The 72,089-nt window shown below is 32.7% G+C and overlaps 3 protein-coding genes, 1 long non-coding RNA gene and 2 pseudogenes across 4 annotated transcripts; 3 read left to right on the forward strand and 3 right to left on the reverse strand.

The window, feature by feature from the left end:
- Positions 1-2,661: 2,661 nt before the first annotated feature.
- On the forward strand, positions 2,662-4,395 carry LOC142615892 (uncharacterized). The gene is made up of 3 exons (XM_075788813.1): positions 2,662-3,090; positions 3,370-3,502; positions 3,869-4,395. The coding sequence occupies exons 1-3, from the start codon at positions 2,662-2,664 to the stop codon at positions 4,393-4,395; spliced, it is 1,089 nt and encodes a 362-aa protein (XP_075644928.1).
- Positions 4,396-20,428: 16,033 nt separating this feature from the next.
- LOC142614668 (uncharacterized) lies at positions 20,429-21,322 on the forward strand. The gene is made up of 3 exons (XR_012840496.1): positions 20,429-20,491; positions 20,659-20,713; positions 21,303-21,322. It is a non-coding gene; the product is annotated as an uncharacterized LOC142614668 (long non-coding RNA).
- A 57-nt stretch (positions 21,323-21,379) lies between these two features.
- Positions 21,380-22,866, forward strand: LOC142617483 (hydroxycinnamoyl-CoA:piscidic acid hydroxycinnamoyltransferase-like; annotated as a pseudogene).
- Positions 22,867-30,032: 7,166 nt separating this feature from the next.
- Positions 30,033-30,696, reverse strand: LOC142615171 (large ribosomal subunit protein eL27-like). Its single transcript, XM_075787872.1, has one exon. The coding sequence runs from the start codon at positions 30,625-30,627 to the stop codon at positions 30,220-30,222; it is 408 nt and encodes a 135-aa protein (XP_075643987.1). The 5' UTR covers positions 30,628-30,696; the 3' UTR covers positions 30,033-30,219.
- A 6,147-nt stretch (positions 30,697-36,843) lies between these two features.
- Positions 36,844-37,443, reverse strand: LOC142615172 (large ribosomal subunit protein eL27-like). The gene has a single exon (XM_075787873.1). It carries the CDS (start codon positions 37,376-37,378, stop codon positions 36,971-36,973), a length of 408 nt encoding a protein of 135 aa, XP_075643988.1. The 5' UTR covers positions 37,379-37,443; the 3' UTR covers positions 36,844-36,970.
- Positions 37,444-38,952: 1,509 nt separating this feature from the next.
- LOC142617360 (large ribosomal subunit protein eL27x-like) lies at positions 38,953-48,196 on the reverse strand (annotated as a pseudogene).
- Between the last annotated feature and the right edge of the window lie 23,893 nt (positions 48,197-72,089).

The raw sequence follows: 72,089 nt of genomic DNA on the forward strand, positions 1-72,089 counted from the left end.
TGGATGATGGCCCAATAAGCCCAAAACAATATATTTGTTAGAGAATGGGTTTTACAGGAAAACGTCTCAGCAAATTAAATATGGACTATAGATAGTCGGATTCATGCCAATGAGATTGGAAACACAAATTGAGAGAAATAGCGCTCCTTGGTCAAGTCCGAGGATGAAGTATTCTTATATTATCTCAAGCTTATATTAATACAATATCTTTCTTCTTTCTTTTCTTCCTTCTCATATTTCGTCCCCCCCTTTTTTACGGTGGCCACTGTCTTATATGGTCCTTCCAACCTCCATCCTAGCCCTCCACTTGTTGATTTCGTAGGTAATCTCTTGGATGCTTGTCCCATCAAAACCTCCTGGAAGCTTTGTGAATAGCTATAAACTGAGATAACACTTTTCAAGTGTCATTTCCCCATAAATGCGGCCAGTTGGTTTGGTGCAAAGCATTTAATGTGGTTGTGATAGCTTTCTTCCCATATATTTCTTCTTTTATTGTAGGCTTAACTTTGTTACCTTACTTGATGCTTATCCTCAAAATAATGATTGCCTTTCGTAAAGCATTCTCGAGATGGCTGGGTTCCAACCTTCCACAATACTTTCCTGAAGAGGCTCGGCTCATTGGGAACTATTGCCAATCCGTTATTATCTTCTCCTAGTCTTGGCCCATTGTCTCCAAAACTTAACAAACCTTTTGACCATCATCGGGCATGGCCCACGGCCCAATGCACTTACTTGGCCTATTTATCCTTACATAAATAATTAGTCAAATTATTTAAAAAAAAACGTAAACGTAATTAGTAACATATTAAAATTTTTACCTAAATTTCATACTACTTATGATAATTTTTTTTCTTCTAATTTTTAATAAGATAGAAAGTGTGGTGATTTGAAGGGAGAGGACCGGATGGGTCAAAAGAGAGGATTAATCTCTGGTAGTTATGTTCCCAACTCAGACTTTATTAAAGGGGCACTCAGTGCTGGTTTTCATAGATCAATCAATGATATGGTGAATACAAATGAGCTAGAGATTCTTATTGTGACAGAGACCAAAGTTGGAGGTCTAGGGCTAAAGACATTTCTGACCGTCTTCCTTTTGATGGTGCTTTACACACGGATACAGTTGGGTATGCTGGAGGTTTATGGATTTTATGGAACTTAGATTGCATGGAGGTGGATCATATAGCTTCAACTGAACAGGAGGTGCATGCCATGATTAAGGTTAGGAATTTGGAGTTATCTTGGCTTTTATTTGCAATTTATGCTAGTCCTAGGATCAGTGAACGTTCCATCCTATGGAATAATCTTACTAATGTTGCTGAAGCTCAGTCCTTGTTGTGGATTATGATGGGGGATTTTAATGAGGTACTCATGAGTGATGATAAATTTGGTGGTAGGCCTATTAACTTTAGGTGTGCTATGAAATTTCAGAATTTCTAAGACACTTGTGGTATGATGGATATGGGATTTAGTGGAAATAGGTTTACTTGGAATAATTCAAGAGGTGTGGCTAATCTTATCCAATAAAGAATAGACAAAAGCTTCTGTAACGCGAAATTGTGGCTCATGTATCTAGAAGCAAGTGTTAAACATCTGACTAGGTTGCATTCTGACCACTGTCCCCTACTTATTGATCTAGACAGTAGATCTAGTCTTCACTTGAGTCATCCATTCTGGTTCCAGCCTGGTTGGCTGTCTCATCCGGAGTTCCATAAACTTGTTCAGAAGGCTTGGAGAGATTCTATTCCTCTGGAGAGTGCAATTAAGTCTTTTGTTGATGCAACAAAAATATGGAATAAAGAGATCTTTGGTAATATCTTTGCGAGGAAACAAAGACTTGAAGCTTGACTTAATGGCATCTAGCGATACATTGCATCCAATCCAAATCAATTCTTGTTAAATTTGGACTGGAAGTTGAGAAAGGAATATGCAGAAGTGCTTGCTTTGGAAGAAGAGTACTGGGTAATGAAGTCTAGAATAGGCTTCTTGGTGAATGGTGATCGCAACGCCTCCTTTTATCACACTTTGGTTTTAGCTAGGAGAAGGAGTAATAAGATAGTGAGACTTAAAAATAATAATGGAGAGTGGATTTGTGAGGAAGCTAAGGTAGAAAATCACATCAGACAGGGATTCATATCCTCATATACTTCTAGCATGGAGTGTGGATACCGTAGGCCTTGAAATATTCCAAACTGGCAAGTACGTATTTCCCAGGAGGATGCTGACTGAATATCAAGTCTAATGGTTGATCTGGAAGTTAGAGTAGCTCTATGGTCTATGAAGCCTTTCAAAGCCCCCGGCCCGGATGGTTTGCATGCGGGAACTTTCCAAAGATTTTGACTTTTAGTGGGTGGTTCGGTCAGAGAGATAGTAAAGGAGGCATTCCATTGTGGCGAGGTTCCGAAATTCTTAAATAAAACTTTGGTTACTTTGATACCCAAACATCTTGGTGCAGCTAACCTTAGCAGTTTTCAGCCTATTAGCTTATGTAACACGGTTTACAAGTTGATCACAAAAATTGTTGCTCGGATCAGACCACTCCTCTCTGATCTCATCTCTCCTATGCAATCAGCTTTTGTCTCGAGGAGAAACGGGTTGGATAATATTATTATAGTATAGGATATTCTACACACCATGAGCCTAAAAAGAGGAGGAACTGATTATATGGCGATTAAAATTGATCTTGAAAAAGCTTATGATAAATTGGAGTGGAGCTTCATTCGAGACACCCTTACTCTGTTTAATATTCCTCCTTACTTGATCAATGTAATAATGAGTTGTGTCTCCTCCTCTTCAGTTGTTGTTCTCTTCAATAGGGGTGCTCTTAAGGATTTCAAACCTTCCCAGGGGATAAGACAAGGTGATCCTCTCTCGCCATATATCTTCATTATGTGTATGGAAGTCTTTGGCTTCTTGATAAAAGATGAGTGTGATTCAAATCTTTGGGATCCTATTAAAGCCTCTAGAGGTGGTCTGGCCTTTTCCCATCTCTTTTTTGTAGATGATCTTGTGCTATTTGGTAAGGCAAATGAGAAGAATTGCCAAAGTATTAAAGATATATTGGAGGTCTTTTGTGAACTTTCTAGACAAAAGGTGAATAATGACAAGTCTAGAATCTATTTATCTCACAATGTGGAGGATTATAGATGAGACATGATTTGCTCCTGCCTAAACCTCCACTCTATATCAAATCTAGGCACCTATCTTGGTTTTCCTTTGAAGAATCCTAGTTCAACAACTCATGATTTCAACATTGTAGTGGAAAGGGTTCAAAGGCGTCTAGTTGGCTGGAAAACAAATCTTTTATCCTTTGCTCGTCTAATTGTTTTGGCTCAATTTGTTCTAGCAGCTATTCCTGCGTATGTCATGTAGGGTACATTGCTACCTAGTCGAGTTCTTGCAGCTGTTGATAAGATTGGAAGGGATTTTATTTGGGGTTCCACTGATGAGAAACGGAAAATCCATTTGGTTAGGTGGGAGATTATTACCAAACCAAAAAAGGAAGGTGAACTAGGTCTTTCAACAGTTAAACCGTAGAACATACTTGCTAAATTGAATTGGAGACTTTGAATGGAGGAGGATCAAGCTTGGGCCAAAGTGCTTCGAAGTAAATATGCAAATACTCGAAGAGCGTGTTCCTGAACCTGGTCAGGTATTAAGAAAGGGGAGGAGGTGTTTATCCAAGGCACTAAATGGCTTATCGGTGAAAACAGTACGGTTAATATCTAGCATGATAAATGGCTAAATGAGGGGAGCCTTAGGAGCTTCATGAAAGGTCCTCTAAACATAGATGAAGATCTATTACTGATCAGAGATATGATTTATGAGGGTTCTTGGAATCTTAACCTCTGTTCTTTTGATTTTCCTGCAGTCCTTAGAATGAAGATCAAGGCCATTCCCATTCCTTTCTTAGACACCAAAGTGGATGGTCTATACTGGTCAAACTCTCCTTTGGGTGAATTCAATGGGAGAAGTGCTTGCAAATTGGCCTGTGGTGTATCTCAACTACAATGCAGCTTTAAAGGTCCATGGATTTGGAAATTTGACACGCTGCCAAAGATTCAATGTTTTGTGTGGAAGTGTTATATGAAGTGCCTACCAGTTAAATCCTTGCTAGTTCATCAAGGGATAGCAAAGGTAGACCAGTGTAAGGGTTGTGGAAGTGAACCGGAGACAATTTTACACATGCTGAGGGATTGTGCCGTAGCAAAAGACTTTTGGCAAAAAGCAAATATTGACATTTGCAATGACAATTTCTTCAATGTTGACCTGTGCTCTTGGTTAAAGAATAATCAGGAAAATAGTTTTAACTATGATAAGGAACCAATTTCCATGGATGTATTTCTTTGCCTTCGGTATTTGGAAAATTTGGTTATTCAAGAATTGAAGGATATTTAATCGAAACTCTACGGTACAACTCTCTCTAGAGGAGGTGTGGAACACAACAATGGAATTCTACTTCTGTGCTGGGCAACATCGACCTTATAAAGGCAAGCACCCAATACAGGTTAGGTGGCTTAAACCTGAAAAAAATTGGATCGAACTAAATTCTGATGGCTCAGCTATGGGTAACCCAGGATTAGCGGGTGGTGGTGGAATTTTCAGAGACAAGAATGGTGCTTTGTTGGCAGGATTTGCTAGAGCCATTGGTACCACAACTAGCGTGGAAGCTGAACTGTGGGCAGTACGGGATGGCTTACAATTATGCAAAGCAATGGGAATTCAAGCCCTTAAGGTAGAACTGGATGCCAGAATTGTAGTTGACTGGTTAGTAAATCCTTTGAGGACTAACTTACACCATTCTTTGCTTATTTCGGACTGTAGAGATTTGGTGACTACTTTCCCGGAGGTAAGAATCAAAAACTACTTTCGTGAGGCGAACCATTATGCAGGTAGATTGGCTAAGGTTGATGCAAGACTTCAGTCAAATTTTGTTGTTTTTGAAAACCCCTCTTCAGAGGTAGTTTTGCCTTTGTTGTATAATTTTGTTGGAGTTTTCTTTGAAAGGCTTTGGCCTAACTCTAATGTTTGTTCTTAGTTTTTAATTCATATCCTTTTCTACCAAAAAAAAAAAGTGTGGAGATCTTTGTTGTGTGGTGATTTTTATTGAGTATATGTAATTGGTTTTTAAATTTTTTTTTTTATAGTTCATTAATATTAGATTATTAGTATTTTACATTCATTAACTTACTTGGCACAAAGATTAAAAAACTTAAGTGGACACATGACACAAACTTAAGTGGATAATTATGGTGTGGTTACCACATAAATTTAGACACATGGCATAAAATTGGTTTCTAATTTCAAATTCTAATTTAACTTTCTCTAAACTTTACCTATTAATATAGATTTTGGATTTTGTGCGAAAGTTAATGATGCATTAGCACCTAACACAGAGGCCAAGAAGCCACAATGATAACACTCATTCACCTAGGCAATAACATTTCTCCTACACACTTCTATATATATATATATATAGAGAGAGAGAGAGAGAGAGAGAGAGAGAGAGAGAGAGAGAGAGAGAGAGAGAGAGAGAGAGATTTCTAGTTAGTTTCTCTCAAACATCCACGATTTTTCATTCTTTAACTGATGTCGCGGAAGCCTAAAGAAAGCACACACGATGCTCTCTTGATGGAACAAAAACTAAACTATTAGCTTCTGGTAGTAAACCTCGAATCCACGAGGGGTTTCCCTGAATCCACAAGGAGAAGAAAACTGGAATCCACCAAAGAAATAATTTGACAAAAAATATGTGTTTATTGATAGTAGTCTGATAATTGACTTGCCTTTAGAGGCTACAATGCGTTTAAATAGTAAAAACAAAACCTAGGGCAACTAAAAATCCTAAGGCGGCTACAAAAGTATATAAAACCCTAATTTGACTAAAAAACATTAAAAATACCTAAAAAGAAGGAAATAAATTACTTAAACCTAAAATAACATAAAATGCTAAAATTAAATCATTACAAAATTAAATATTAAACCATGTCCTACATCAGACCCCTCCAATTGAAACAAACTCGTCCTTGAGTTGATGGTCGAAATTTGAAATCTTCCGCTCCAAATAAACAAATACTTTGAATGCTTTAATAATTTGATCCAAACCCTAATTTGACTAAAAAACGTTAAAAGCATCTACAAAGAAGGAAATAAATTACCTAAACCTAAAATAACAAAAATTACATAAAAATACTAAAATTAAATAATTACAATAATTAAATATTAAACTATGTCCTACATTAGACCCCTCCACTTGAAACAAACTCATCCTCGAGTGGATGGTCGAAATTTGAAATCTTCCACTTCAAATAAACAAAAACATTGAATCTTTAATTAATTGATCCAATTTTGAAACATGAATTCTTCATAAAGTGTAGCGGAAAATTTCTTCTCATCTACTTGTAAATTATTTGCAACATCAATCAACAAAGGGTTGAAAATAAAATTAAAATATTATACTCTAAGAAAATCAACATATTGTGTAGTCATCTTCAACAAATCAACCGAAACTTAGGGGTTGTGCATGATGGACTCATCATCATATTTAACCTCAATTGGATCTTCCACAATATTCTCATTAATTACCATCTCTTGATTTCTGTCATTTTTCACAATCAACTCAACCTTCTTTTCTTTGACATCTTCATCAAACTTTTGACAAGTGGTATCTTCAATCTTCAATTTAATAACTTGTTGCAAGTTTTGATCTTTTTTAACCACTTCAAAATTTTCTTTAGAAGTAGGCTGCTTCTTCTTAACCCTTAAACCCTTTTCTTTATGTGACACATGGACTTGGTTGTGATAATTTTGGTTTTGTGGTTGACCTTTCCTGTTTTAAAGATATTGGTTTTCATATGAATATACAGATTTATAATCAACACTTGTATAATCTAGTATATTATAATAGTCATTAGGAAACCATAAATCAATTAATACCCTTTTCATTCTTTGCCAAGAGCAGATTGGATGCTTACCTTGTCGCTTTCTATCGATATGAATGTCTTCCTACCATTCCTCTACTTCATCATCCAATTTATTAGATGCAAGCCGCACTTTTTCTTCATCACAAATCTTCCAAAAATTAAATTACTCTTCCAAATCAAGTAGCCAGTCAATAAAACCCAACTTACACATATCTCCATCAAAGAATGGAATTTTCTTGTAGTTAGGAGTGCGTCGTTGAATATATTGATCATTGTTGTTGTGAGATGATTTTCTAACAAGAAGAGTAGCAATCATTTGCTTGATTTTGCCTACAATTTGCTGACTCTTTTCACGAAATTGTTGATTTTCATGATGAAAATCAAGGAACTCATCCCTAGTGAGGACTATGTTGTTGACATCGTTGCCGTTATCATTGTTGTGGTGGTCACCGTCTCGCTGGTTAGCCATTAGACCAGGGTATGTCAAGGCTCTGATACCAACTGATGCAAGATGTAGAAGCGTCAAGAAGTAGAATACATCTATTTCTATAAAATAAGAAACAAAACACATTTGCTTCTATTTATTTATTTTTTTTTATCACGAGGGTTCCTCAAATCCACAAAGGTCCTTGAATCCACAAGGAGGAAAGGTCTGGAATCCACCAGAGAATAAAAAGACAAAAGTTTGAATTTTAATAATTGAATAATTGTTCCAAAAACTTGTACAGACTTAGGGGCCTATTTAAGAGCTCCGTAAAACTTGATAGACAAAAAAATATATTCTAAAATAACTCCTAATTGATACCTAACCATAACAGGAACTAATTTGACTTAAAAAGCATTAAAAACACCTAAAAACAATGAAATAATAACCCTAAACCTAAAATACCAAAAATTACAAATTAAATACCAAAATTAATAAATTACAATAATTAAATTGTAGATTCCGTCCTATATCATTAACTCAAAATCTTCCTATGAACTTCAACGATCACAATTTACAAAGAACCGCTCTTCTTCTCTTTTTTTTTTTTTCCTTAAAAAAAAAAAGAAAAAAAAAACACCTAGCGATGTTTTAGAGTATCTTTTAACATGTGAGAGTGGATTGGGGAACCACGACCCTTTACTTTGTCAGTGTCAAATGTCCATGCAATTCTTTTTGAGCCATTCAAGTTCCCCTCTTTTTTTAAATTTATAAAAAGAAAATTATAAAGTAACCTATGAAGTTGTTCAAAATTTTTTTTTTTTTTTTCCTTAGTTTTTCTCAACAACCAAATGGAGACTAACCCCTTTCTATATATTTGTTAATTTTGGCAACAAATTTTGTTTGAGCGTTGTTCTGGTATTGACTAGAATTATAAATGGACCAAATTTCTAGACTTAGACAGGCTTATACGATTAAACTTAACCTAGTGTTGTCAAATTGAATTCTTTTTTCTGAATGTAAGTGGAGGATTTCGCCCAGTATCTATATAGCAATTTGGAAATACAGTATAATCATGTTGTTGAACAATTTTAGACTGACTATTAAATTCTACTAGCCATGGTCTCGCGTGATGCGCGAATAATGATTTAAGCTATTATGTGAAAAATTTATATAGAATATCCAAAATATTTTAAAGTAATAACATGAAGTAATGTTGCAATAACATGAAGAGATTTTTGTTAAATTAATGATGAAATTCAAAATTATAAGGATGGAGAATTTAAACTATAGAGAAAAATTTACATAAATTAGAAATGAGATATTATGTGGTGTAATATCTTATCAAAAAAAAAATGTGGTGTAAAAAGTTGATTGTTTGCTTAATCATTTATTTTTTTGCTGAAATTTTTAATCATAATTTTTGTTTATACATTGGCTTGGAGTTAGCATAAAAAATTTGTAATTTCATGTGGATTTTTTTTTTGAGAAAAATGTAAATGTTTGTTGGCTTATGGAAATATCATCTAAAATTTATGATGTCACGTTTATGTTAGTGAAGTATGATAGTGGTAAGTTAAACACTCAGTAAAAATAGTGATATCCTATTAATAGAATTTTATTATAATCTAAATATGTAAAGAAGTTGAGGTGTAAAGCTAAATGGAAAAATTACTCTTACAAAGTATCACATGACAAAATCGCATAGTCTCTCACGCGATGTTTTTTCTTTCTTTTATATATATATATATAATTAAAAAAAAAACCATATAGAATTCTTATATATATATATATATATATATATATATATATATATATATATATATATAGTTAGTTAGTTAGTTAGTTAGTTAGTGCATACTTATAGATAATTAATGTGTATTCATTTCATTGACACATTCAGTGAATTAAAAGTTTTACATAAATGTAAATTTTGATGAGGTGGAAGCCTAAATAAGAGAAAATCAACAAATGTGTCACTTAGTAGAACCTCATGCTTTCCTACATGAGGTCTCTGCTTTTATATATATCCAAAATATTTTAAAGTAACTAGCCTCATCACACGCGCTTCGCGCATGCGATGAGACTTTTTTTTTAGCAAAAAAAAAAAAACTGTGTTTTTATTCTATATATATAATTTTTAGTGGTCCTATTTTGTTGAAAAAAAAATGTATTTAATTATTTTATATATATAGTTTTTATTTTAAAAATCTAATTTATAAATGAATAAATCAATTTAAAAATTAATAGGAGAGTATTCCTATTTTTTAAGCAATATTTTAGTGGGAGTTAGAGTTGCATTTTTATCGGAATGTCCTTTAGTTTTGTCTCTACTTAAACATAGGACTATAGGGGCATTTTTTAACTAAAAAATGAGAAATCCAAATAAGGGAAACCCCTTAAATAGTGGTATAGATAACATAAAGTAATGTTGCAATAGCATGAAGAGATTTTTGTTAAATTAATGATGTAATTCAAAATTAAGGGGACGGAGAATTTAAACTATAGAGAAAAAGTTACATAAATTAGAAATTGGTTATTATGTGGTGTAATATCTTCTAAAAAAAAAAGTGGTGTAATAAGTTGATTGTTTGTTTAATCATTTATTTTTTTGTTGAAATTTGTAATCATAATTTTTGTTTCTACATTGGCTTGGAGTTAGCATAAAAAATTTGTAATTTCATGTAAATGTTTAGCTTTTTTTTTTTTTTTTTTATGGAGAAAAATGTAAGTGTTTAGTTGGCTTATGGAAATATCATCTAAAATTTATGATGTCAAGTTTATGTTATTGAAATATGATAGTGGTAAGTTAAACACTAAGTGAAAATAGTGATATCCTATTAATAGAATTTTATTATAATTCAAGTATGTAAAGAAGTTGAGGTGTAAAGATAAATGAAAAATTACTCTTATAAAGCGCCACATGACAGAATCGCGTAGTCTCTCTTATTAAGGCTTACACCTCATCAAAGTTTTCATTTATGTAAAATTTTTAATTCATTGAATGTGTCAATAAAGTGAATACACATTAATTATCTATAAGTATGCACTAATTATATACATATATATATATATATATATAAGAATTTTATATGGTTTTTAAAATATATATATATATATAAGAAAGAAAAAAACATCACGTGAGAGATCATGCGATTTTGTCATGTGGCACTTTGTAAGAGTAATTTTTCATTTAGCTTTACACCTAAACTTTTTACATATTTGGATTATAACAAAATTCATTAATAGGATGTCACTATTTTCACTGAGTGTTTAACTTACTACTATCATATTTCAATAACATAAACGTGACATCATAAATTTTAGATGATATTTCAATAAGCCAACTAAACATTTACATTTTTCTCAAAAAAAAAAAAAACCTAAACATTTACATGAAATTACAAACTTTTTATGCTAACTCCAAGCCAATGCAGAAACAAAAATTATTATTAAAAATTTCAGCAAAAAAATAATAATAAACAAACAATCAACTTATTACACTACTTTTTTTCTTGAGAAGATATTACACCACATAATAACTAATTTATAATTTATGTAACTTTTTCTCTATAGTTTAAGTTCTTCAGCCCCTTAATTTTGTATTACATTATCAATTTAACAAAAAAAAATTCATGTTATTGCAATATTACTTCATGTTATTACTTTAAAATATTTTGGATATTCTATATAAGATTTTCACATAATAGCTTAAAGTATTATTTGCGCATCACACTGAACTATGACTAGTTTTATTAGTTGAACGACTAACTACAATCAACAATAACTCTCTTTTATTTTGTCTATTACTCTATTATTTTGGAAAACTATAGACCAAAACCAAAAAGAAAATGATATAGGCTTATACTTGCCACCTAAATTAACTCATTGACTTGGCGTAATTATACACATATCTTAAGAAACAAAAGATATTTAAGCCTACATGGGGAGGAAATCGAAATGCCCTCTTCAGTCTTCACAATAAACATTATGAGACAAATTAATCTCTAAGAGCATCCACAGCAGTGGAGTTAAAAAATTAACTTTTTAGCTTCACCAAAAATTACTTTATCTATTTTACCTATACATATCTACATACATGCTGCAGCAGTGGATCTATATTAACTTTTAACACAATAAAATAATATAAACATTACAATAAAATAATATATCTTCAACAATAAAATAATATATCCCACCACTCAAAAAACATTCACAGCACCAACCACAACCACTTTTACCATCAGCCACCGTCACAACCACCACCACCACCAGTCCACAGCAGCAAAAAAAAAAAAAAAAAAAACCAATCGAAATCTCCAATCTTTTTCCTCAACCCAGACCAAACAAAATCACCAATTATAAACAAAATAAAAAATCACCAATCATAGAGCTGGGCTTCGGTGAGGAGGACAGTGTCGGCGTGGGTCTGATCAGTGGATCTGCGTTGGGTGACCATTGAGATGGTGGACTGGACATCGGCGTGGGTCTGATCGGCGGTGAATCGGCATTGGGTGAGCATTGAGATGGTGGACTGGACATCGGCATGGATCTGATCAGCGGTGAGCTTGAGAGAGTTGAGAGTTGAGAGGGTTGATCGGCGCGGGCTGAGGGTTGATCGGCGTGGGCTGAGGGTTGATTGGCAGTGAGCTTGAGAGAGTTGAGAGTTGAGAGCTTTGAGAGGGTTGATCGGCGTGGGTCTCAGCTGACGTTGAAGACGGCGTCGGCGGCGGTGAGCTTCAGAGAGTGACTGTGAAGAGAAAGAGAGAGGAGAGAGTGAAATGGAGAGACTTGAGTTCCGGAGTGACTGAAGAGAAAAAAGAGGGGAGCGTGAAATGGAAAAGACCTGATCTATTATTTTTTAATCCATGCCTGAATAAAAATTTTTTTTTTTTTATAACTCTCAGCTATAGTGCTCATGTATTGATACATGAGCACTGTAGCGCAAAGCTAAAATTTTTTAGTTTTGCCTCCACTGCTGCAGGTGGGTTTTTGGGGTTTGAGTGGAGCTAAAATAGTAATATAGCTATTTAGCTCCACTGCTGTGGATGTTCTAAGCCACCAATGACGTACCCTACAGCTATAGGGGACTCTCTCTATTGCTATAAAATTTTTCTCGTTTTAGTTCACTATGATTATGGGCTTTACATAATATATAGGCCTGATACAGCTCCAAATATGTAAGCCCATCAGTCTTTTAGTGAATAGAAAAGATTAGACACCTCACTGGAGTTGGGTTTATGATTCATTTAGTGGGTTTTTAAAATTGGGTTTCTTAACTTTACAATGAATCTATGTTCTATGTTTGTATCTGTTAGAGAAGTCAAGGCCCCAGTCATGTTTGGTGAGTAAGCCAAGACATAATTGGGCTTAGGCCTTGATTATTGGCCTAACATATATCTCTAACAGAATCATTGCCATTCATTTCTACAAATTTTTGACTTCCCTATGACTATAATACCAAGGTAATTTACTGTAGCAAGCTTTATTAGGCCATCTGCCATGGCAAAGTTCCATACCAAATGATTTGATTATTTTCTCTTCTTTTTAAAAAAAATTTGTTATATGGAATATTTTAAGAACCTTGTTTTAATTTTCAAAAAAGAAAAAGAAAAGAACTTTGTAACACTAAAAATGTGATATGACTGTTCTATGAGGCATCGGAAGAATTCAAGTCAAAGAATAGAGTTTTTGAAACAAAAAATTTGCTGGGGCAAATTATATTTTAACCAATTTGCTATTACTATGAGGACTCCGTATTTCATGTTGATCATGTAGACTTGGAAGTACATAACGGTAAGATAAAGAAGTGTTATCTCTCTCTACTTAAATCTACTAGTAAAAAGTGTCGACTGTAATAGTATAGTATGTTCGATATTATTTTAGCTGGATGTAAACCTTTAAATTTATATGGGTTCCTTGAAAATATAAGAAAAATTCTTGAAATCCACAAGATGAAAGAAAATAAATGTAATTTTATTGATAATGAACTTCTTTTCATTTATAAGTTAGGTATTAATCTAAAGATTTTAGAAAACTTGTTTTTTCAAGAAAAATATTGTTAAACAAACATAATTAATACCTTATCATTGTAAAACTTTTTTTTATTTATTTATTAAAATACTCTTAAAAACTCTCTAGAACAAAGAAATAAAACTCTATTTCAAAAAATTCCTAAAATTACATAAAAATATTTATAAAAAAATAATAGATAAAAAAATATTTTGTCCTATATATCAGCTGTAAAGCAGGATGCCAGTGATAAACAAACAATTTTTCGAACTTGTTGATTAATGTGTGTGTCCTAAGTCCTAACCTTTCATGACTTAATTTACAGTTTAGGGAGAAATAGAATCTGGGCATGTGGTGCCATTTGTAAATGGGAGGACTTTAACATTCTATTTAACATTACATCAACAAAAGAATCTATTTAACAAGCTAAAATTATACTATATATTTATATTTACACTTATTGTTATGGCATACTTCAGGAGTTATGTAACTACTTAAAACTAAGTGTCTTTTATGAGTTTCAATTATTTCAATTAGTAAAATTTATTATTGTTAAATGAGAGATCTGTAGTTTAATCTGTCTAAATCAAAAATTAATTGGTGTTTTAACGTAGGAGTTATCTTGCTTCCTGTGCTCTTATTTCTAATATATGCATACTTGTTCCAGTCTCCATTCTGCTCCTTCAGTCAATTTCTGCAATGATATTTTCTTATTCAGCCAAAAAGGAGAAATATTATATAGCATGTTGCATATAATTTCATCTTATAATATTTATTTAATACAATTTAAGTGATTAAGACAAAACAAGGAGATGGTGGGTTTTGGTTGGTAGATGGAATAAGTTGTTGGTTCATGCAATGCTTGAGGAAAAAAAGGGAAAATATGACTGCAATTTATATTAATAATGATTTTATTTTCTTTTTCTCCTCAATTACAAGATGGATAAGGTTTTTATTTTATTTTTTTATTTTATGAGAGACACCTCTAGTTTTGGGTGTAATGAGATTGAAATTTGCTAATGCTTGCATTTGTGTTGAAGTTTTTTAATTTTGGTATGTGTCAATGCACTTATGCTAATTCAAAAGGACAATAAATTGATCAGTCATGAGAATAAGTGAATAACCATTATAAATTTAATAGTGAATATTGATATAATAAAATTGCTAAGACAATATTTCTCTTAAATTGTTTTTAACAAGAGTTGGAAATGAAAAAGAAAAAAAAGAAAGAAAAAAAGAAGAAGGATATTTGATTATCTATAATTTTTGGTTGTTATTTTTCAAAATGTTTAGTTGGGGGAATCTAAAACATCCCTCGGCATCCAAATTTTCATGAATATAATGTTCATGAACTTGGATGTCTATTAACCATAACCACATTTAGCTTGATTGGGAATATGATGAGATTCTTGAGAATGTGAGATCCTTATTTGCATTTAGACTATTTCGAGAAATCTTGTTGGAATTATTTATTCCGTTAAAATATTCTTATATTTATAAATAATTAAATATAATGTCAAGCATAAGATTCATCCCTTTTATGTGGATTTTGGCTAATAAGTAGTAAGAAAAATAATTTGAGCAGTGAATTAAGTAAAATCTCATAAAATGATAGTCTATTATTTTCGAATAACATAGACAAGAAAAAAATTATATCAATTTTTTTAATGTGTTATCAAGACATCATGTCTTATTTATGAAAGTTCTTTATTTTCTTGAAAGATTAAAGGGGTTTCAAGTATGAGATAACAATATCCAATCAAATATGAGACGAATTTCACTTAATTATCCCTTCAGTTGAAAACTTCTTTTATTTTATCTTTCTTAAAGATGATTCACACTTTCTAATAAGTTATGTGATGATGAATTTGTTCAAATAACACATAAGAATAACTTATAAATTATCACATAATAAGTTGGCGGAGATAGTTTCAAATTAGTTTGAAGCAAAATTAGTTGTCCCCAATATAAATGACGGCATTCATAGATTCGAATCCAAATACAAAGGTTGTATGAAAGACCTATGATGGTATTGGTCAAGATAGTCTTCTTCTTCTTTTTTCATGTGTGGATTTTTTTTTTTTGATGGGGTTTCATGTGTGGATTTTAGTCTTTTGGTTATGTAGATATCAAATATTGATGTAACAAATAATACATTTGTATGAGATCTATCAGGACAAGTGGATAGTAATTGCAATGACAGTTGATGCCTATAATAAAATTTATCCACTTGTTAGTTTTTTTTTTTTTTTTTTGAGGATGGGTATCCGCTTGTTATTTAATGATAGTTTTTGTCCTATACATATTAGGACTTGCACTACAGACAGGGTTTTTTATTTAAAAAAAAAAAAAGACTTTTAGCTTTATTAGCTTAAAGAACCCAAATCGGCTTGCAAAACAGATTCAAGTATTCAACATTGGAGGAACTTCCTTGACATGTATAGGTAATTGAGAGAAACAAGTTGATACAAGTTTTTTTTTTTTTTGATAGAGTTTCAAACAAGTTGATACAAGACAATCATTATTTTCACCCCTTATCTATTATGGCCATTAATACAAAAATGGCAATATAATACAAAAAAAAATAACCACTTTTGATTTGATGTATTAGAGCATCCTCAGTGGCCCAAGGTAAATGGTATATGTGGAGGAATTTACAATTCAAAGCAAAAACAAGCCAACATCAAGTGTTGTATATGTCTTGTATCCTAAAAAAAAGTAGAATTGTGCTACAGTACCATCACAAATTTGTGATGGTACTATAGCACAATTGTAAAAAGAAGTAATATTTTCACCCCTTATTTTTTTCAATTCAACTTCCTCTTTTCTCATTTTGGCACAACCATGTCTCTCTCCCACTCCACTGATTCAGATTCCATCTCTCTCTCTCTCTCTCTCTCTCTCTCTCTCTCTCTCTCTCAATTTGGAGGGGTTGCTTGATTTTGGGGCTATGCAAAACAGTCTTAATAGGTTTCTTGTATTATGTTGAACCTTTGTGCAACCTTTGCTCTAAGTTTCTTTCAATATTTATTTTTGGAATTGGGTTTTTGTTTGTATGTTGAATCATAGATATAAGCAAAAGAAGTGTTACCTCTTTATCTATGAGGGCCTAGCTTTGATACAATCTTAATTTTAGGCCTAAGGGGATAACTTTGAGAGAAGTATCACATTTTTTTATCTTTCTTGTTCATTTGTGAGATTTTCACTTGATATTGGTTTTGTTAAGTTTTATTTATTGCTAGCAAAAATTTATCAATAAAACAATTCAATAGCCTTAACCTTCACAAAGAGAGACGGATTCACTTTAAAATCAAAATTTGAAATTTATAATTTTTTTTTTGCATTAATCTATATATATAATAATAGGTAAAACTGAGAGAAAATTCAATTAGATTTCAAATTAGAATTCAATTAGAGTGTAATTTTTCTCCACATGTCCCATTTAATCTAAGTTTTTAAATTTTTGTACCAAGTGAATTAATTCAATGTAAAAATTAGATATCAATTAGAGTTTAATTTTGTAACATGTGTCTCATCTAATCTAAGTTTTTTAATTTTTGTACGAATAAATTAATTTAGTGTAAAAAATGAGGAGTTTAATATAAGTTAAACCATAAAAAACATAATTTTTTTAATGATTTTATGTTTATGAGCATTTTTTTGTAGAACTAAAAATAATTCAAGTTTATAAGTCATATATATATATAGGTAAAATTGAGAAAAAATCAAATTAGATTTCAAATTGAAATTAAATTAGAGTCTAATTTTGCACCACGTGTCCTATTTAAGCAAAAATTTTAAAATTTTTGCGCCAAATAAGTTAATTTAGAGTAGAAAACAAGGATTCCAACATAAATAAATCATAAAAAAACATAATCATATATCTAACACTATGGTGCAGTTTGGATTCAGTGTTTTCAGCATTTCCTACGTTGCATTTTTTTTTTAAGCCGTGATTGTTGACTTTTCTGTGTGAACAGTGCACCCGTGCACTATTTATAGGACCTACAAACATCACTTTTCAGCAACTTTTTTTTATTAAAAATGGGACTTACGGTATTATTCACACATTTAAAAATTATTTTATTACAGTGTTTTCAGTTTTTAGTTGTATCCAAACGAAAATTAAGAAGTGGTCAATGTTCATAGAACAATACTAAGACAACAACTATTTATGAGCCATGAAAAGACAAACACAAATAGCATTGTTTTGATGCATTTTTGAATTAACTTGGGAAATGAAATATTTCATACCAGTTAATACTGGTGTACCGTTTCGAAATTATCACTATTATATATATATATATATATATATATATATAGACACACACATACATATTGGTCAAAATTAATATAAAAGTCCTTCAAAGTTATAAGCACACATAATAGTCCTTTCTATTGCTCAGGTATCATGCATTAATACTAATAAAGCTAAGAATCTGATCTATTTGACAATAATAATAATAATAATACACAAAATATATTTGTGTTTAGCAAAAAAAAAAAAACTTTTTATTAACAGATGGCAAGCATAAGATTTTAAAACTAAAGTGGTGTAATTGAAATTTGAAATTCAAAAGTTATTACTTTTACCGCACAGTAACTTCATGTGAGTTGTCAGGGACACACAAAACAATAGCCATAAAAACTTAAAAAGCCCAAAATAAAAAGAAACGAAAGGAAAGGCAAATGGTTAAATCTCAAAGTTGAAGATGACGAAGAAGAAGGAGATGAACAAAACAAGCGGGGTAGATGATCGGCGACGTGGGAGTGATGACCGGAAATTTAGTGACAACGGCAGAGATCGTGAGTTATTTGCCATTAACTTTTTTTTTCTTTTTTTTTTTTCCAATTTTTTGTACCCGCCGATTTTAATTTTCTAGCTAATATGTCCGATATTCCCCGGTATATCCGGTATAGTTCGGTATTTTGAGCGGTACGAAACAAAGGTGTTTTAGTACCAGTTGACCGGCCGGTATAGTACGATATTGACTCATCTGCCTATAGTAAGAATGTGCTTGACTAACCCAACTGGTTGGCCAAGTAGTTTGGGTACTTGGTCTCAAAGTGTTTGTCCCAGGTTTGACTGTGTGTGCATCCCAATTCGAGTCCGAATACCTGCACTTTGAAAAAATCTTTTGAACCAGCAATTTACTCTACTAGAGCCCACCCATTATAAATAGTAATTAATCTCTAGTTAAAAAAGTTTTGAAAATACATGGCTAAAAAAAAAAAAACAACAACAACGTGCTTGACTTTAATTCTTTCAAAAAAAAAAAAAATTCGTTTCATATTTCAAGAATGGTAATTAAATATAAATAAAAAAGAGAAAGAAGTCATTTTTTTTCTTTTTTCTTTTTTTTTGCTAGGAGAAAGAAGTCATTTTCAAGCCAATAAAACATAGTTGCTAAATCTTTACCAAAAAAAAAAAAAGTAAGTTGCTAAATGACAAGTATTTGTCACACCTGCCGAAAACTAAAATATTTTTCATCCTTTCACTTTCCACTCTTACAACCGAGCAGGCCCTAAGTCCAAATCACCTTTGGAGTCCTGTCAAAAAAAAAAAAAAAAAAAAAAAATCACCTTTGGAGTCCAAGTATTTGTCACATCTGCCCACTAATTTCAATTACTTAAATAAAAACCCCATCCCATCCCCACCAGGCCACCACTACAACCACCGGCGTCGGCCCCATCAACATCACCGGTCATGGCTAATTACCGTTGCCTGGTCTGAACCACCGTCTCTCTATTTTCAAATCCAAACCACTGTCACGCTACCACCCAAAAATAAATCCAAGAACACAGCAAAAGTGCAGGTGTGATAAAAAAACTATCCAAATCAAAGAAAACCAAACCCACAAAACAGAAACAAGAAGAAGAAGTGAAGACTCAAATTAGCGCATCACCCATAAATCCCTTTTTCTCTTCAATAAAGCTACGGATGTACACTAGCTTTCCTTTTAAATACTTTTTCACCTTGAGCTTAGTTTTGCCCTTTTCCTAGTTACACAATAAAGTTATGGCCTTTGTTCAAGTTTTGTTTCTGGTCGAAGAAATTGATACGTGGGTTATATCCAACCACCATCACTCCACCACCAGATAAACCTAACAGATCTGAAATCCATGAACAATCCAACACATTCAGTAGCAACATTTCCTTATTGGTTTTTTCTGTGACCGAAAAAGTCGAGCGCAAAGGTGTTTGGGTTTTGTTTTATCTTATTTTATTTAGTAGTTAAAATAAAAATAATAAGTTACAGTGGTAGTAGTCAATTAATTAGGTGAATTTGGCACGTTTTTATTGGTTGAATACACAGTAAATTAAAAAAAAAAAAAAAAAAAAAAGTAAGAAGTTTTGCAATCATCACCCATTACTCACGTTTAGGAAGAACCACACCATATGCACCTGTTTGGTTGTTTTTAGAAATATTGGTGATGGTGGCCAAGTTGTAATTAACTAAAGCCAAGTGAGTCACACCCGAAAGTCAAGTCCCATCACATGCAGAGCAAGTGCAGAGAATTATGGGGCCAACCGTCACATATAGGGTCTGTTTAGATAGAACTTATTGCTAAAAATTAAAAATTGAAAACTGAAAATACTGTAGCAAAATAATTTTAAAATGTGTAAATAGTACCGCGGGACCTATTTTTAATGAAAAAATTGCTGAAAAGTGAAATTTGTGGGTCCGTGAACAGTGCACGAATGCACTGTTCACAGAAGACTGGGTCAATAACTGCGGCTGAAAAAAAAAAAAAAAAACGCAGCATTTTTCAGTGGAATCCAAACGCCCTCTTAGGGTCCGTTTGGATAGAATTTATTGTTAAAAACTAAAAACACTGTAACAAAATAATTTTTAAATGTATGAATGGTGATGCGGAATCCATTTTTAATAAAAAAGTATGCGCACAGTTGGCGCTGCCCACTTGTCCCCCTGCAGCAGAAAAAAAAAAAAAAAAAAAAAAAAAAACGTGGAAAATTTAAGTGAATCCAAACGCCCTCGTACTATTTCAATTTCAGCTTTAATGCGATCATCTCATTGACTCTCATTTCCTCTCTTCACTTTCACATATTGCTCTGTTCTCGTACCGGAAGGTGAGAAAAGTTTGCTCATATTGCTATACCTCACGCATCTGGGTCCGGTTTATATATATATATACACATATATATATATATATATATTTTTTTTTCTTTGCCGAATCTGGTTCTCATTTTATAAGTTTGATCATATCTCTCTCTACTACTTCACACAAGGAAATTGCTAACAAATATCTTTTACCCTTTGTTGTTGGTTTATTTTTCAGATCTGCTTCGTATTCACCGATCTTCTACATTCCTTCAGCTTCTCTCCCTTGCAAGGTACAACAATGGCTCTTTTATAGTTTATTTTTCTAACAAATATATATGAAGTCTAATTTATGAAGTGTAATTTAACACCAAATATATATTCACTGATCTGTGTTTTAACGTAGTTCATTAATTTATGAATTGTAAAATGTGTTGGTCGGAGAGTAGAGACTCTGCTGAGGTCAGAGAGTGTTGAAGTTGTGGACAGGGTGTTGAAGTTGTGGAAAGGGTGTGAAGAGAAGAGAGAGACAACGCGGGTAGGCAAAATTGCCGTTCTGTACACCTGCTCTGCAGTAAATTTTTGTGGGACCTAATGAGTGACATAAAGCTGAGCTTTTGAACTGAAAAACCCATTGAGTATTCCAACCAAACGACCCACCAAGCAGAGTTACGAGTTTATAATCTACACCAAACAGGCCTAAGTTTCTATGGACAGCAATTTATTTCATTTCCTGATATGGTTGTATGTGACCCTGCATATGCATGTGGCTATACCTTATTATCACTGACAATTTTTTGTTTTTTTGGTTGAGAATCCACAGAAAAGATCTTATTCATAAAGAAGCAAATGATTTTTGTTTTTGTTTTTTTTTTTTTACAGAAATAAATGATTCTTTCTAAACCATTGAAGCAAATCCTACATTTGACGCTATAAGCACCGCCAAAGTCAGAGCGTACAGAGATTTATCTGAAGAAGTACCAAGGGAAAAAAAAATGACAAGCATCAGGTCTATTTCCATAGTGGTTCCAAGCGAGCCTACTCCAAGTGGCCTTTTACTGCTCCCTGAGACTGATCAAGTGGCGCTATGGATTCATGCACCACTCATATACATTTACAAAGCCAAGTCCAACTACACCACCATCCCATTTTCATTTGAGGCAATGACAAATTCCCTAAGCCGTGCTTTAATTCACTTCTACCCGTTGGCTGGCCGGCTACACTGGATTGAAGGTTGCCGTATAGAACTTGATTGCAATGCCAGGGGAGTGCAACTATTGGAAGCTTATTCTGAAGCAGAATTGGATGAACTTGGTGAATTTGCACCAACCGATGCAGTGCGAGATCTTGTCCCAAAGGTTGATTATACTACTCCAATAAAGGAGTGGCCATTGTTGCTTGTACAAGTGACAAGATTTCGCTGTGGTGGACTTTGTGTTGGAGTGGCAATATCCCATACCATGGCTGATGGACGATTTGCAACTCACTTCATCAACTCATGGGCAAAGTTGTCTCGGGGATTTGATCTGGAGGATGTTGATATGCCATTTCTTGATCGAATTGTTTTGAGATCAAGTGAACCAGTTAAGACTCCACGCTTTGATCACATAGAATATACCACAAAGCCACCGGTCTTGATTGGGAGGACTGATGCGAATGAAGAGAGAAAGAAGGAAACTAGTGCGACCTTGTTAAAACTTACAAGGGAGCAAGTGGAAGTTCTAAAGAAGAGAGCCAATCAAGATGTTGTCGGGTAACAACAATGAGGCCCTATTCTAGATACGAGGCCATTGCCGGCCAAATGTGGAGATGTGCATGTAAGGTACGTGCAATTGATAGTCATAATAGTCAATCAACAAGAGCTCGCCTTGCAGTTGACATTCGTAATCGGTTAAAGCCATCTCTCCCTGAAAGATATTTTGGGAATGCAATTTCAGTTACTATGACACCAATATGTCTCTATGAAGACCTCTTGTCCAGGCCATTGAGTTATTCTGCTGGGAAACTAAGGGAAGCCATTGAGAGAATGGATGATGAGTATATAAGATCTGCCCTTGATTTTATATCAAGTCAGAAGGATGTGAGTGGGCTAAGGTCTACTTTCACATTCAAGGATACCTTTCCTAGGGAACCCTAACATATCTATTGGCAGTTGGATAGGTCTACCATTCTACGATGCAGATTTTGGATGGGGAAAGCCTATATACGTGGGTCCTGGGTTGCTAAACATGGATGGTAAATCATTGATTATGCCAAGTCCCACTGCTGATGGATCTCTCATTATAGCACTTTGTTTGCAAACACAATACATGGATTCTTTCAAGAAAATCTTTTATGAGGATATTAGTGTCAGCCTAGCCAAGTTATGATCATGATATACCTAATAATAGCTGTAAAATGCAATGGAAAATTCAAAATCTTCTAAGGCTTTGAGGTTGATGGCTAAGATGTATTGATGTTTATCATGTGTGTTTCTATTTTCAGTAGTTAATTAATGTGGTTATTTTGCTCTTTTTTCTGAGTTCTATCCTTTATGTTATAATTTATTCAGTGCTCTTCCCATCCAAAATAATTGAGTGCCATCTCCATCGACGTTTCCAACACCGTTTTACATGGATTGAATTTTGCGTTAAGGCATACAATATAAATTTAAATTACGTACCCACTCATCAGTAATGATGAGATTCAAGTCGTCAATCCCCTCCACCCTCTTTAATTTTATGGGTAGGAACAATCCAATATTAGTGAGAGAGTGGAGAGCCTGGTCATCTTTTCAAAACCATTCAAGAACTAGAGTGCCAGTGCAATTTATCATGGACTCTAGAAGATAATACATTCGAAAGAAATCATCTACATTTTCTTCTATCTTTATCTGAACCATGTATTTATGGTGCTCAAATGTGTACCCCATCAAGTTTATGATCATTAAATGCTGGATAGGCTTACAAGTATATCAAAGACCGAGCAACCAAGCTGAGCTTAGTAATGTGAATTTGTAACAAAGTTAAACTTTATGGTAGTTACAAAGGTTAGGTTCATGTGTTTTGGTATTGTCAAACCATGCCAAATTATGTGTTTTTTATTGAGTTTTGACATATCTTAAAGTTGTAATTGAAGACCAAGTTGTAGATACAAAGTTTGCTCAAGAAAAGCTCAAGAAAAACACGTTTTCAGCACATTTTCATCATGTACCTCGATAGCAGCTTGATAAAAGCTAGAAATTTACTATTTCCTCAATAGAAGCTCGATAGCATCTCAATCTATTGAGTTTCGCAGATCGGCAAAAATTAGCAACATGAAAAAGCCCATAACTTATTCATTTGAAGCCCGAATTGAGATCCGTTTGAACTGGTAATTAAAAGACATCATAATTCATCTATTAGAGGTTTTTCAGTGAGAGAAACACTCTTTTTATACAAATAGGGTTTTGTAACCAAGTTTTCTCTATTCATCAAACCAAAGAGTTTCTAAGTAGATCTGAAGATTCCATTGGTGAAGAAGCTAAAGTCATAGCAACCACCACAGACTGCTACTGTGAGGAAAACCTTCAAGATGTTCTTGAAGTCAGTTGAAGGTTCCAATTGTGATTGTGGGTAGAGAATTCATATATTGAAGAGTTTAGAAGTTCTAAAGTAATAGAAGGTTTTTATTGTAAGTTCATCTATTAGGATTGTAGAGTCTAGGGACCAAGGTTTTGTACAATATTTAAAACTTCTCTTTATTATAGTGAATTGCTTTTGGGAAGGTTTCCCCCAGGTTTTTTTTACTATGAAACTAGTTTGTTTCATTGGTTTTCCTAGGTTATCATATCTTGTCTTATTTACTATTATGTTGTGCATGATATTGACATGATATTGATGCTTGTTTGTTTGAATAAAAATTATTTATAATAGATCTAATTAACAACTTGGGTTTAAAACTTGTTAATTATATCAACTAGAGTTTAAATTTTTCAACAAGTGCTATCAGAGCAGGTACACTCTGATTGGATTAACTTCCTAAGTGTGATCCTTGACCCCCGTTGTCATGGATCATGGACAATCTCTTTTGATTCCTCATTTGTTTGATAGTACTAACTATGATTACTAGAAAGTTCGTATGAATACTTTTTTGCAGGCTCTTGATGAAAAAGTATGGTTGGCTTTTGAAGTTGGTTGGAAGAAACTAAGTGACCCCCTTGCTACTTGGGATGATGGCAAGATCAAAGTTGCAAATTTCAACAAAAAGGTTTTGAATGCTTTATTTGGTGGTGTGACCAATGAGGAGTTTAAGAAAATATCATCTACTGAAATTGCTAAAGAAGCATGGACCATTCTTAAGACCATCTATGAAGGTAGTAAGCCAGTGAAGACTGTTAAGCATTAAAGACTCAATAGTAGTTTTGAAGAAAAAAATGATGGAGGAGGATGAGACATTTGCTGAGTTCTATGCTAAACTGAAGGATATTGTGAACTCTGCCTTTAATTTTGGTGAATCTATAGTAGAACCCAAAAATGTTAAGAAAATCCTTAGATCCTTACCTAAAAGATTCTATGCAAAGATCACTGCTATTAAAGAGGCAAAGGACATTGATAAAATTCATTTGACTAAGCTTGTAGGGAACCTTCAAACCTATGAGATAGGATTAGGTAAAATAGGAAAATGTGGAAAGAGTAGGAGCATGGGTCTTAAGGATACAAAGGAAGAGAACGATGACTCTGAAGATGAAGATGAAGACGAGGACGAGGACTTAACTTTCATAGCTAAGAAGATTAGAAAGCTTTTCCAATATAGGAAAAATGATAAGAACAAAGCTCCTAAGAAATCTGATTCTTTTAGGAAGGGTAAGAATGAAAAACCCTCATCTAGTGCCATGAGTGTAAAGGTTTTGGTCATATGAGGATAGAGTGCCGAAACTATCTTATGAAGGAAAAGACCAAGAAATCAAAAAGTTAAGTATTGGTTGCCACCTTGAGTGATATTGAGAGTGATTTTTTTGATGAGTATGAGGATGAATGTGGTAATTATATGGCTTTTGCTGCCACAACCGATAAGGTGATTATAGAGAATGTTAGTGACTATGAGGATTTTTATGATGATTAAGTACCCGAGAAGTTGACCCTTCAGGAAGCCTATGATAAACTATGCATTGAATATATAAAATCTGAAAAGACTTCCCATCTTTGTAGAAAAGAGCTTAACGAGGTAAAAACCGAAAAAGCTGATCTGTTAGTCAAATTAGGAGACTAGGTTAGTTAAGACTCTTGTTGTGAAGAACACCTTATTAGATGAGAATGTCAAGAATCTTGAGATTGAGATTAGTCAAGCTAGAACTCAAATAGAAAGGATATCTAGTGCAAAGCTTGATGAGGTTTTTAGTGCTCAAAAGCCGAGTTTTGATAAGACTGGTGTATGATATGTTTTTCCTTCGGCCCCTCCTCTTCCACAGCTTCTAGATCAAAGATTGTTTTTGTGCCTCAATTTGAGAAGGTTGATAAAGGGAACAAATCCATAGCTGATATGTCTTATTCTAATACCTTTGTTAGACCTCATTCTAGGAAATCTAGTAGTTCTAAAACTACTCATATTTGTCACCATAGTGGTATTCATGGATGCACTCGTCCTAACTATTTTAAGTTGTATCCTCACAAGCAAGTGTCAAAAATATCTCAGGTATCTTTTTAATGTTCTACTCCTTTGCTTAGAGAGTTATTAAAAGTTTTGAGCTTTTTAACTCAATTTAAGGGAAATTCTATTTTCTTTATGTCCTCTGGTAGACATGCCAGGACCCATGCCTTTCCATCTTCAGTCCAAAACTAAAGCTCTATGGGTGAGGAAGGATTCCAAGACTTAACTGTCTTTTTTTTTATTTTTTTTTATCATTTGCTTTAATTCTTCCCATCTTAAGTAGGACGTTTCTTTTTTCTTTTTTACTTTTTCTTTTTTTATTCCTTCTTGCGTTTCATGCATTGCTTTTTTTTTTATTAGCATTTTTTGCGTTTTATTTTGGGTCAAAATTCAAAAATCCAAAAACATTGAAAAATCTCAAGAATACAAACATATATATATATTGCCTTAAGGTTTGCTACATGGATATAAATATCTCTCTCTTGAATTGGAACATACTTTACATTGTGGAGAAATTTGGAGAGCGTGTATATTGCATAACTAGTGCATGTCTACTTTGAGATGATTACAAATGTTAGTATCAATTTATTAAAGTCATGTATACACTATTTTTTTTCTACTTTAGCACATGCACACTTGTTACTCTTCATCAAACTCTCTTGTAGGTTAATTTTATGGAATAAATATTCATTGAGAACCTTGAGTTTTTAAGTCAAGCATTGATACGACTCTTGAACAAATTTTGTATTTTTCACACGTTGAAAAGAAAGTGTAAAGGGCTACATCTGATTTAGTGCGAAGCTACATGATTTGTTATTCATAGAGAGGACGACATATTTCAATAGTGTGAAAGCCGCCACTCATGGATGTTTAAATGCTTATTGGAGAGATAGGTTGGAAAAAGAAAAAGATTTTCTTTGGAGAGCTAGGGTGGATAAACATCATATGCACATGCAAAGAAAACCTCTATGAAAAAAAAAAAAAAAAGGATTCAAGCTCTAAACCCTTCGATTGACTTGAAAACCTTGAAATTTTGGTAATGCTTATTTTCATAACTTTTTTCTGCGCTTGAGGTTGATGTGAGTTTACAAGACACTCGATCACATGAAACACCTTGCATGCTTGAATTTTTATTTCATTGAGAACTATATTGTAGTCTTAGGTGATCATGTTTGGAAGTGCTTATATGCATCGGTATATGGGTTACATAGCTACAAGCTTTGCATAAAATGATAGAGAGACTATTGGTATTCTATTTACAATCTTTTTTTTTTTCCTCAAAATGTTTTTCTCCAATAGTTGTTCTATTCTTTTCAATAAGTTGTTTTTATAACCCTTGCTCTTCATAGTGGGAGTCAGCATATCATGCCAAAATAAACATCTCAATAATCAGACAGGCCTAATTCACTAAAGAGGTCGAATAACCTTTTCTAAGAATAAGTGAGGCTCACATGTAAAGTTTTCCACCTCTTCTGTATTTCACCAAGTTCAATTCGTTCTATCTCTCCCCCACCATAATCGCATCCAGAAAATGCAAGCACATCAGGTTCAGACCTAAAGCATGAAAAAGCAATTTGTATCAACAACTTTTTCCCCTGTACTTCTAAAACCTTTGAAATATAAAGAACTTGGTAAAGGCCTGTCTCTATCCATTGAAATATCTTAACAAACACGCAGCATATACTCATCCAAAAGACCATATAGAAAAACTACTCTTTCTGAAAATATTGAGAAATTCACATTTATTCCTTGGGTATCATGTTCAGACTCAAACAATACAAATTCTATTTTTGGGTTTGCTGCACTACACCTATTGTTTTGCAAATAGTTACTACAGTTGGGTGATTGTACATAGTTGGGTTCTTAAAAAAAAAAAAAATACAAATTCTACACAGTATAAGGGAGACTGAAAGAGTCAACTAACAGACTAACATCGCGAATGAGAGAAGCTTTGCAGACGAAATATATTCAAAGAATGGTTGGAATCTATCTGTATATACCTCAAATGCAGGGCAATGAAATGCTTGCTTTTCATCTCCCAACCAACTTTTTTCCAATTTCAACAATTGAATTGGTAAATGTTAAAGCATGGTAGTTAACTATACATCTCAGCCTTTGTAATTGAGTACCCAACTTGTTTGAAAGCCTGTAATCAAACTTAGAGAGCCGAACAGCCTGCAGCATCAAAAGGGTAACCACAAAGTGTTAAATAATTATGGAATCAAATAACTGATTCAAGAATAAAAAATCATTTACAGGTGTGTACCTCAATTCTGAAAGTATACGTCAAAACATGCTGAAATGTTTTTTTTTTTGTTTTGAAAGTAAAAATTGCTAAGCAAGAAATTAAAATAAATTAAATAAATTATCTGAGAATGAAAGAAATGTAAATCCAGAGAAATCAGTCAGGCCCTTAAAAGCTGAATCCATGGAAGATACAATACTAGAAAAAGCATTCCTAAAGATTAGCCAATTAAGTAGGCATTTACCATGTACAGTAAACAAAACATACTGAGACAGGAAGAAATGTTATCTTCCATTGGAAGATTTTGATTCTGCTTCTTTTTTTTAATAACAATATCTATTGTTCTTGTTAAAGGAATCGAAATATCAAATATGAAAATTTAACAGCCTTAAAAAATGTCCATGACATTCAATAAGTTGATTATAAGATTCACTACTTTCCATAAAGAATTGAACACTTACATGCTTTTTTATAAGAACAGAAGAACTGCAAAAATCAATTAAGTAAAAGACAAAGCCTAATATTTCAATCCTTTTGAATCTAATCACAGGATCCTACATAAAATTTCTTAACAATCACACCAAAGTTAGACTAATTCAAACCTAAAAGCCTACATCGAAATCAAATTCAGCAACTAAATCTTATACTAATAAAAAAAAAGATTTAAAAAAAAAAAATCACCCCTGTTCTTTGTTGATCCAAGCCTCCACTAGTATCAATCAACAAGTACCGATTTGGAATCGTTTTCACAGTAGCCCCTGCAGAATAAAAAACCCAGAAGAATAAAAGCAGTCTTTAGAATAAGAATGGAAAACGAAGGTACAAACCCCTTCAAATGTAAATATAGAATAATCATCATAAGCTTGAGGAAAAGTTAACAAAGTCATCTAATTGTAATTGGATACCTTAAGTGCAGTAACAAGTTTTTCAGGTTCAATAAGTGCAATTTTCCCCAGTCGCTCTGTTTCAACGTTACTAACACCTTCTTCCTCACTTTCAAAGTGGTTAAATAGTAATTTAAGAATCGTCTCATCACTTTTAAAGAAATTTAAAACACTGTATAGGTTGATATCCAGCTCGAAGATAGAATGCTAATTTGAAAGCACACACCTCCTTCAAAGTGAAGCAGAAGATATTGTTTCTTCTGCTGATTATCAATCTGGTCCAACAGCAATATTGCAGAAGATAAAGGCAAACACTCGTATAGATAACCAACAGCAATATTGCAGAGAGCATAGGAGGCTGCAGAAGTTCCACTGTCATACTTGAATCTCAAAGAGAAGGTTACCAACGACAGTTCCATGGTTTACAATCAGCTTCCCTAGTAAGAGAAAAATAAAATAACCTAACAAACAGAACATGGGCTGTCAATTAAATATAATAAATTTGTTTAAACAAGGATTTGTCACAATATATAAAGGCAAAAAAATGTCAATAATAATAGAAACCAACCTCTTGAGATTTCATGATTCGTCTTGATTTGCAATTGGTTGAGGGCTGGCTGAGGCCAATTATGAATCATCAATGTGGTATATGTAATTTTCATCTAAAGATACTCCTCCTCCATTGAACCATTTGATTGCACACTTCATCAATCTAATCTTCCTTTCTTTGCAAAACCCATTTGTACCATATCATCTAAAAGCTTAGTTGCTTCTACCCATCAATCATGACTATGTTACACGAAGAATATTGAGTACAGATATATCCTAAAATCAGGCACATAAAATTAAGCATACACAACAACAACAACAACATTCTAAGCAAAATCAACCAAATCAACGAACCGCAGTTAACTTATAATAATAAAGAACAAATCCACAAACCAAGTCCATAATTATCCAAACATCAATAAAAATCATACAAAACTTTTTTTAAAAAAAAAACAGCTAAAGTAGTAGTAGTAGACTGCATTGATTTGCTTGAATCTCATCTCTCACTCAAAACTCAGAACCTAAGCTTGGTGAAGAACCACCTATTCTTCCCAGTCTTGAAACGCTCCTCGAGCCTCTTCTTGGTCTCTTTGGCCGCAGTGACTTTCTTGTCCTTGGACTGAAGCGAATCCACAGCCACCACGTCTTTCAAATCCACGTCCAAGGTGTAACGCGTGGGCATCAGGTGCTGGAAGTTCACCAGCTTCACGAACGCCTTCACGCGCGACTTCTTTGCCGTCTTCTTCGCCGAGTCCTTGCGGATCACTTTGCTTGGGTACTTCTTTATCCCCGCAACCAAACAGTGCCCGTATGGCCTGTCCCGGGTGCCTTCGTCGAAGGATCGAACGATCACTGCCTTGCGTCCTGCGTATCGTCCCTGCAGGAGTATCACTGCTTTGTTTGGCTTCAAAAACTTCACCATTTTTCTCTCTCTCTCTGAATGTACGCTCTTTTGGAGGCAGAGGAGGAAGAGAAAGAAAATGAGAGTGAAACCCTAGGAGGACAGGAGGTCAGGGATTTATGGTGGGTTTTTTTCCTTTGTTTCTGGACTGGGCCTTTTAGCCTTGGGCCCTTCTTCTTCTTCTTTTTATAGATTATGTGGGGACGAAAAAATAAATAGTAATATTGATATAATATTTTTATAATAATTTTATAATAAAGTTTATATAGTAAATTATTATTGGTTCTCATCTAGACCTATTAGTGACATTTTTTTTTCTATCATTAACAACTTGTCATATAAACTTTATTGTGAAATTTTTGTGAAAAATATTGTGTCCATAATTTGCATTAAGAGAGGTAATTAAAACAAAGAATTTTCTTTTTATATATACATTGTCATTTTTGGTAATTTACCTCTCAAACTGCCACTTTTATAATTACTAATCAAACACTCAGATTTTTCAAAAATTACTTTTTAAGAGCTTTTATCAAACACTTAACTTTTACAAAAGCCCAATTTTATACCGCACTTTTTAAAACCTCGACTTTTTCAAAAAACACAATATCAAAAAGCTAAACCAAACTCACTTATGGGCTCATAATGAAGAAAACTGTGGCAAGAACTAAAATTTTCAAAGCACACCTCTTTCTCATCACCCCTTTATTCAAACTAAAACTGGGAAACAACAAAACATTAATAAATAAAAGAAAGAAAGAAAGAACAATGGCATTGTTAAAGAAACAGAGAGAGGGAACCTTGACGTTAGTAGAGTTAGAGGTGACGGTGGTTGGTTGCGCGATGGTGACTAGTAGCGGCAAAACAGTGGCTTGTTTCTATGACCACACAGTGACTTGTTTCTATAACACTGGCCAGTGGCAGAGATAGCTTCCCTGTCACAAAAAAAAAAAAAAAAAGTCTTTAAATTTTAAATTTTTCATTTTTCTTATTTAACTTTATATCTTTAAACTTTATCAAAATGTTATTTTACATCCTTAAACTATTGAAAAACAAACTCTTATGTCCTGTTTGGATGTAGGGGGAAAGGAGGGGAAGTGAAGAGAAGTAGAGTAGAGTTGAATAAAAATAAGCTAATTTTGTACTCTACTCTACTCCCCCTCCCTCTCCCTCAATCTAATAAAGTTTAGGTCAAAATAGTATTTTACCCCAAAAAATTTGATAGCTACTAATTTAAAGATTGTTAATGACGTTGGGTTAAGATGAAAACCAGTAAAAGCACTTATAAAAAAAACAAATAAAAGCTTGCTAATTCAAAGGGTGTGAAAAGATGTTGACATTTTTTTTTTCTTTTTTGTACGTAAAATTAATCCTTAAGAAAATTCATGGAAACAAATTTTGTTTCACAACTTTTGCTACAATCTTGATGTGGTTGATTATGAGTGATAGGAAAAAAGTATGGGTTTATGTGAAAGTGATAAATAATCACTCACAGTTTATCAAGTCAAAATTGTGACAAAAGTTATGGTAGAACTCCTCACACAATTCATTTCACTTACAAAAGTTGAGAGAGATTGACTTTTTGTGTCAGCTTTTGCTATAATCTCGATGTCGATATGATTGGATAAGAGTAGTAGAAAAAAAAAAGGGTCAATATTAAAGGGATAGACAACTACTCACAATTTATTATGTTATAATTATGGCAAAAGTTGTGATAAAACTCCTCCCACAATTCATTTTACTTATAACAGTTAGAGAGATTGAATTTTTATGTGTAAATTTTGTGATCCTAGACTTTTGGATGTACTAATACTAGGGTTTTAAAATTGGTAAATTGGTGATTAACCTTTAGCAATTCGTGTTGATGGATTATCGACTTATCGCAGATTATGCCTGTTGCGGCCATGTAAAGTTCAATGTTTTTTTTTTCTTTTTAAATTCCTTTCAATAAAATTCTAATAGTCTACTAGCATAACAATTCCATAAAAGAAGAAAAGAAAGAGCGTATACCTGTTATACATGAAACAATAAATATAGTTGAATCACTTATAAACTAAGTGTGCCTTATAAGTTTCTCAAAAAAATAAAAAGTGCCTCTGGATTAGTTTTTTGCTAATAGCTTATTTATTTGTTTGCTAAAAGTCGGCAAAATTATATTTATACTTAAATTGAGGGTTTTTAATAAAAAATTTTATATAAGAAAATAAACTAAATAACTAAAAGGAAGGAAAAAAGAAAGCCAGTAATCCAAATTCATACAATATATGCATATTTAAGGGGGAAAAATATATAGATACATACATACATATATATATATATATATATAATATTACTGTGAAAAAAAATATAGAATATGTTAGGCAAAAAAAAAGTATATAATTAAGAAAAAAACCTATAATGAACTTACTGTAAAATTAAAAACATTTTATATTTAAGAAGTGATCATCAAGTTGATGAGTGAAGTTATTAGTATTTTTATTTATAATATAGAAAATTTATTATATAATTTTAGTATACAAAAATAAATTTGAAAATGAGTCACAAAAAAAAAAGGTTTACAATTTATAATAGAGGGAGCAAGTTTGATCTAAAACAGGTTGCTACTCCTAATACCCATGCCTTACCCTTTTCATTCAGGTTCATACAAGTTAACAGGCTTAAGTCAAATTTTGTCAAGTAATCCTCTATAGGCTATACTTACTCTGTTAATCTCTTCCATGTGATTTTGTAACCCTTTTTTTGGGTTGTATGTTTGTATCACAATTTAAACTATAAATTTTCTATTGCACATTTAAACTAAAATTTGGACTTATTTTCACATTAATAAGATGCGAGCAATTTATAATAATTGTTCTACACAATACCCCTCTCTCTAGCTACCAAATTATGAACTTTACTAATAAAAAACCATGAATCTTGAGGGCATAAATGAAAAAATCAGGTGGGTTATGGGAGTCTTGGATTTTTGTAACACTACGGCCTGTTTGGATTGAAGCAGAGAGAGGAGGAGTAAAGTAGAGTTTTTCATGAATTTGTGTTGTGGGTAATTGGCTTCATCAGTCGCGAGTGCCTGCCCGCCTGCCGCAGGGGGGGGGGGGGGGGGAATGCAGCAAACCCATCCTTGATTTATAAAATCCTTTTTAATTGTATGCCAAACAATAGATCTGTGTTTTGGAATGGCTTTTGAGGAACAAACGAACTTCCATCAGTCAACTATGTGCAAGTTGCCTCTCATAGCATGCCATATTACCGTGTACTGAAAATCCCCAGAATGAGAAATCGTCTAATAAGTTACTTAACCCTCTTTGCCCTCCAGAGAAATTAATTCAATTCCAACCCAATTTAGCATGTACACTTTCAAGGACTAAAAAGAGAAAAGTGTGAACGACTGTACAATTATAAAAGAAATAGCAAACTCCATGTTAGTTGCTGTGACGTGTACATGCAGCTTCTGCAATGATGAAGGCTGAAAACAGCTTGTTCGGGTTTTCAAATCCTTTCTAAAGTACCAATTAAACCAAGACAGGCCCCGATTCAATTGAGCAACGTATATGTATCCAGAGAAAAGTAATTCATTGCAGTAATTATACAACACAAACAAGTCTTAGAGCATTCACAGCAGTGGAGCTAAAAATTTAGCAATTTAGCTCTACTAAAAGTTACTTTATCTATTTTACCTACACACATGCTGCAGCAGTGGATCTATTTTAGCTTTCAACATAATAAAATAATATATCTACCACAATAAAATAATACCTCTCACTACAATAAAAACACCACAATAAAAAAGGTAATGTGAACACAAAATAAAAAATTAATTTTTTTTTAGCTCACATGAATAGTGCACATCTATCTATAGATGTGCACTGTATAATGATAATTTAAAAAAATATAGATTTACATTTCTTTGCGTACTTCTTTTTGGTGTTTTGGTGAAGCTAAAATAGCTATATATAGCTATTTTCACATTACCTTTTTTATTGTGGTGTTTTTATTGTAGTGAGAGGTATTATTTTATTGTGGTAGATATATTATTTTATTATGTTGAAAGCTAAAATAGATCCACTGCTGCAGCATGTGTGTAGGTAAAATAGATAAAGTAACTTTTAGTAGAGCTAAATTGCTAAATTTTTAGCTCCACTGCTGTGAATGCTCTTACAAAGCTTAATTCTTTTATGACGAGGTTTGCTGATAAATATTAGCTACGGTTTTCAGATTCTTTGTATAAGTTTCAAAAACAGAACAAATAACTAAATGTTACTTATTAGAAGTAATTACCGAAAACATAGGCACATCCGGTGAAAGAAAAGTTTGTGGGGTTGAACAACAACTAAGTTTTTCAGTAAACATATTTAATTATAGGGCTGCCAAATCAAATTTCACATACAATGTCAAAGAATACACTTGGTCATCCAACCCATCAAAACTTATCTTCAAAAGATCACGAAGATGGCATAGATCCATCCCTCTATTCTCCTTTTCTTGCCCACTAATAACCAGTTAGCTAAGTAACCTATTATGTATAAACCCCAGCAGAAGCCCAACTCTTTTAGGCTAATACAGTTGCATGATTATTTTCACAGATTTGTAAAACAAAAGTTCATGACAACAAAACCCCAAGCCTAGTGCACGGAAAATGCAGCAAGAAATCCCTAGTTACACATTTTAAGCAACAAAAAACAGACAGGACCTTTTTTTTCCCATCCAGTTTATCAGTCAACCTATAAACAAAAGCATTAATTTCTGAGACAACATAAAGCGGATTACAATTGCTCCACAAAGGCAGAACTGCAGGACCCTAGAGCTAAAGAAATTGTAAAGTTCAGATTAGAGTCCTAATGTTCATCGTTCATAGCAACAAAGTTCTTCAACACAAAATGACCAATTCAAAAACCCAACCTAAACCTATCATAGGGTTGCCAGTTCTCCACAACCAAACCCAAATCTTAAAAATACCACAAGAAGATAAGGATAAATGAAACCAAAACTGCATAACCTTTTAACTCAATACTCAATTTTCCACTAACAATAACCAAAACCCACATTATCCAATGACACTCATTTTAGATGCCTCATAAAGAGAGAACAAAGCAATCCCATTTTAAATTATAAAGGATAAAACTTAGGTACAATTAACATTACATTCTGCAATTAAATTCAAACACATATCTAGCAACAATTAACTGTATTTGAACAAGAGGGCACTATTCATGCTTCATCTAATGTACCAACTACGTAATGATTAGTCCAATTCTCAAATTTCTTATCTTGATAAAAAGACAACAAAACAAACATTTAAATTATAGCTATTAGCCCAACACTCAATTTCTAGCAACAAATTGCAAAATACCACATTATACAATAATACCCATTTCAGAAATCTCAATAATGAGAAACCAAAATAAACCCATCTAAAATTATAACAAAAACTGCATATCTGTTAGCCCAACACTCAATTTCTAGCAACGAATTGCAAAATACCACATTATACAATAAAACCCATTTCAGAAATCTCAATAATGAGAAACCAAAATAAACCCATCTAAAATTATAACAAAAACTGCAAATCTGTTAGCCCAATACTCAATTTTTCTAGCAACAAACAGCAAAATTCCTCATTTTCCAATAATACCCACTTCAGATATCTTCAAAACTATAACAAAAAGATAAAGGCAAACACTCGTATAGATAACCAACAGCAATAATATTGCGGAGACCATAGGAGGCGGCTGCAGAAGTTCCACGATCATACTTGAATCTCACAGAAGGTTACCAACGACAGTTCCATGGTTTGCAATCATAACAGAACATGGGCTGTCAATTAAATATAATAAATTTGTTTAAACAAGTAGAAACAAGGATTTGTCACAATATAAAGGCAAGAAAAATGTCAAAATAATAGAAACCAACCTCTTGAGATTTCATGATTCGTCTTGATTTGCAATTGTTGAGGGCTGGCTGAGGCCAATTATGAATTAATGTGGTATATGTAATTTCATCTAAAGATACTCCTCCATTGGACATTTGATTGCACACTTCATCAATCTAATCTTCCTTTCTTTGCAAAACCCAATTGTCAAGGCATTTTATGTGACACCATATCATCTAAAAGCTTAGTTGCTTCTACCCATCAATCATGACAGTGTAAATGTAAAAGAAGAATATTGAGTACAGATATATCCTAAAATCAGGCACAACAATGTATCATCATAGAATTAAGCAAACACAACAACAACATTCTAAGCAAAATCAACTTGTAATAAAGAACAAATCCACAAACGAAGTCCACAATTATCCAAACATCAATAAAAATCATACAAAACTTAAACTGCATTGATTTGATTGAATCTCATCTCTCACTCAGAACTCAGAACCTAAGCTTGGTGAAGAACCACCTATTCTTCCCAGTCTTGAAACGCTCCTCGAGCCTCTTCTTGGTCTCTTTGGCCGCAGTGACTTTCTTGTCCTTGGACTGAAGCGAATCCACAGCCACCACGTCTTTCAAATCCACGTCCAAGGTGTAACGCGTGGGCATCAGGTGCTGGAAGTTCACCAGCTTCACGAACGCCTTCACGCGCGACTTCTTCGCCGTCTTCTTCGCCGAGTCCTTGCGTATCACTTTGCTTGGGTACTTCTTTATCCCCGCTACCAAACAGTGCCCGTACGGCCTGTCCCGGGTGCCTTCGTCGAAGGATCGAACGATCACTGCCTTGCGTCCTGCGTAACGTCCCTGCAGGAGTATCACTGCTTTGTTTGGCTTCAAAAACTTCACCATTTTTCTCTCTCTGGATTTCTCTCTCTTTGAATGGAGGCGGAGGAGGAAGAGAAAATGAGAGTGAAAACCCTAGGAGGACTGGAGGTGAGGGATTTATGGTGGGTTTTTTTCCAATGTTTATGGGCTGGGCCTTTTTAGCCTTGGGCTAGTCTTCTTCTTTTTCTTCTTTTTATAGAGGATGTGGTGAAGAAAAAATGGTTGATATATGTAAAATCATAGAACAACTCCTTTAGATGATAAGTGATAATAAAATTTTATTTTATAAAGATTAATTTTAAATTAGTATTGTGAAAATATTGTGACATTCTTTAAAAAAAAAATAATACTATTGATATAATATTTTTATAACAATTTCATAATAAAGTTTACATAGTAAGTTGTTATTGGTTCTCATCTAGACTTTATTGTGAAATTTTTGTGAAAATATTGTGTCCATAACTTGCATTAAGAGAGGTAATTAAAACAAAAAATTCACTTTATATATACATTGTCATTTTTTATAATTTACCTCTCAAACTACCACTTTTACAAGTCCTAACCAAATATTCAGCTTTTTCAAAAATCACTTTTTAATAATTTTTATCAAACACTCAGATTTTACAAAAAACCCAATTTCATACTGTACTTTTTTAAACTCCAACTTTTCCAAAAAACACAATATGAAAAAGTTGAACCAAACTCACCCATGGGCGCATAACAAAGCAAAATGTGGCAAGAACTAAAATTTTCAAAGCACACCTCTTTCTCATCACCCTTTTATTCAAACTGAAACTGGTAAACAACAAAACATTAATAAATAAATAAAAAGAAGAAAGAAAGAAAAAAATGGCATTGTTAAAGAAAGAGAGAGAGGGAACCTTGACGTTGGCGAAGTTAGAGGTGACGGTGGTTGGTTGCACAATGGTGACTGGTAGTGGCAAAACAGTGGCTTGTTTCTATGACGGTGGCCGATGGCAGAGAGAGTTTCCCTGTCACAAAAAAAAAAAAAAAGTCTTTAAATTTTAAAATTTTATTTTTCTTATTTAACTTTATACTTTATCAAAATGTTATTTTCCATCCTTAAACTATTGAAAAACAAACTCTTATGGCTTGTTTGGATGTAGGGGAAAAGTAAGGAGAGTGAAGGAGAGTAGAGTAGAGTTGGCTAAAAATAAGCTAATTTTGTACTAAATCTACTCTATTCTCCCTCTCTCTCAATCCAAACATACCATTAATAAAATTTAGGTCAAAATGGTATTTTATCCCAAAAAATTTGATAGCTACTAATTTAAAAAATTGTTAATGGCATTGGTTTAAGATGAAAACTAGTAAAAGCACTTAGCAAAAAAAAAAAAAAAAAGTAAATGCTTGCTAATTCAAAGGGTGTGAAAGGATGTTGACAATATCTTTTTTTTTCTTTTTGTACGTAAAAATTAATCTTTGAGAAAATCTATGGAAACAAATATTGTTTCACAACTTTTGCTATAATTTTGACGTGGATGATTATGAGTGATAGTAGAATTGCATAACCTTTTATCTCAATACTCAATTTTCCACTAACAATAACCAAAACCCACATTATCCAATGACACCCATTTTAGATGCCTCATAAAGAGAGAACAAAGCAATCCGATTTTAAATTATAAAGGATAAAACTTAGGTACAATTAACATTACATTCTACAATTAAATTCAAACACATATCTAGCAACAATTAACTGTACTTGAACAAGATGCCACTATTCATGCTTCATCTAATGCTACATAATGATTAGTCCAATTCTCAAATTTCTAGCATCGGGCAGCAGAATGCTTCATTTTCCAATAATCTTATCTCGATAAAAAGACAACAAAACACACATTTAAATTATAGCTATTAGCCCAACCCTAAATTTCTAGCAACAAATTGCAAAATACCACATTATACAATAATACCCAATTCAGAAATCTCAATAATGAGAAACCAAAATAAACCCATCTAAAATTATAACAAAAACTGCATATCTGTTAGCCCAATACTCAATTTTTCTAGCAACAAACAGCAAAATTCCTCATTTTCCAATAATACCCACTTCAGATATCTTCAAAACTATAACAAAAATCAAAACCTGAGCTTAGAAAAGAACCACCTATTCTTTCCAGACTTAAACCTATCCTCGAACCTAGCCTTGGTCTCCTTAGCGGCAGTGACTTTCTTGTCCCTAAACTGAAGAGCATCGACAGAGACAATGTCTTTGAGATCGACATCGAGAGAGTGTAGCGAGTGGGCATGATGTGAGAGTAGTTCACGACCTTGAGGAAGGCCTTGACGCAAGACTTCTTGGCGGTCTTCTTGGCCGAGTCCTTGCGGATCACCTACTTTGGGTACTTGGCTAGACCAGCCACCAAACAGTGACCGTAGGGTCTGTCTCGGTTGCCATCGTCGAAGTTGCGAACTATCACGGCTTTGTGGCCTGCGAATCTGAAGGAAAAATTCTGGTTTTGCATCTCATGCAAAACACACAGCGGAAGCGACGAACAAGGATCTATTTCATTCATGATTGATAACGTGCACAATGTAAATTTCAGAATTTAAGAACAAGATAGTGTACCTTGGTGTGGAGAAATTCAAAACAAAGATTAGAAGCACTTGGGAACACTTTTAATCTTCACTCCAATTCCACTTTACGCCCAAGATGTGTGGTCTCTCAATCAGTTTTTCAAAGGGAGAATGAAAGTGTGTCTCACACTCTCTCACACACAGTTTCTTTTTCTTTTCTAAACTCCTCTAATAAAAATTCTGTATGTTTCTCCCTTTATAACTAACTGATTATCTAATTGGGTTGGCCTATTGGGCCTTTCCAATTGGGCTTTAGTGTGTGGCTTGGAGTGGGACCAAAAGGGACCAATAAGACACTAGCTCCAATGGGCCTTGGGCTTTTCCGTCAACTCTTGACAAGTCCAAAGTTACCATTAATTATATTTAATACCACTATATAAATATAATTGCACTCTAGGCCTTATTAATAAATTATATCCCAAAACTTTATTATACACGTAACCCCTTCATAAAATATTCGTAGTAACACAAAGTCATAAATGTAGATCGCCACTTTGTAAATTACTACATCTTATCCGTGAGTACCCGGCTTAATTCTTTAAAGTTATTCCTTATATATTTATGAAATCCAATTTCATAAATATATACTTTAGTAATTTCTTACTAAAGTGGTTAGGCCTAACTCTCTGAATAAGCGAAACCATTAAACTTATCTCAAGGGAATATTTTATATCTCTATCAAGAGACTATGAATTCCATCTTGAGAATATATGTTCCATCAACACTAAATATGGCTGCCCAACATGCGAGGTTTTGACCGTTATTTCGAATCTCACTCCCGATATATCAAAGCAACCTACACTTCATGATCGAGTCCATTATTCTCTCGGGATTAAGAGTTCATGCAAATAGAAGTCGTGAGATTTATTATTCATTTGACGATCGTTAGAAGAATAATAAATCTCACGGCGGTCTGTTCAATATGTTTTAACTCTTAAAACATATCAACATATCAACTAGAAGCTTCCACTTCCATGATCAAGACAAATCATCTTAGTTGACACGTTATAGTCTTCGCAGATGAAATGCCCAATTTCATCACCGACTACGAACTATTAATTCTGAGTTTACAAAGAACTTGTGATTTACATCTTCTGTGACTTTTCACATAAATCACATACAATGCATCTCATGGACTATATGATAATGTCCCATATTCACGTAACCACTATTTTAGATAATAATAAAATAACTTTATCAAATACAATATTAAGTCATACATCATGTCATACATAATGTCATACATAATATCATACATAGCATCATACAATAGGATTTAAGGGCACTAATCCTAACAATCTCCCACTTGCCCTAAAGACTATTGTGCATTAATCTAACTCCCATTCCCTCCAAATGTGACTCGAAAGTCCTTTGAGGTAAGGCTTTGGTAAAAGGATCTGCTAGATTATTTGCACTTTCAATCTTTGCTACCACAACATCTCCACGAGCAACAATATCTCGAATGATGTGGTACTTCCTCTCAATGTGCTTTCCTTTCTTGTGATTTCTTGGATCTTTGGATTGTGCAACCGCTCCACTATTGTCGCAAAACAATGTGATGGGAACTTGCTCCATTCTCATTACACCAAGATCAGAAAGGAATTTCTTAAGCCAAACAACCTCCTTTGCTGCTTCACAAGCAGCAACATACTCGGCTTCCATGGTGGAGTCCGCAATACAAGATTGCTTGACACTCCTCCAACTTATGGCTCCACCTCCCAAGGTGAAAACACATCCTGAAGTGGATTTTTCGAAATCTAGATCCGCGAAAGTCTGAATCGGAATAGCCAATGGGAATCAAATCCTCACTATGGTAAACAAGCATATAATCTATCGTTCTCCTAAGATACTTGAGAATATGCTTTACAGCTTGCCAATGTTTTGGTCCTGGATTTGATTGATATCGGCTGACCATGCCAACTGAATAACAAATATCTGGTCTAGTACAAAGCAACGCATACATGAGACTTCCCAGTGAAGAATCATAAGTAAATTTTCTCATCATATTTTCGTCCTCTTGAGTATTAGGCCTTTGGTAATCAGACAGAGGGACTCAATGTCTAAAAGGAAGCAATCATTTCTTGGAGTTTTGCATGCTAAACCGTTCTAGAACCTTATCTATATATCCAGCTTGTGATAAGCCTAACATCTTATTCTTGCGATCTCGCCAAAGCTTGATCCCTAGAATAAAGCTAGCCTCACCCAAGTCCTTTATATCAAATTGGCTTGACAACCAAACTTTAACCGATGACATTACCCTTACATCATTCCCAATGAGTAGAATATCATCAACATAAAGCACTAGGAACATTACTACTTTGTCTCGATGTCTTTTGTACACACATGGTTCATCAAGATTTTGTTCAAAACCAAATGAATTGATTGCTTGATCAAATCTGATGTTCCATGACCTAGATGCTTGTTTAAGTCCATAAATGGACCTATTCAACTTGTATACCATATGCTCTTGGTTCTTTGCTATGAAACCTTCTGGTTGCAACATGTATATTTCTTCTTCAAGATTGCCATTAAGAAATGCAGTCTTGACATCTATTTGCCAAATCTCATAATCATAATGAGCAGCAATGGATAAGAGAATTTTGATAGATTTAAGCATGGCTACTGGCGAAAAAGTTTCATCATAATCAATACCTTCTTTTTGTGTATACCCTTTTGCCACTAGTCTTGCTTTAAAGGTTTCAACCTTTCCATCTATCCCTCCCTTCCTCTTGTAAACCCATTTGCAACCAATAGATTTAATGTCGCTAGGCACCTTTACAAGATCCCATACATGATTTGAATTCATAGAATCTAATTCAGATTTCATAGCTTGGACCCAATGATGTGCATCTATATCATTTATTACCTCTTCATAAGTGTAGGGATCCGATTCAGCCTCTTCTGAGATAGCTTCATAAGTTTCTCCCAAACCTATAAATCTTATAAGAGGCCGAACAATTCTCCCACTACGATGAGGTACCTATGTACTAGACATCTCATGAGTAGTATCTTGTGGTGTATCTAATACAGTCGCATCATCCCTAGTTTTATCCATTGGTTGTTCAACTACAGGTTCAATCATTTCAGGTAAGACAACTCTACTTCTAGGAGTAAAATTATTCATATAGTCATTTTCCAAGAATTTGACATTTGTGCTAACAAATACTTTATTATCCTTATGACCATAAAATAAACCTCCAACTGTTCCTTTTGGACACCCTACAAAAAATACCACTTCTATTTTAGACTGTAACTTGTCAGACTTTCCTTTCAACACGTGTTGGACAAGTCCAAATGTGGAGATGTCTCATACTAGGCTTACGCCTATTCCACAACTCTACAGATGTTTTAGGAATAGACTTCGAAGGTACTAAATTCAAAAGATACATTGCAGTATTTAAGGCACATTCCCAAAAAGAAATTGGTAGAGTCGAATAACTCAACATAGACCTAACCATATCTAAAAGAGTACTATTACTACTTTCAGCTACACCATATTGTTGTGAAGTTCCAGTGCGATCAATGGGATATAATCCCATTTTCAGTCAAGTAATCCTTAAAGTCACCAAGAAGGTATTCGCTACCTCGATCAGATCGAATGGCCTTTATGTGTTTACCCAATTGATTTTCAACTTCAGCCTTAAACTCTTTGAACTTTTCAAAGGCTTCGGACTTCTGTTTCATTAGATACACATAACCAAATCTAGAGTAATCATCAGTGAAAATAATGAAATACTCATAGCCACCTCTTGCTTGGATTGACATAGGACCACATACATACGAATGTACTAGTTCTAGCAAATCTTGTGCTCTTCTACCTTTTGCATTAAAAGGTCGTTTGGTCATCTTTCCTTCCAAACAAGATTCACAAACTGGAAAACCATCAAAGTCCATGGGCTGTAAAAGTCCATCTTTGATTAGTCTTTGAATCCTACTTGAATTAATGACCTAAACGCAAGTGCCATAGATATGCATCACTAGTAGAAGGAAACTTTCTCTTTAATGATTTCACATGAGAGTTACTATCTAATTCGAAATTGTATAATTCATGCTTATCGGGAGTTAAAATATAAAGACCATCCACAATATTGCCGAAACGAGATAAACACTTTATCCTTCTTTATTACAACATTGTCTTTCGGGATAACACAATATCCACATTTACCTAAGTAAGTTGCAGAAATTAAATTCCTACGAACATTAGGTACATATAAACGATCTTCTAATATTAAAACTCTAGACTTAAAACACAAATTAAACACTCCAACGGCTTCAACCGAATCTTGCTCCCATCGGCCAAAGTAAGAAATAGTTCTCCCTCATTCAACTTTACGGTCTCCTGGAACCCCTGCAAAGAATTGCGGATATGATTAGTACAACCGAATCCACACACCAGAATCTGTTGGATTCTGTACCAAACATATTTCAAGAAGAAATGAACTTTTCATACCTTTATTCTTGGCAGCCTTGAATGTTGGACAATTCCTCTTCCAATGTCCTTTCTCACCACAATGGAAACACTTTCCTTTGGTTTTCTTTCCTTTGTTGGCAACCCCTAAGGCAATTTGTTTACCATCTTTCTTAGTGAAGTCCTTCTTCTTCTTCTTCTTACCGTTGCCTTTCGACTTAGGTTCAGAAGTAGAAGCTTCACCCACATTGGCTTCAACACTAGAAGTACCAAGGATGCCTTCCGCCGCCACTAACTCATTCATTAATTCAGACAAAGAATAAATCTTTTTGTTCATGTTATAATTGAGTCTCGAATTCCTTGAATGATTTTGGTAGTGATCGGAGTATCATATCCACTTGGGATTCTCCATCAATGTCGGCACCTAAAACTTCTAATGTGTTCGCATTAGCAATCATCCTAAGACAATGCTCCCTCACCGAACTTCCCGCAACTCATTTTGGTATTATAAATTTGCCTCATGGTTTCTTGCCTTGCGTAACGGCCTTGCTCACCAAACATCTCCTTCGTACTATGCATTATGTCCGAAGCAAGTTCTACATCCCGCATTTGATGCCGTAGAACATTCGAGATAGATGCTAGGATGTAGCACTTGGCCATCTCATTAGATTTCGCCAACGATCATATCGTTGTTTTTCCTCAAGAGGAGCATCTAATGAAGGAAAGTTAGGACATGGTTGAGTAAGCACATATTTGTGCTCTTCAAGATAAGAACAATGTCCAAATTTCTTTTCCAAATAACATAGTTGGATCCGATCAGTTTGTTTTGGTTAAGAATAGAAACAAGTGGGCTAAATGATGCCATGACAAAATCTAAAATAATAAACATGAATATAATAATTAAATTGGACATTATAAATTTAGCATAAAAGCATATTATATGGAACCTTAATAAAACCATAAAATAATATATGCAACGACAACCCAATCTCATATTCAATGTCCCTCAGCATAGAGTGAACATAAAATATTATGATTGATTGAGAACTATTCTCATTATTAGCACTATCATGATAACTCTTATCAAATACTAATAATATGCCGTTTTATATTTAGCCTCTAAGTAATAATAGTAAGAACTCAGCATAGAGGATACTAAAATACTTAGTCTAGTGTATACCATTGTCTAGAATCATGTGTAACCACATCTCATCCCTTTAACAGGCTTATTTTGTAGTACCATGATAAAACACCCTCCGCATGGAATGCAAAGCTTGAAGCTAAGACAAGGTGTTTATCAAACCACTATAAACCAAGAAATTCAATCTTGTAGGCCATGAAATAAATACTCTCCGCATGGAATGCTAAGCTCGAGAAAGACAAAAAGATATATTTCACACTACTAGCGAACCAACAACGTGCGAGATCCAACCCTTGAATCTCTCTCCCACTAGATATTTTAAATTAAGGTTTTTAAAATCAAGAATGATAATAATGCTGCTAGACACGTGAAAAAATATAATCCTAATCTCATTAGGAATAAATTTCATTAAACTAGCATTAATATATATAAATATATATAACGTAATAAAAACCTTTATTATATATAAAAATTTATATTATATTATATATAATATAATATACAAATTAATATATATAATATATAATTATTACTTTACGTTATATATGTATTATATATATTATAATATAATATATGATTATAATATTATATTATATATATAATATATAATAGTCAGGAAGTTAGAATCCTCACGGATTCTAACTTAAATGTATTATATATATATATTATAATATAATAATATATAAAAGTCAGGAAGTTAGAATCCTCACGGATTCTAACTTTCTTCAAAACACAAGAATTGGTCAAACCATTCAACCGTGCAATGAATTCCAAGTGATATCTCAAAACAATTAGACCATTCGGTTTAAAGTAAATGACAAGGAGTTATAACCGTGGGCCATATTCAATCCCGTAACAGTACCATTACAAACCATTACATTCAATAACCGCCCATCTCAATAACTACCCATTCGAATAAACACCAATGCAACAGATATGGAATGTTGCCGTGCAGAACAGTAATGGCTATATTTATATATATATATATATATATATATATATATATATATATATATATATATATTGTTTCATATGAATTCCAACGCTAATAACATTAATTCATAAAACAATGATTATCAAACCATGTCTACACTAAGATAAAAGTTTTTCTTAAATTCTAAAATCCAATCACACGCAATACAATCATGATATGAAAAACTTGGCTCTGATACCAATTGAAGGAAAAATTCTGGTTTTGCATCTCATGCAAAACACACAGCGGAAGCGACGAACAAGGATCTATTTCATTCATGATTGATAACGTGCACAATGTAAATTTCAGAATTTAAGAACAAGATAGTGTACCTTGGTGTGGAGAAATTCAAAACAAAGATTAGAAGCACTTGGGAACACTTTTAATCTTCACTCCAATTCCACTTTACGCCCAAGATGTGTGGTCTCTCAATCAGTTTTTCAAAGGGAGAATGAAAGTGTGTCTCACACTCTCTCACACACAGTTTCTTTTTCTTTTCTAAACTCCTCTAATAAAAATTCTGTATGTTTCTCCCTTTATAACTAACCGATTATCTAATCGGCCTATTGGGCCTTTCCAATCGGGCTTTAGTGTGGCTTGGAGTGGACCAAAAGTGACCAATAAGACACTAGCTCCAACGGGCCCGGCTTTTCCGTCAACTCTCGACAAGTTCAAAGTTACCATTAATTATATTTAATACCACTATATAAATATAATTGCACTCTAGCCTTATTAATAAATTATATCCCAAAACTTTATTATACACGTAACCCCTTCATAAAATATTCGTAGTAACACAAAGTCATAAATGTATACCGCCACTTTGTAAATTACTACATCTTATCCTTGAGTACCCGGTTTAATTCTTTAAAGTTATTCATTATATATTTATGAAATCCAATTTCATAAATATATACTTTAGTAATTTCTTACTAAAGTGGTTAGGCCTAACTCTCTGAATAATCGAAACCATTAAACTTATCTCAAGGGAATATTTTATATCTCTATCAAGAGACTATGAATTCCATCTTGAGAATATATGTTCCATCAACACTAAATATGGCTGCCCAACATACCTATGGTTTTGACCGTTATTTCGATCTCACTCCCGATATATCAAAGCAACCTACACTTCATGATCGAGTCCATTATTCTCTCGTGATTAAGAGTTCATGCAAATAGAAGTCGTGAGATTTATTATTCATTCGACAAATGAAGTTAATAATAAATCTCATACGGCCCGTTCAATATGTTTTAACTCTTAAAACATATCAACATATCAACTAGAAGCTTCCACTTCCATGATCAAGACAAATCATCTTAGTTGACACGTTATAGTCTTCGCAGATGAAATGCCCAATTTCATCACCGACTACGAACTATTAATTCTGAGTTTACAAAGAACTTGTGATTTACATCTTCTGTGACTTTTCACATAAATCACATACAATGCATCTCATGGACTATATGATAATGTCCCATATTCACGTAACCACTATTTTAGATAATAATAAAATAACTTTATCAAATACAATATTAAGTCATACATCATGTCATACATAATGTCATACATAATATCATACATAGCATCATACAATAGGATTTAAGGGCACTAATCCTAACAGAATCAGCCCTGTAGAAGGACCACTGCCTTGTTGGGTTTCAAGAACTTCACCATCGAGATGTTTCTCTTTTCAGCTGCTGCTGCTCAGAGAAGCCAGGAACTAGGGGTTTGTGAGTTAAAATGGTTTATATACAGGGTCTTTAAAATTAAAAAGAAAAAAAAAAAAAAAGCAAAGTTAATGTAATTTTTTATTTTTTTGTTAGAATGTTATTTTCAATTTCATCCCTAAAATTATATAAATTTCGATTTTGAATAATTTAAAAGACCAAACAATGGACTCTTTTAAAATTTAAAGACAAAAAATAAACTTAATGCAAACTTAAGGACGGATATCATATTTTAGTCTCTCTTTTCCCCCTCCAAACTTTCTTTTTTGTATACATAATTTATAGATATAAGGTTTTTTTTTTAATGAAAATTTATAGATATAAGGTAAAACTTAGTTACACTCTAGCTACCTATTATTAAATCCATATACATAATTGTATTGAATTTAAGTGTCCTCATAAAACATAATATTGTGTGTGTTTCATTGATTCATGCTATCATGTATTTAAGTTTAATTGCAAAACCTAATTTACATTATTTAAACAATTGAATTTAATTTTGCTTTAGTTTTGCTTGGGGATAGAGTAAAGAGATGCGGATTTAGTTATTTTAGTATGTTTGTTTGCTCAAAAAATTGTGATTTGAGAAAATGAGAAGGTTGTTGGTTGTGCATCTAGAAAAAGATGATGAAAAGGAAAACGAAAAAATTAAAGAAGAAAAACATACAAAAAATAGCATATAAAACGAAAATTTCAAATATATATAAAGTTTTTAAGGTTTGGCATCATTTATTTGACATGACATAATTTAATTGGTCAATCTAGTATCCCCCAATCTTTAGGAGTCTATTTGCATTTTAGCCTTTTAACAAGTAAAGGGAGGAGAGGAGAGAGAAGGGATCACATAAAATTGATATCTTATGAGCAAATTTGCCTAAATGGAGCCATTCTCCCTCCTCCACCCAAATTCCAATTTGAGAGAATTAAAAAAGAAAGATTAGGAGGGCTTCCCTCCCCCAAAAACATCTAAACAAGTTTGGCTGAACAAACATTTTTATGGACTATTGAAATTCACTGTCACATGATCCTATTTGTCCATTATTTGAATACACAAAGGACGATTCCTGGTTTCATGACATGATAGAGATGATCACTGCTCTCAATAACTCCTCCATAGTGAATGCATAATAATGAGTATCCTCATAATTTCATTGCAGCAACCTATCCTTGATATATAAGGGTGGAGCTCGTGTCTAGTGGCCAGTGCCACTGGACATGTTGTGATTCGGACATGTGTTCGTATTGCAACGTGTCTAGTGGCCACTGGACACAAGCCGGACCCAATATATAATTCCTTTTTGATTGTATGCCAAACAATGCTGCTGTTTGGAATGCCTTTTGAAGAACAAACCAATTTCCACCCAGTCAACTATGGGCAAGGAGCCTCTAATATTATTCCATATGTGCACTGAACATTCCCAGATAATTTGCCAAGTTACTTGAACCTCTTGCCTCCAAGAAACTTAATTTACGTCCAACCCAATTCAGCACACAGTAATTTTCAGGGATTAAGAAGTGAGAAATATAGAGCTTTAGTCTGATGAAGGCTAAAACCAATTTTATTGGGTTTTCAAATCCTCTCTCAAGTATCAATATGGACCAAGACAGACTCAAATTCAACAAAGCAATGCATATGTATGTCATAAAAATGCAATTCATTGCAGAAATCACAAACAAAGCTGAATCATTTCTTATGGTGACTAGGTTTGATGATAAAAATCACCTGATCCTTTGTATAAGTATCAGCAACTAAACAAATAACTGAATGTTGCTTATTCAAAATAATTATTGGAAATTAGGCACATCCAACAAAGGAAAATTTTGTGGAGTTTAAAGTCAATCATTATGGATTGATAGGCCTCATTCAAAAGCATTGCAACATAAACTCAAACCTATTTTACCTTCAACTACATTTAGTGCATGGAAAAATGACACATATATTGGTGAATACTGAATAATGCTAAGTTTTTCAGCTAATACAGTTAGTAATAGGCAGCCAAATTTCATGTACAATGTCAAGGAAAAATGCACTTGGTCATCCAACCATCAAAACTTATCTTCGAAGCATCATATAAAGATGGTATGGACAAGAATATTTTAACTTCTATGGAACATCTCTTGATCTATCTCCTTTTCTTGAACCAAAAATAATCAGTTAGCCTGATATTATGTAGTAATTCCAAAAGAATTCCCAACTTTTTTAGGCTAACACAGTCACATGATTAATTAATCAGATTTGTAAGCAGAACTTCATGAGAATACAAAACCCATTTCTAAAATACCCCAAAAATGCAGCAAGAAATCCCTAGTTATACATTTTAAGCAATAAAAACAAATCAATCCTTGTTCTTTCCATCCAGTTTATTGATCAATTAACATAAATAGCTTTAATTTCTGAGACAACATAAATGCTCCAAGCCTCCAACACATTATGCACAAACAAATGGTTCAACACAACCAAAACCAACTCTCAAACACCATGAAAAGAATCTGTATAAACAGAAACCAAAACAAACACACCTAATCCAAAACTGCAGAACCTTTCATCTCAATACTCAATTTTTCATTAGCAAAAACCAAAATTCACAGTATCATATTAAACCCATATCAGATTTTTCATAAAGAGAATCCAAACCAAACCCCATTTCAATATCCCAAACAACATTACTATTAGCCCAATACTCAAATTTTAAGCAACACCAAAATGCCACATTCTCCAATAATTACCTATTTAGAGACACCAAAACAAACCCAATAAAACTTTTATAAAAAAGACAAACCTTTACCTCAAATTCTCAATACCCATTTCCAAAAATTAACAAAAACATCTCTATTAACTAAAAAATGAGGGTAAAGCTTACAAAATCCAAAAGGGTAAAACCTCAAAAATTTAGAATTCAAAACCTGAGCTTAGAGCATCCACAGTTGCAAATTCCAATTCTACTCTATTTTACTATTCCAAAAAGTCATTTTATCATTATACCATTCCATTTTACAATCCCTCCAGCATCCCAATTTTTATTTTCCTATTCTACTCATTAAAATAATATATCTACACAATAAAATATATATTTCTTTTTTTAATTTTTTCCAATTTTCTCCTCCACCTTCCCTCAACCTCTATCACCGTGCCTCCACTGCCCAGTCACTACCACCGCACCTCCACCATGCCCACCACGCCATCACTGCCCACTGCCCACCAAAATCTCACCGGAACAAAAACCCATATTAAAAAAAAAGAAAAAACAGCGTCACAACAGAAACCCAGTAACACCGGACTCGCTAACAGAAACCCAGCCTCACAACAGAAACCCAGAAACATTGACCTCGCCGTGACCCACGCCGTGACCCACAACCCACTTCAGCTCACTCCGATCTCCAATCTCTGTGACCCACAACCCACTTCAGCCATACCCACCTCTTCCTTTAAGCATCGGTCATAGCAAAAAAAAAAAAACAACAACAACAACCACAGAACCCGCTGGATCGCAACCCACCAGAAAAAAATGAACCACTGTGATGTGTGATGTTAATGTTGGGAGGAGGATGGTGTTTGGGTCTGAAGAAAGGAGAGAGCTGATGAGAAAGAGAGAAGGAAGAGAGAGAAGAGAACAGAAATAATGAGGGAGAGGAAAGAGAAATTTCGGGAAAGTAGAATTAAATATTATTTTTCTTTTTACAATACTATTACAGTGCAATTCTAAAAGAGTCTAAATCTTCTGTCCCACTTTTTTTGCTCCACTCTATACTCCACCAATAAAAACTTGCCACATGTTCACCTAATTAATTAAATACTACCATTATTGACTTATTAATGCTACCGTTATAGTAGTATTTAATTAATTAGGTGAACACGTGACAAGTTTTTATTGGTGGAGTACAGAGTGGAGCAGGAAAAGTGAGACAGAAGATTTGGACTCATTCTAAAGGTAGAATTGCACTACAGCAGTATTGCAAAATTTTTTGCAATACTTGCTTTTTACGAGCCCAGTTGTGACGGTTTTTGGGGCCTTAATTTCTAAATCCACCCTGCATTTGGCATATCCATGCCCGGCTGTGGATGCTCTTAGAAAAAAACCGCCTATTCTTCCCAGAGAGAAAAAGAAAAAGAAAAAAAAAAGGTCTCAATTCCTGCCCAAAAAAGAATTTTGTATTAAATGATACCATGTTATTTATATTAAAATCCAATAAATGAGAACATGTGTATAAAAATAACTACCCACTAACATATGTCTTTCATTTGTTAGTGGGATAATCGTTATTTTTTACTGACATGTTTCACACTTATTAAATTTTGATACTGTTAACATGGTATCATTTGAAATCTGTTAACATGGTCTTAATCAAAAGAAATCCGCTAATTATATATAGTGGATTCCAAAAATTTATGAATAAACAAATAAATCAATGCAAGGAAGAACATTTTTGAAGAATTGGTGGGGCTTACAATGATGTCAATGAGAAGATCACTGGGGTCTGGTGCCTTCGACCAAAGGGCAGCGGAAGGGGTTTGGTGGCTTCGGTCAAGGCGCAATGGGGATGACATGCTGTGGGTCTAGTTTGGCTGGGCCAGTGCCTAGTGGTAGAGCGAGGAATTTAGCTCAAGGGGGAGAAGACCAAAATCAAAGGTTTTAAACAAAATTCATCCCAAAAGTGTTAGCCAATATAAATAATAATAAAAAATCAATTAAAGAAAAAAACAAATTGACTCATACAAAATATACTATAATCTAACGTATTCATTATTATGCTTATGTTTCTCAACAAGCATAGGTTACCACAAATATATATTTCATACAAGTAAAATATATAAATAAAAAACCATCACTATCTAGTTACGATTCATGAATAGATGAACTTGAAAGATTAATCTTAATATAAGAAATTCAAATAGGTGATTTGAATATTTCAGAGTATAATTAACTTGAAAGTATGACAATATACTACAAAAATTTTAAAAATATTTATATATGTCTTGATTTTGCTTTTAGGAAATCGTATCACATTTAATCAAGAGCCATATAAGTTAGGACATAGTCTTTTCAAAGGTGGGTTTATTGTAATAATATTTTTATAAAAATAAAAAACGAAAACCTTAAAAAGGATATTATTGCATTTTGGGTTTTGAAGTTTGCCATTATATATAAGAAGAATCTTTAAAAAAAACAAAAATCTTGACTACAAGAACATTTTTAATAGGTTGTGTAAGATTACAATTTACACCTAAGCCTAATAGTAGAAAGGGTATAGGTTAGGCCCAAAGAGCCCAATACAATAAATTTGTAGAGAGTGAGTTCTAAATCTAGTTGCTTATGGGTTTCGTTAACAACGGTAATAACTCAAGATCTCAAAACAATATTGATGGACAAGTTTATATGATGAAAATCTGTCCTTGGACTCAAGCCGAGGAGCTAGTTCTAATACTTCTTTCTTCTTAAAGAAAAATTACAAAAATATCCAGTCTACAGTGTTTTCTTTCTTTCTCTCCGATCCCCTTTCCTGAATGTCTCATCCTCTTTTTATATCATCTTTCTTCCTCCCTACATCCTCCACCTATGGATCAAATTACTGGTTTGGATACTTGTCCCATCAGCCTCTTCTTGAAATCTTTGGAGGTAGCTGTAAGGCTGAACCCTGATGCTCAGGCATCACCTCCTCATTAATGCGACCAGAGAGTTAGCTGCAAAGCATTCAATGTGGTGACAACAGCTTTTTTCTTAGATATTTCACAGCCCATCCTTGTCCTATATTCTTACCATGTACATCCTTATCTACAGGACCTCATAGAAGGTTGCTTTTGGTAGACAGGCCATCCCTCTCAACCTCGGCTTTACTCTGCCGAGGAAATATTCCACCTCAGATGGCCTTCTTGGACGATCTTAGTCAGACTTTATCCTTTTACTTTCCAACCCGGACCCTTGAGAGTATATTTTCCCGTTTTCGGACTTCCTAATGTCCTCGGATTGGGCCATTAGCCCAATACATACATAGATATATACTTTGGGGCCATTGACCCTACAGGTTGGATTATTGGATGAGAGAGGGAGTGGGAGAAAGTTTCGGTTTCTTGTTTTGTTTTTTTATGGATAGTTTACAAAGGGTTGGCTTTTTGGTGTGGTAATTAAGTGAGCAATTGCCTTCCTTGACCCCTTGGCTCCGGCTTTGGTTTTTCCTATGATTTGAGCAATTTTGGTGTTCTTGCTACATAACAACATGAGAAAGAATTATAAATAGATAAAGAAGGGATAATTAACTTGGTCTATTTAAAGTTATCAATACAACTATAATTTATATTTTAATCTTCAAAAATTTCTAAAATAAGCTAAAATTTTCAAATTATCTAAAACTATTAATTTCAAATTTTGATGCATAGTCATATACTAAAACTATCACTGGACCCAACAAGAAATGGACAAAATTATACAGGGTAGGCAAAACTATCATTGCATAGTTTATACTCAAGTTAAGGTTGAATTAGCCAAAATTACCAAATTCAAAACTTTTTCTCTCTTTGTCAATTTTTTTGGCAACCAAATATCAAGCTACGATAAAAGATTGTAGGAGTATCTCAATCTATTTTGAACCATCTAACATTCTAAAAATTGATTGGTTGCTCATAAAATGCAGGAACAAAAAATAGCATAGAAATATCAAATTTTAGACTCAAAAGCATCGTGAACTATAAAATTGAAAAGTTTTTGTTTTCTTTTTTCTATTTTCCCGCCCTTTCTCTGCAACCAGATAGAAGGGAAAGAATGAAATTTAGGGTTGCTAGGGTTCGAAGATCAGAGATGAGAGGTTACCGTTAGTAAATTAGGGGTCACTATGAGGCTACAAAATGTTGTCGTTGAATCTAACCCATTGGTCCTATTCTTTGTTCAAATTCTCAAAATATATATTTTTTCTTAAAAAAAAAAACATGTAGTTCTCTTAATAACATAAGTATATTACTATAAATAAAATAACATAAGTATATATTTTATAAATTTTGAATCACATTAATAGCAATCAAATTAGATGGTGCAAAAAAAATCATTTTTCTTAATATAAGAACCTATTCCTTTCTATTTTACATAATCACTTTTCAAAAATATCCACTCTAGATGATCTATTATATACTCTATTTCATTAAAATATCAATGTTGGAAAATTTAGACCCCGGTTAATAGAATTAACAAGTTTTAAACCCAAGTTGTTAATTAGATTTATTATGACTAAAACTTGTTAAAATAAACAAACATCAATATCATGTCAAAATCATATGCAGCGGAAAAATAAATAAGACAAGATATGATGATCTAAGAAAACCAATGAAACCAACCAGTTTCACAGTAAAAAACCTAGGGGGAAACCTTCCCGAAAAGCAATTCACTATAGGAAAGAGAAGTTTCAGATCTAGTACAAAACCTTTGTCCCTAGACTCTACCATCCCCGTAGATGAACTCACAGCAAAAACCTTCTACTGCTTCAGAACCTCTGAACTCTTCAATATATGAACACCACCCTTTTGATACACGAATCCCAGTACGTGACTAACTAATTGCGCAGATCCTAGTACGCAACTTACTCACCAACTTGAGAAGAAGATGTTGGCTACAAAGTTCTTCACTTCATCAACAATGAAGATCAAGAAGCACTTGGTTACAAAACCCGAAGGCGCAAAAACGCAGTAGCTTCTTTTTGAGAGAATAAGGTTTCGGTCACCTTTTTCATATATTCTCCTTGTATTCTCTTATGTGACGGCCTCTAAAATAAGCCTTATATATGTTTAGGGTTGTGAGAAAAGAAACCCTACACAAATATATAAACATGGACCGAAAATCAGATCTGGAAATCTGAATTCCCGTAACCTCAATAGTTACCTTGATCGATCGAGAAGCTGTCAAGCTTCATTAAACCTCAATAGATAGAGGTGTCGAGTAGCTGTCCGCATGTGTCCAGCTACCTGTCTGCAGGTGTCCAGCAATCTGTCCAGCTTTAGTGACACTTTTTCTTCACTTGTTTCTTGGTCTAATCTTCATGGCTTTAATACTAGACTTGAACAACATGTTTTTTGAAGTATCAAGCACATCCTAGATCTACTCAAATACAAGTAAAGTGCGTTTTGTCAAAGGATTAGCCAGCTACATAAAATATGTCCTTAACAATCAATTTTCTTTTCTTTTTGTTCACACACAACAACGATCATCCACTCTCTTCCTTCGTCCCCAAGATACGTAAATACATAATAAAAAAACTAAGCAAAATAAATATTGTCAATGTAAGTTTATATGATTCTGTAACTATTGATGGATTTTAATATTTTACACAATTATACATAGACTAATGTAGAAGGTTTCGGCGGTTAATTGGGAAAATGTGGAGTTTTTTTATTTAACAAAAACTTATATAAATTCTCTTCAAAAGGTAGATTTATAAACACAAGACGAATGTAATATATTTTGTAGGTTTTGAAACATGATATTTTACATTCTCACTTTAAAGGGAAGGGGGGGGGGGGGCATTCTTACCTTTTGGGGTTGTGTGCACAGTACGTAACTCTATTTATAAAGTTGACTATAAAAATCAATTCTATTTTTCAATGAATTATTTTACAAGTCATTTTTTTTTCAAATTATTTACTATGTTCTGTGATTTAATACACTTTTTTATTTATTAAATTATTTATTTAACTAAAGGTCTTCACTTCCATGACCAATATAACGCGTTATAGTCTTGACAAATAAAAACCCAAATTTTTTCACTAAATTTCAACAAAAGTTTTGAGTTTACAAAGAACTTACGATTTAGATCTTAATTTCGCATGCAAATCTTATTCTCGTGTCTAAATCACATACAACACATCTTATTGACTATAATTCTATAAAATAATGTTCAAATATTCATTATATTATAGAAAGATAATGCCATACAATAGAAAGATAGCATTTACATCCATGTCTAAGCATGGAATTATGGTTAGATGCCATTGTATGCCTGATTCAAACTGAGTACACAGAGAGGCTTTGCATGTTAACCATTCCTACAACGCTCTTCTTTTTCGCAACCTCTACCATAGGGGTTAGCAGGTTGGGTTTCTTTACAATTGTTTAGACTGGCATTACTCCTTTTGCTGCAGAGAATAGGGTCCCCATTTCCAATAGCTCCATAACCAATTGCTCTAGCATTTGTATAGCTAGTGAGAAGCCCAACAAACATAAACATGCAAAGGCAGAGAATCACTCCTTTGGATATAGCCATTGTGGTAGGGGGAAGTGATTGTCTCAAAATGCCAATTGTTTTTTTTAATTGATAGCGTGGGGCCCTGGAGTTTTTCGAAATCGGAACGTTGAATTTTATAAGGAAACTTTTCCTAAATTAGGCTTGCATTACTGAACCATTCTTGTTTGAGAGAACCTAAAATTAATTAGTGTCTGGATTGTCATATTGACATTTGACCCTTTCAATTTTGTGGTGTTTAATGTTAACAGAAAATGTGTGAATAAATAAGGAGATTTATTTTTTATTTATTCTTTTTAGGGAATTTTAATCTATGATGCCTAATCCTGATATTTGCTCCTAATTATCAGATCAAGACACTTAATTGGTTTTTGGGATAAATTAAGAGATTTAAAAAGGGAATTGTTTTACACTTTGTGATTTTTTCTTTTCACTGATTAAGGCTTGAATAAAGTGTTCATTTCTTTTATATATATAATATTATAACAGAATTCCCCTATTCGGGTTTAATCATTTTGCATATCAAAATATCTTGATACAAATTCTAAAATTAGATTCCTTTTAGCTTAATTTTATTTCCAACAAAAGACAGAAAATGTTAAAACTGTCATTTAGCTTTCTTCAAATTGATTGAAATTTTTGCTATCAATAACAAAAGCCACTACTCACATACGTTTCATTCTATTTGAAAACAAATACTTCAATAGACCACTTTTTTTAATAAAAAAAAATCTATTTTTTTTTATCTATATATTAAAAGGATTAAAAAAGTTAGTTACATGCTAGTTATCTCTATATATTAGAAGGATTCAAAAAGTTAGTTACCTGTTAGTTATTTGATGTTTAAATTTTCCAAACAACCCCTAATATTTACAAAACACTACTTTAGACAAATAAATAACTTAGGGTATATAAGTATATTAAATTAAATAATTCAATGATATAATTTTTTTTAATTGCTCCCTTCCTGCTCACATTCGGCTCCTTGCCCATCAAATTAGGCCACAACTATCTGTAATGCCAAAAGATCCAATTTTTAAATCCATTTAAAATCCATAACACAGTACTAGCCTCATTACATACGTTTCGCGTGTGCGATGGAGCTTTTTTCTAAAGGTGATATGAGTATTATTTTTTCTTTTTTTTTTGTTAGGATGTTTTTTTGTTTTTGTGTTTTTGATATAACGTGGGAATGGGTAGTTTTTGTTTTTTGATAGAAATAGTGGATAGCTTTTATTTTTATTTTTATTTTTAAGTTATAAGAACGTGGGTAGTGGAAGTAGGAAGAAACTTTTTAATAGGACTTTATATATATATATATATATATATATATATATATATATATAGGAGTCAGGGATGTCGGTAGTTTTTCTTTTATAGGAATATTTTTAACTTTTTGTCGATTTACTATTTTAATCCCATGGAATAATGATAAGTTAGTTAAATTAGGAGTATTTTTTACAGTGAAAAATACAATAACTAACATTCTAAATCCTCTGAATATATAGAGATTATCTCTACTGATGGAAAGAAAAAAAAAAAAAAACACCAAATATGCTCCAATTTATCTCCCAACCCACACATTCCTTTTATTCTTTAAAAAAATCTCACTTAAAATTCAATACATTGCTGAAAAGTAATAAAACAGTCAATTTATCGGCCAACCAACGTTTGATATTTTAATTATTTAAAAAAAATAAAAAATGAAAACAATTGCATACACAAGTTTGATAAGTCTCCCACCGCAAAACAAAAATTTCCCACTAACATAGCCAAGAACTACATGTGGATAACCTCTTACTTCTAGCCAAATATAATAACTATTAACCTCGTCACACATGCTTCGTGCATGCAATAAGCTCTTTTTTTTATCTTTTTTTTTTTTTGTGGAGCAATAAGAGAAATAATAATAATAATAATAATAATAATAATAATAATAATAATAATAATAACAATAATAATAGGTGAAGTTGAGAGAAACTCAAATTAGAATTCCAAATTAAAGTTTCAATTTTGCGTCATGAGTTCTAAATTATTTATTCTTAAAAACTTTTATTTATTAATTTTAGAATCAAATGTGGGACCACATCATAAATATTCATCCAAATGAGTTATTAGGTACTGTAGGGTCACAATTTAGTACCTAGGCCCAACCGAAGGAAGTGAAATAGGCCTAAAAAGCCCAATATAATAAATTTATAGAGAGTGAGTTAAAATGGAGTAGTTTGTATGGTGAAAATTGATCACAGTATGATGAAGATGGAGTAGTTTGTATAGTGAAAATTGATCACAATATGATTTAAGCTCTCACACTCAACCCTTACATTAAATCCCACAAACATACAAGGAAAAGATTGAACAAATACAATCAAATTTGATATAGAATTAAAGCAAAAAAAAAACATAGTTATAAATCACAACTTTACATAAACTATTGTAGAATGTTTTGGCAGTTAGTTGGGAAAATGTGGATTTTTTCTTTTTTACAAAAACTAATGTAAATGCTCTTCAAAAGTTAGATTTATAAATGTTAGGGTCATATTTTATTTTAATTAGCTAATTCTTTGACAAAATACACTTTACTTATAATTGGATAAATCTAAGATGAGTTTAGTACTTCAAGAAATATGTTGTTCAAGTCAAGTATTAGAGACATGAAGATTGGTCTAAGAAACAAGTGGAGAAAAGCAGTTCATTAAGTCTCGACAGTTGCCTGCTATTGAGACTTAATGTGAAGTTCGATAGATAACTCAAAAGCAGCTTGATCTATCGAGAATTACGATTTCATAATTTCCAAATCTGAAATTCGGTCCAAACTTTTGTATCTGCGTATGGTTTCTTTTCTCACAACCTTATACATATGTAAGGCTTATTTTAAGAGCCGTCATACACAGATACAGAAACTAAGAGAGTTATTTTCTGTGTAAAGCTACTACGTTTGTACACCATAGGATTTTGTAACCAAGTGTTTCTTTGATCGTCATTGTTGACGAAGTGGAGAACTTTGTAGCCAACAACATCTATTCAAGAGTTAGTAATGCACTGGGATCCGTATCAAGGGTTAGTCACAAGTTGGAGGTTTGTGCATCAAAGGAAAGAAGGCTACTACAAGATCAAGTCCAATTGAGTATTGGACCAAACGTTCAACTGTAGGTTGGTATTTCGGTATAGGCCAGGGTAGTTGGTAAGATTCCTTATACTTGTAACCATTTGATTGTTGCTTAGTGGATTCTTGGGAGTAGTGACCTTAAAATCATCCGATAGGGTTTTTGCCTTGTAAGGTTTTTCCCATTTGTCGTCAAATCACCGTGTTTAATTTATTTTCTGTTGCACTTAGAATTTTTGGTGATTTGTTGGTGCCTTCACATTTTGCACGCAATTAATCTTAATTAATCAATTTTGGTAATTGAATAATTAACTGAGGCCAGGCTATCTTAACCCAACAATAAACACGGGACGAATGTAATATATTTTGTAGGTTTTGAAACATGATATTTTACATTCTCACTTTAGAGGCAAAAAAACATTCTTACCTTTGGGTTGTGTGCGTAGTTCGTTAACTTTATTTATAAAGTGACTGTAAAAATCCATTCTATTTGTTCAATGAATTATTTAACAAGTCATGTTTTTTATTCAAATTATTTATAAGTTTGGCAATTTAATACACTTTTTTTTTTTTATATATGAAGTTATTTATTCGACTAAAAGTCTTTACTTCCATGACCAATATAAATCATCTTAGTTAATGCGTTATAGTCATTATAAATGAAAATCCCAATTTTATCAAGTACTTTTAACAAGGGTTTTGAGTTTATAAAGAACTTGTGATTTAAATCTCAATTTCATATGCAAATCTTATTCTCGTGTCTAAATCACATACAATACATCTTATATTGACTATAAAACTATAAAATAATGTTCAAATATTCATTCTACAATAATTTCTAAAAATAAAAAATAAAAAACTTTTATTATATTATACAAAGATAATGACATACAACTGGGTTGTAGGCATTATCTTTGATGAAGATAGATAATGCTTACGATTTGGTGGGGAAAGAGAAAAGGTAGTATTTTACATCCTTGTCTATGCATGGAATTATGGTTAGATTCCATTGAATGCCTAACACAAACTGAGCTCAAAGAGAGGCTTTGCATGTTAACCATGCCTACATTGCTTTCCTGGTTCGCAACCTCAACCGTAGGGGTTAGAAGGTTGGGTTGATTGACAATTCGATTGACAGGTTGGGTCCCCATTTCCAATAGCTCCATAACCAATTTCTTTGGCATCTGTATAGCTAGTGAGAAGCCCGGAAAGCATAAGCAAGCAAAGGTAGAGAATGATTACTTTGGACGCCAGGGGCGGAGGCAAAGGGGGGGGGGGTGGCGAGAGGGGGCAAGTGCCCTTTCTCACCTCCTAAAACAAATCCTGAGTAGCAACCCAAATATTACATTCTACGCCTAGAGACTAGAGAAGAAAGCAATATTAGGTGCAAATCTTCATCACATTATTTTGTCTTTTTCCAAACAAAACACCCACACTTTTTTTCCTTGCCACATGTTCTCAAGCACTGGCAATATTTTTTTTCCTGGAGTGCTTTTCATAGGGCAATTTGTTCTTTGAATAAGGTATTCCCACATAATCATAATAAAAAAAATATATATTTAGGTCCTTGTATATCAAACTAAAACCTTAGCGTTCCCTAATCTTTTTCTCTTCTACTATAAATTTTTCATAATTTCAATTTTGAAACACTTTATTTTTACTATGAAACCAATTTTAATTACTTACTACTTAAAGAATAGAGTAAAAAATACAGAATTTTACATAAATGAAAATACAACTTTATAATTCTTTTATATTGATTATTTTCTCAATTTATTTTAAGGAATCAAATTACATGTTTAAATTCTATATATTTAGAATAATCTCTTAATTTGATTGTTATTAACTATGATTTTTATTTATCTATTTTAATAATATGAAATATATACTTATAATCAATTGAGATTATGGAGAAGCCAAATTATAATAATGATTTAGATTCAAATTCTAAACAAAATCATATCGAGAGGCATTTTACTAATCTTCCAATTGAACAATTAAATTATGTATGAAAAAATAAATTAGAGCTTATATTATATTAGATTTTGTACGACAATTGCATTAGTAGTTTATAATTCTATATCTATTTTGTTATTAACATCGATTAATGATATTTAGATTAATTTTACTTTTAATCTTGTCTTTTAGTTTTGCCCCTCCTAAATTGAAATCCTAGCTCCATCACTGGCAGCCATTGTGGGAGAAGGAAGTAATCGTCTCGAAATGCCTATAGTTTGCTTGAATTGATGGCCCAGGATTTGGAGTTTTTCTAAATTGGGAAGTTGAACTATATAAGGAAAGTTTTCCTAAATTAGGCTTGTTCGAGACAACCTAAAATTAGTGTCTAGATTGTCTTATTGACATTTGACCCTTTCAATTTTAATTTATGGTATTGAATGTTAATACAAAATGTGTGAATAAATACAGAGATTTACATTTTATTTATTATTTTAGGGAATTTCAACCAATGACGTCCGCTTCCGATATTTGCTCTTAATTATCAGACCATGACACTTAATTGGTTTTCGGAATAAATAAAGAGATTTATACAAGGGAATTGTATTACACTTTGTGAATTTTTTTTTTCATTGATTAAGGCTTGAATTTTTATTCATCTCAATTTGTAATGTTTATCTCTTTTATCCAATTAAACCCTAGGCATAGTGATTTTTATTTTGGACATAGAAAATACATTCATTAAAATGAAAAAACGAAAAAAGGCAGTACAAACAGATGTGAAGAAAAAATAATTCAAACACCAACATTAATAAATCATTAAAAAGAAAAAAAAGTACATTAAAATTAACTTTTTTTTTTTAACTTCAAAAAAAAAGAAGAAGAGATTTGAAAAAAAAAAAAAGACAAAGATAAAAACATCATATTAGAAATTAGAAGAAAGGAAACTGAGAGAGAGAGAGAGAGAGAGAGAGAGAGAGAGAGAGAGAGAGAGAGAAACATTTAAGTCTTGATAAAGGGGAAAAAAGTAGGAAGAAAAAAAGTGAAAAAGTTGGGTTTAGTGGTACTATTTATAGAAAAAAAAATTGTGTCTTTATTTTTTATGTATACATTAGGAGGATTTAAAAAATTAGTTACATGTTAGCTATCTCTGTATATTAGAGGGATTCAAAAAGTTAGTTACCTATTAATTATCCAATGTCTAAATTTTCTAAATAATCCCCAATCTTTACAAAACACTACTTTAGACAAATAAATTGTTAGGATATGTACCCTTAAATCCAATTGTATGATACTATGTATAACATTATGTATGACTTAATGTTGTAGTTAATAAAGTTGTTTTGTTATAATCTAAAATAATGATAACATGAATATTAGACATTATCATATAGTCCATGAGATGCATAGTATGTGATTTATGTGCAAAGTCACAGAAGATATAAATCACAAATTCTTTATAAACTCAAAATTATAGTTCGTAGTCGGTGATGAAAAGAAAGGCATCTTCGAACTCCCTTGATAATTAACTGTCACAACCCAAACCAAAAAGAATCCAAAAGCGTGAAAGTAAGCCATCACAAGAAACTACAAGGGATTTTTTTCAAATGATTTGGGAAGTTACAAATGGTGTCATCGAAAGAAAGTTATTGCTGGTGTAAAGAGATTCAAAAAAAAGTTTCCTAATCACCTCCCATATCCATTACTATTCAGTAGGCACCTAGCCTAGATTCTATTGACAAAATAAGTATAATTATTAAGTTTTAAAATTTAATACTCTAGGTTATTTATAAAATCTCTCTCCTATTTTGTTTCTCTCTCACCTTTCTCTTTTTTGCACGTGTTTAACTCTATCAAAAATATGCTCAAGTAGATATAATCTCAAAAAAAAAAAAAAAAAGTCAGAAAGTGTAAGGAGAGGTGATGCCTAATTTTATGGGATATAGAGAAATGTAGTGAAAAAAGGTTTTTATTTTATTCTTTTTAGTTTTCTTGAAATTTATAAGTTTTATTTAGAGTCCTCAGCTTAAATGGCTTGGAAGCCCCTTAAAGAATAGTATTGATAGACTACTTACATTTTCTCCACTACTGTCATTTATAATTTTACCTTTGTACCATTCTTCTTGTGAAAATAATGAGAAAAGTTTCTGAAGTAGTAAGGTTTGACACGTTTTCAAGAAAAAGTTACTCAAGAAAATAAGTTTTTGGATATACTACAAGAAAATTCACCAAAGCAAGTTGAGAGGTCATGTTAGCCAAATTGTTTCTCTTCTCTCTTGATTTTATTTACTAAAGAAATTTATTTTTCATTTTCTATTGTTTGATAAGGCCTAATGTTGACCTCCTTTGAGTGCTCTCCATGCACGCGCTCCCTACTTGCGTGAGGCTCACCACTTTGAAATGAACAATATCTTAAGGAAAAAGATTTTGGAAAAGAGGTGGTTTGGAGAAAATGATTCTCTTGGGTTTTCTTTTCAAGAAAGGAGCTTAGATCCAAAAATCTCATGGCTTTTATTGAAGAAGCTGTGAGGTAACAAAATTTGTGTCGGAAATCTTTTTGTGAAAGCAATAATTGTTGAAGAAGGTTTTGGAAGAGAGAAAAATAATTCCCATGCATTTTAAGGATTTTGGATATAAAATCCCAAGGTTTTTGTTCAGATGACAAGAGTTTTGAAAAAAAAAAAAGGATTTGTATTAAAAACCTCTTTGTGAAAGCACCAATCTTGAAGAAAACAAAAGCAATGATTTAAAAATAGGTTTCCGTGGATTATTATTTTAAAGAAAGATGTTTGGAGCCTAAAATCCCAGAGTTTTTAGTGAGATGATAATTTTTCTATGCAAAAAAAGTGATGTTTTTAAAGACCCTTTTGTAAAAACATCAATTTTGAAGACCTTTTTACAGTGAATGTTATTGAAATAGCTATATTTAAATTTAAATTTCCAAAAATTGCTAAAAAATAAACTAAATTTCTCAAATTTTGTAAAACTTTTAATTTCATATTTTGATGCATCGCCATATACTGAAACTATCAATGGACCATACAAAAAATAGACAAAATTATACAAGGAATGAAAAACTAACAATGCATAGTTAATACTCAAATAAATGTTGAATTAGCCAAAATTACCAAATTCAAAACCTTATCCCTTATTCTCGATTTTCATGGCAAACAAATATCAAGCTATGGTAAATGATTGTAGGAGTATCTCAATCTATTTTCAACCACCTAAAATTCAAAAAATCGATTGGTTGCTCAGAAATTGCAGGATCAGATGATAGCATAGAAATCTCAAATTTCACACTCAAAAGCATCATTAACCATAAAATTGAAAATTAGGGTTGCTAGGGTCCGAAGATCATAGATGAGGTTACAGTTAGTAAATTGGGGGTCACTATTTATGGATCGATAGGGCTACGAAACGTTGTTGTCAAGATTAACCCATTGGTCCTATTGTATGCTCCATTTCAGAAATTCTCAAGATATTTTTTCTTAAAAAAAAACATGTAGTTCTCTTAATAATATAAGCATATTCCTATAAATAATATAATATTTAGAAATTTTGAATCTCATTAATAGCAATTAGATTAGGTGGTATAAAAAATTTTGTTTGTTTAAACATAAGGATATATTTCTTTCTATTTTACATTACCACTTTTCAAAAACATCCGCACTAGATAATCCATTTTATACTCTATTTCATTAATATATCAATTTTTTTTCTCTTTCTTCACACACAACAACCATCATCAACTCTCTTCCTTTGATCTTAGGATACGTAAAAAATAATTAAACAAATAAACACAAAATAAATATTGTCAATGTAAGTTTACGTAATTTTGTAGCTATTAATTGATTTTAGTATTTTACACAATTATATATGAACTAATGTAGAAGGTTTTGGTGGTTAGTTGGGAAAAAGTGGATTTTTTTTCTTTCAAATTTACAAAAACTAATGTATGTACATGCCCTTCAAAAGTTAGATTTATAAACATAGGACGAATGTAATATATTTTGTAGGTTTTGAAACATGATATTTTACATTCTCACTTTAGAGGGGGAAAAAAAATTCTTACCATTTTTGGGTTGTGTGCGCAATACGTTAACTCTATTTATAAAGTGATTGTAAACATCAATTCTATTTTTTAAATCAATTATTCAACAAGTCACGATTTTATTCAAATTATTTATTAAGTTTGGTGATTTAATAGACTTTTTATTTATTAAATTATTTATTCAACTAGAAGTCCTCACTTCCATGACCAATATAAATCCTCTTAATTTATGTGTTATGGTCATTACAAATGAAAACTCCAATTTTATCAATGACTTTCAACAAGTGTTTTGAATTTATAAAGAACTTGTGATTTATATCTTAATTTCACATGCAAATCTAATTCTCGTATCTAAATCACATGCATGATACAACACATCTTGTTGACTATAAGTCTATAAAATAATGTTCAAATATTCACTCTACGATAATGTCTGAAAAAAGAAACTTTTTTTATATTATCAAAAGTCAATGACATGCAATTGGATTGTAAGCATTATCTTTGATGAAGAAATATAATGCTTAGGATTTGATGGGGAAAGGGAAAAGATAGTATTTTAAATCCATGTCTATGCATGGAATTATTGTTAGATTCCGTTGAATGCCTAACTCAAATTGTGCTCAAAGAGAGGCTTTGCATGTTAACCATGCCTACATTGCTTTCCTGGTTCAAAGAGAGGCTTTTTATTTATTAAATTATTTATTCAACTAGAAGTCCTCACTTCCATGACCAATATAAATCCTCTTAATTAATGCGTTTTAGTCATTACAAATGAGAACTCCGACTTTATCAATGCCTTTCAACAAGTGTTTTGAATTTATAAAGAACTTGTGATTTATATCTTAATTTCACATGCAAATCTTTTTCTCCTATCTAAATCACATACATGATACAACACATCTTGTTGACTATAAGTCCATTAAATAATGTTCAAATATTCATTCTACAATAATGTCTGAAAAAAGAAACTTTTGTTATATTATCAAAAGAGAATGACATACAATTGGATCGTAAGCATTATCTTTGATGAAGAAATATAATGCTTACGATTTGATGGGGATATAGTATTTTAAATCCATGTGTATGCATGGAATTATTGTTAGATTCCATTGAATGCCAAACTCAAACTGAGCTCAAAGAGAGGCTTTGCATGTTAACCATGCCTACATCGCTCTGCTACTTCGCAACCTCTAGTGTAGTTGTTAGCAGGCTGGCCTGCTTGACAATTCTTTGGAGCTTTTGGACTCCTTTTGCTGCAGGAAATAGGGTCTCCAGCTCCAATAGCTCCGTAACCAATTTCTTTGGCATCTGCATAGCTAGTGAGAAGCCCAAAAAACATAAACATGCAAAGGGAGAGAATTATTGCTTTGCACATAGCCATTGTGGGAAGTGATTGTCTCAAAATGCCTAGAGTTTGCTTGAATTGAAGGCCCGAGCCCTGAGTTTTTCCAAATAGGGACTTTGAACTTTATAAGGAAATTTTTCCTAAATTTGGCTTGTTGGAGACAACCTAAAATTAGTGTCTAGATTGTCTTATTGACATTTGACCCTTTCAATTTAATTTTTGGCATTGAATGTTAACAGAAAATATGTGAATAAATACAGAGATTTTTATATTTTATATACTATTTTAGGGAATTTCACCCAATGACGCCCACTTCTAATATTTGCTCTTAAGTATCAGACCATGACACTTAATTGATTTTTGGAATAAATAAAGAAATTTATAAAAGGGAATTGTATTAAACTTTGTGATTTTTTCATTTCATTGATTAAGGCTTGAATAACAAGTTCATTTCTTTTATATATACACACACACACACACACACACACACACACACACACACACACTATTTATAACAGAATTCCCCTATTTGGGTTTAATCATTTCTCACGCATATTCTAAAATTAGATACCCATTAGCTTAATTTTATTTCTTATAGAAGGAAAAAATGGTTAAAACATTCTTTTAGCTTTCTTCAAACTTACCGAAATTTTTGCAACCATTAGCAAAAGCCACTACCCACATACATTTCATTTTTTTTGAATTCAAATACTACAATACTCCTCTTCTTTAAAAAAAAAAAACTATTTTTAATCTATATGTTAGGATAATTCAAAACGTTAGTTACATGTTAGTTATGTCTATATATTAGGTGTATGCAAAAAGTTAGTTACCTATTTGTTATCTAATGTCTAAATTTTAGGAAGGACAAAATTTAGCTACAAAATTGGTTGTAGCATAAGGCAACAAACTCACTCAACAAAATAGATATTACAACTTATTTTGAAAATCTAACCGTTGTATTGCATGTTCTTTACGCTCTTAATACACGTTTTGAATTTTGTGTCAATCGAATATCATTCACTATATGCTCTATAAACTTATATTTTGTGCATAACTTTAAATTACAAAAACTTGCAATTTAAAAAATTTATTGATGACATAGCTATTGATCTTTAATTTTCTTCAAATTTTGCAAGCATGAAGGATATCAGAAGAAGATGTAATCCAATGGTGGATTTGTCAAAATTCACCTCCAATAAAAAGGTATTAAGTAAGTTAGTGCCCTAAGGCTACAACTAATTTTGTAGCTAAACTTTGTCCTATTATAAATAACCTCTAATCTTTACAAAACACTACTTTAGTCAAATATATAACTTAGGCTATATAAGTATATTAAATTTAATAATTCAATGATATAATTTTTTTTTAACTACTCTCTCCTTCCTGCTCACATTTGGCTCCTGGACCTTCAAAATAGGCAACAACTATTTGTAATGCTAAAAGATCCAATTTTTAAATCAACTTAAAATTTATAACATAGTACTAACCTCATCACGCGTGCGTCGCAAGTGCGATGAGTCTTTTTATTTTATTTTAGTGTTATAATATTTCATTCATCTCAATTTGAGACGTTTATCTTTTTTTATCCAATTAAACCCCACTCATTGTGATTTTTATTTTGCACATATAAAATACATTCATCAAAATGAAAAAAAAAAAAAAAGGCAGTACAAACAGATGTAAAGAACAAACAATTCAAACACCAACGTAAATAAATCATTAAAAGGAAAAAAAAGAGTACATTAAAAATAAAAATTTTTAATTCAAAAATATAGAAGAAGAGATTTGAAAAAAAAAACGACAGATTAGAATTTAGAAGGAAAAAAACGAGAGAGAGAGAGAGAGAGAGAGAGAGAGAGAGAGAGAGAGAGAGAGAGACGTTTAAATCTTGATAAAGGGACAAAAGAAGAAAGAAAGTGAAAAAAAGTGTATGTGAGTGTGAGACACTCTATTATTCTCGTTTTGAAAATTGATTGAAAGACCATACTTATTGGGCGTAAAGTGGAATTGGAGTGAAGATTAAAAGTATTTTCAAGTACTTCTGATCTTTTGTTTTCAATTTCACCGCACCAAGGTACACTCTCTTGTTCTTGAATTTTGAAATTTGCACAGTACATGTTAACAATTGCGAATGATGTAGATCTGGTAATTTTTCGTTGCGTATGTTTTGTATGCAATACAAACATGTATTTAACCAACATAAATAACTTAGGGTATATAAGTATATTTAATTTAACAAATTCAATGATATAAATTTTTTTAATTGCTCCCTCCTTCCTGCTTATGTTGGGTTCCTTGCCCTTCAAAATAGGCCACAACTATCTGTAGTGCCAAAAGATCCAATTTTTAAATCCACTTACAACTCAAAACACAGAATATCTCTATTGGTGAAAAAAAAAAAAAAAACACCGAATATGCTCCAATTTATCTGACAACCTACATTCTCTCTATTCTTTCTATGCTTTTTATCTTCTTATCTTGAGAGGAAACTTGATTTCTCAAAAGTTCATTCTTTTTGTTAAATTCATCTAATCTAATCACCAATTCCTCTTTTTCAAGATTAGCCAATTTTAACTCTTCCTTGAATTTCTTAGCAATTTTCATAGATTTCAATAATTTCGTACGGAGAGTTTCACATGCATCAATAATATCAAAAGAAACAACAGTGTCCTTTTTTTTTCAAATCATCACAATCAAAACTAGTAAGACACTTAAAATTATCCATGATAACAGGGATCAATGATCAACTTTTAGATCAAAAGATCTAAAACACTAGAGCTAACCTGCTCTGATACCACTTTTACAGTTTTTAGACCCCTTAAAACACAAGTTATTTAACTTATTTATTTAGCTAAGTGATTAGCTTAGGTAAATTATTCAAATCTAGGTTAACACAAGTAAATCATATGATGCAAAGCAGTGCAGAAAAATAAATAACACATAATATGATAATCCAGGAAAACGAAACTAGTAAAAACCCTAGGGAGAATTTAAACTAGTTATCCTCAAGGTAAAAAAAGATTCACTATAAAAGAATGGAAGTTAACACAATAGCGACTTAGACCACTAACATCCTATTGCTACCTCGAGTAGGAAACTTACTACCACAACCACGTGACAGCTCCAAGTCCATAAACTACTTCTTTCTCAGATCCACAGCATCCACAAGTACACCACTTGTATATCTTTAAAGTTCTTTATGCAGGAACTGAAATAATTACCAAGGTCTCGACATCAATCTCGATTTTGATAACCCTAAGTGTATATGAAGGCAAACATCTCAAGATCTCATAATAGATTCACACACACAGCATAAAGAACAACCTTAGAGAGCTTTTGGGTACAAAACCCTAGATCAATAAAAGAGGCACAAGATGCGCTCTAATCTCTCTAAAAACACTGAAAACCCTCTCTAGGGTTGGCTTATAATGTCCTTTAAATACTGGAAAAAACGGCTCACGATTTGGGCTTCAAACGGTTAAGTTATGGCCTTTTTACGTTCGCTGATTTTTGCTGATTAGTGACTTTCGATCGATCGAATCTAATTTTCGATCGATCGAGCCTTGCAGAAATTAAAAAGTAATTTCCTGCAATTACTAGACTCCAAACTTAATTTAAACCCAGACTAAATGTTTTGATCATGGTTTGCCAACACATTACATGTTGAAGTTCTAATACATTGGTCCCCAAGGTCTTAGAACCTAACGCCCTTGATGTTTAACATTGGAGAGAGTGGTTATCTAAAAAAAAAAAAAAAGACAACATGAGAGAGAAAAAAAATGCTTTTATGGAGTATATATTTTTTAAACGTGGAAGAGGCAGAAAGTCATTTGGAAAAACTTCTTTTTGAAAGTTTAGCTAAAATTTTGAGTTAAAAAGGAAAATACATAAGAGAGAATGAGGGGAATTTAAAAAAGAAAAAAAAAATCTGAAATGCGGAGTAGGCAAAAACATGCAAAGGCAGAGAATCACTCCTTTGGATATAGCCATTGTGGTAGGGGGAAGTGATTGTCTCAAAATGCCAATTGTTTGTTTAATTGATAGCGTGGGGCCCTGGAGTTTTTTGAAATCGGAACGTTGAATTTTATAAGGAAACTTTTCCTAAATTAGGCTTGCATTACTGAACCATTCTTGTTTGAGAGAACCTAAAATTAATTAGTGTCTGGATTGTCATATTGACATTTGACCCTTTCAATTT

This window comes from Castanea sativa, chromosome 11 (assembly GCF_040712315.1).
Source record: "Castanea sativa cultivar Marrone di Chiusa Pesio chromosome 11, ASM4071231v1".
Taxonomy (NCBI): Eukaryota; Viridiplantae; Streptophyta; class Magnoliopsida; order Fagales; family Fagaceae; genus Castanea; species Castanea sativa.

Coding starts and splice junctions, on each gene's coding strand:
- LOC142615172 (XM_075787873.1), bottom strand. CDS start 37,378: ATGGTGAAGTTTTTGAAGCCAAACAAAGCAGTGATACTCCTGCAGGGA.
- LOC142615892 (XM_075788813.1), top strand. CDS start 2,662: ATGGCGATTAAAATTGATCTTGAAAAAGCTTATGATAAATTGGAGTGG. Junction 3,091..3,369: donor GTGAACTTTCTAGACAAAAG/GTGAATAATGAC, acceptor TATGTCATGTAG/GGTACATTGCTACCTAGTCG. Junction 3,503..3,868: donor TACCAAACCAAAAAAGGAAG/GTGAACTAGGTC, acceptor ATTTTCCTGCAG/TCCTTAGAATGAAGATCAAG.
- LOC142615171 (XM_075787872.1), bottom strand. CDS start 30,627: ATGGTGAAGTTTTTGAAGCCAAACAAAGCAGTGATACTCCTGCAGGGA.